This window comes from Rutidosis leptorrhynchoides, chromosome 3, assembly GCF_046630445.1.
Source record: "Rutidosis leptorrhynchoides isolate AG116_Rl617_1_P2 chromosome 3, CSIRO_AGI_Rlap_v1, whole genome shotgun sequence".
NCBI classification, from domain to species: Eukaryota; Viridiplantae; Streptophyta; class Magnoliopsida; order Asterales; family Asteraceae; genus Rutidosis; species Rutidosis leptorrhynchoides.
Genome location: NC_092335.1, coordinates 353,428,175 through 353,500,263, shown reverse-complemented (window position 1 = coordinate 353,500,263; position 72,089 = coordinate 353,428,175).

The following is a 72,089-nucleotide window of genomic DNA, read 5'->3' as shown; positions in this document are numbered from 1 at the left end:
ATTTAGTCCAAAACAAAAGCACCTGCAATAACTTTACAGAAACATGTGATAGATAGTTTTTAATTGAATAACTTGGTACATTCTCCCCACACTTGGCTTTTATTTATTTCCCCCTCTTTTCCATTTTAAATGAATTCAAGCATTTTAGGTTTTTTCTCAATTTATGTCCTTTCCGAGGTAACGATAATTTCAGTATTAACACCTAGTTTTTATCATTCATAAATATATATAAACATGATTTTGAATTCATTTAGCTGAAATTATTTCAAATTTTCGCAAAATTTGGCAAATAAACCAAGTGCAAAGTAATTATAAATCATGAGGGTGATTAGTGTAGAAAAGTAATTAAAAATACCCAGTTTGTAATTACAAAGCTCGTCGAATGATATATGGCGCGCTTCATCGTTCATTACTTTTGTTATTTTATCACTCATGTTTTTCTTAAAAAACGGTTGCTGTAAAGACCCGTCCTAATCCATAAGAACGAATACAATAACATATGATTACATCGCGAGGTATTTGACCTCTATATGATACATTTTACAAACATTGCATTCGTTTTAAAAGAAAAACTTTCATTTCATCGAAAGTTGACAGACATGCATACCATTTCATAATATATCCAACTATAATTGACTTAATAATAATCTTGATGAACTCAACGACTCGAATGCAACATCTTTTGAAATATGTCATGAATGACTCCAAGTAATATCTCTAAAATGAGCAAATGCACAGCGAAAGATTTCTTTCATACCTGAGAATAAACATGCTTTAAAGTGTCAACCAAAAGGTTGGTGAGTTCATTAGTTTATCATAAACGATCATTTTCATCATTTTAATAGACCACAAGATTTTCATTTCCATTTCTCATAAATATACGTCCCATGCATAGAGACAAAAAAATATCATTCATATGGATTGAACACCTGGTAACCGACATTAACAAGATGCATATAAGAATATCATTCATATGGATTGAACACCTGGCATAACGGACATGATAAAAACAACATCGAAGTACTAAAGCATCCGGTACTTTGAATGGGGTTCGTTAGCCCAATAGATATATCTTTAGGATTCACGTCAATTAGGCGTGCACTAATTCTCAAAATTAGTTATGTTCCCTAATTCTTAGGCTACCAAGCAAAAAGGGGCATATTTGGCTTCGATCATTCAACCATATAATGTAGTTTCGATTACTTGTGTCTATTTTGTAAAACATTTATAAAAATTGCGCATGTATTCTCAGCCCAAAAATATAATGGGTAAAAAGGCAAATGAAACTCACAATACTGTATTTTGTAGTAAAAATACATATGACGATATTGAACAATGCAGTGTTGGCCTCGGATTCACGAACCTATATCATTTTATATATATTAATACCTATACTTGTAATCGAATAAATATATATATTATTTTTAATTATATACTTATTAAATTATTTGTTATATAGATATAGATATGTTTAATTTATATATTTTATTTAACTAGTGTTTATCTTTCATTATAACATATTAATAATAATAATTTATATTAGGGTTTATATATATGATAAAATATATGTATATATTAATTGATATATTTTATATATAGTTTAGTTACTATCTTGTTAATATTAAAATTATAGTGATATGTGATATTAATACTCTTGTAAATGTATTTTGTATAAAAAATATCTATTTATAGTAATACTAATAATAATAACTATGAATATAACAATTTTACTACTAATGATAATAATGATAATAAGTTTAATTATAACTATACTAATAATCATATTATCAATAGTAATGATTTTATTACTAATACTTTTATTGATAATAACAATAATAATACTAATAATTTATAAGATGATACTAATAATAATATTTATGATGATAATTTGTAATATATTCATAATAATGGTAATAATAATAATGTTCATAATTATAACAATAATAATACATATGTTAATATTGGTAATAAAAATAACAATATTACTAAGTAATGATAATAATATTAGTAATAATAACAATTATAACAATAATCATTAATACTAGCAATAACCATGATAATCTTAATAATAATAATAATAATAATAATAATAATAATAATAATAATAATAATAATAATAATAATAATAATAATAATAATAATAATAATAATAATAATAATAATAATAATAAAATTAAAATTATTAGAAAGACTACCTTGATGTATAGGCCTTAAAAAAATAAACATCCTTGCCCGGTCTCGAACCCATGACCTCTCGTAAAATCGACTAAACCCCAAACCACCCATCTGTCACTTTATTTCTGATTATATCCCAAAACAGAATAATATAACCCGTATATAAAATTGTTTCTCCTTCTTCTACACCATTCAAACAACTCAGTGGATAATCGAGCTCGGATGTAACTAGTTTGGAAGTTTGAATTATTTTATAAACTTGATACATAAATAACCTATGATGATTGGTTGAATTAACAGAAGCAAAAAAAAAACGAATTAAAATAACATAATCAGACTCAAAAAAATAGATTGAGGAACTCAATCTTGATTTTTGGATTTAAGAACGTTTTAGGTAAAAATTTCTACATGAAAAAGATTGATAATCAAACCTAGAAACTTTTTGAATCCTTCATTGATCTAGAAACATCAAACAGAAACCGAATTGTAGGATGAACAAATTGTTTGACTTTTTTTTAAATTGGAACTTTGACTCGTAAATTACGACTCGATATGAGGAATTGACCTTTGAAATTTTGCAGATAGTTTTAATTGAAGTTTCCTAACAGAACTACATTTCTACATTTTACTAATTCGATCGAATTTGAAGCTTTTGAAAATAAAAATGAAACAGGGGTACCGGCATCAGACCTGTGTAATTTTTATTTATTTAAAAAAAAATACAAACAGAGGCTAATAATTGTGCAACAGATAATGGAAGTATTTATGTGATTTCGATAGTCATAATACTCAATTTAATTGGTGTTTTATAAATAAGCAGGATCGACAAAATCCTTTAATCAGTACTACAAAAATATAAAAAAATGAATAAAGCAATTTGTGAAAGGAATGGGTTCGTACAATTTGACATCGATATGTAACAAACTTGAGATCAAAAACAAAAATGGGTTATAGTAGATTGAGAAGTAAAGCTGATTCCCATTTCTATATATGATTTTTTTTTATATATTTAGTATTAATAAATAGATAATAATTAAAGGTATTTCGTATGCCCGAGAGACATATTAAATTAATGTGGCTAATATGTTTTGATCCAAGTCGGGTCATACCCAATAACAAGCTCACCGACACCTTAATCGTATTTGATTTTAGCGGTTGGATCGTTGATTAAATACGCGACACTTGAACTTTAAGAAAAATGGTTTCTTAAATAACACTTGATATGTATATATATATATATATATATATATATATATATATATATATATATATATATATAAATCATGGAATGATTTATATAATAAGGATTTAATTATTTATAGGTTAAATAATTAATTATGTTATGTTGCATTTTATAAAATTGGTTTTATAAAATAAAGTATACATAACATATGGTATGGAATTTTATTAGTTTTATAAATAATGTTAACATAATTTATAAAATGTAAGTTTATAAAATTTGTTTTATAAAATTTAATTTTACAAAACAAGTTTATAAAAGATGCAAGTTTATAAATAATGTCAAGTATTATTTTATAAAAGGAGGGAGTGGCCTTGGAATTGGATGAAGCATGCTAGAGATTTCATCTTGGTCAAAGAGAATTCCCATTCCATATACATGCAAGACTAGACTCATTGTAAAAAAAAGACACTTTCATTAAAAAAGATATCAAGTTAACTTGCAAAATTCTGCTGTTTTTTTGGCTTGATGGCCGTGACCTTCTAAGCCAAGAAGTGGGTTCATTTTCTTTTTTCAAGCTTATTCTCAAGTGTAAATTAAATCCTAACCAAAGTACAAGGTGTTGGTGCAAGGTTTGGGGTATTATCTCTTGAGGTTTCATTGTTTTGGAGCTCCACTCATCATCATCATCTTCATCACTCACTACCTAGCTTGGAGAAGGTATAAACTCCTTTCTCACTTGTAGTTTGTAAGTATGTTTCACAACTTGATCCTAATTGGGATTTAACTTTAAAAGGTTAAAGATTAACAAGTTCAATCGGTAATATTTTTATGCTTCCGCTTTAATTTGATTCATAAAATGTTTTATACATTATGGAACTTGTTAAATCCCAACAATGGTATCTAGAGCCGAAATTGTTGAAATATGCTTCGAGATGGTTATTAAACCCACTATAATTTTGCATTCTATGAACATGCATGAAGTAGAATGTAAAATTTTCGGTTTTGGGTGGTTTGTCATTTTGGCCAAAATCACTTGTGATTCTGCATTCTGTATTGTCAATCACTTGTGATTCTGTACTGCCAATCACTTGTGATTCTGTACTGCCAATCACTTGTGATTCTGTACTGCCAATCACTTGTGATTCTGTATTGCCTATCTCTTATGTAGTTAAAGTTCACAATCTAAGCCTTGACCTTGTGTTTGGTTGCATGCATGGTTGATTGATATTTATTCAATTGGTTTGTAATAATATTTATTCATTTGGCATGTAATAATTCATTTGGTTATGTAATTTATTTTATATTTGGTATGTAAAATAGATTAGGTTGTAATTTCATTTTTTAGACAAAATGTATTAGGATATATTTTGTAAAATGATGAAGAATGATGAAGACTTGAAGAACACATGAAGAAGCATTTGGATGCAAGGTTAAGTGGGAGATTTGAAATCTCCTACTTTATGTAATTACCCCTTACCCGGTGGCATTTTGTTTTCGGCTAAACAAAATGCTTACCAAAAGGTTTGATTGTGAACATGTTGTTTTGCATGCTTGGTTGTTTATTGTATGATTGTGGATTGTATGTATGCTACAAGTTAATCACACAAGTTAACAACAACTAAAATGACAATTTAATTGGTTAAATTCAAATGGCAAAAGACGTTAATAAATGGTTATTAAGAATTAGAAACGGATTGCACATATAAAATGGTTTATATCAAAGTAATAAAATTGGCATTGTTACATGACATGAAAATGGATTTTCATAAGAACCATACACTAAATGCATGTTGGTGTATGGCATAAAAGTTTTCTCAAACTAGAAATAATGAAAACTTAAAATCCCTTTAACACACTAGGTTAACAAGTTTAAACGCCATCCTATTGTATGACACTTAGAAGTATTAAGGAACTTATAATGGGATAAAGGTCACCTAACCGTTATGAGCAAACTAATATGAATAAGGTAAATTTCGCACACTTGTGGGATAAAGGTCACCTAACCACTTGTATGTTAAGTTTACATGTCTAAACAAGTAGGACGACTTGATTTTGGAAATCATGAACTTAGAGTCACCGAAGCATGATGAATAAATAGGCGCTGATGGGATAATATGTCATGCAAAAGGATTGCATGATCCCATAACTTAGAAGTTGCAAAAGGATTGCAATTGTCATTTAATGACTACCTAGCTAAATCAAATGACGGGATAAAGGTCACCTAACCGAAATTTGATTTACCGTTGGATTCTAAAATTTAATAAATATCAATTGGATTTAAAGGGTATTGATTGTTAAATTAAAATTGATACTTAAATAACTTTGTTAAATTTTGTAGATGGCCGCCAATAACAACAACATGCAAAATGCACCTATTAACTTGAACAACCTATCGTTAAGGTCTCTCCTCGAGAAAGACAAACTCAACCATACGAACTTTATGGATTGGTTCCGCAATCTTAGGATTGTCCTCAAACTTGAGGATAAGGCGTATGTGTTAGAAGACCCCATTCCTGATCAACCCGACGAGGATGATATGGAAGGCATGGCTTATTGGGATAAGTATTGCGCCGATTCGGTGCAAGTCGCTTGCCTAATGCTTGGGACTATGATACCCGAACTCCAAAAGGATTTCGAGCATCATACTGCATATGACATGATCACGCAATTGAAGGAGATGTTCCTTCAACAAGCACGTGTCGAGCGCTTTGAGACCGTTCGAGCGCTTCATGCATGTCGTATGGACGACTCCCAATCCGTTTCATCTTATGTCCTTAAGATGAAAAGCCTCATTGATCGCGCAAACCGTCTTAATCTCAACATATCTAATGAGCTAGCCACGGATCTTATCCTAAACTCCTTGTCAAAGAGGTTTAACCAATTTGTAATTAATTACAATATGAATGGGATGGATAAGACCATTGGCGAACTTCATGGCATGCTTAGGACGGCGGAAACTAGCATGGGTAAGAGGGCTTCACCCGTGCTAATGATCAATGATGGTGGGTCCAAAGGTAACAACACCTCTAAGCCAAAGGCGACTAAGAGGAAAGGACCCGCCCATCAAGGCAAGGGAAAAGGGAGGATGGTTACCCCAACCAAAAACAAGAACAAGAAGCAAAAGGTTGCCGGACAAGCAAACCCCAAGGAAGACCCGTGCTTCGGTTGCGGTGAAATGGGTCACTGGAAACGCAACTGCTCGGTCTACCTTAAGGAGTTGAAGGAAAAGAGGAATGCGGGGCAAACCTCAGGTAATATATATATGGTATATATAGAGCTTAGTATTACTTCTTCTATTACATGGGTATTAGACACTGGATGTGGAACTCACATTTGCAATTCTTTGCAGGGGTTCAAAAGAAGTAGCAAGCAAACGGGAACATCAAGTCTCTTTATGGGTAATGGAGCCAAAGTGCAAGTGCAGGCTCAAGGAGACTTTGTATTAAAGCTTCCAAGTGGTTTGGAACTTATTTTGAACAATGTTTTGTATGCACCGGATTTATGTCGAAACATTATTTCAGTTTCCCGTTTAAAACAATGTGGTTTTTATCTTAATTTTGTTAATGATGATATCCATGTTTATTTAGATAATGTATTCTATTTTAAGGCTTCGCCTTCAAATGGAATTTATGAATTGGTTCATGATGACACATCATCTAGTAGCTCAATATACCATACTAGCACCAAGAAACTCAAAAGGGATTTGAGTGATTCCTACTTATGGCATTGTCGCCTTGGTCACATAAACAAGAATCGAATGCATACACTTCAAAAGAATGGCCTTTTGAAATCAAATGAACTAGACTCGTTTGATGTATGTGAATCTTGTTTACAAGGCAAAATGACTAAAGCACCTTTCAAAGGGACCTACGAAAGGGCTAAGGACTTATTGGGATTAATACATTCGGATGTATGTGGACCCTTTAAGCCTATAACTAGGAATGGTGAAAGATACTTCGTTACTTTCATTGATGACTTCAGTCGTTTCGGATATGTCTACTTGTTAAGACATAAGGATGAAACTTTTGAAGCATTCAAAGAGTATCAAAACGAAGTACAAAATCAACTCAATAAGACAATCAAGGTACTTCGTACCGATAGAGGAGGTGAATACCTAAGCGATGCCTTCCAAGATCATCTTAGAAGTTGTGGAATTATCTCGCAACTTACTCCACTGGGACACCACAGCTTAATGGTGTGTCCGAAAGGAGGAACCGAACCCTAATGGATATGGTTCGATCTATGATGGCTAGAAGCTCGTTACCTCTATCATTTTGGGGTTATTGTCTATGCTCCGCGGCTTGTATTTTAAATATGGCCCCAACCAAGAAAGTGGAACGAACACCTCATGAGATGTGGTTTGGAAAACCTCCTTCTCTATCATACTTAAAGGTATGGAGATGTGAAGCTTACCCTAAGCGTTACGTCCCCAATAAGTTGAATGCGCGATCCACGAAGTGTATCTTCATAGGATATCCTAAGGATGATATGGGATACTATTTCTATGATCCAGCAAAATGTATTTGTTGCTCGGAAGGCTGAATTCCTTGAAACTAAGTTCCTAATGGAAGGTAATAGTGAAAGGAAGATAGATCTTGAGGAGGTTCAACATCAAGTAGATGATACACAATTGGTTGACACTAGCACTCAACATGAAAATGTTGAGAATGATCAAATGGATGATCAAAATACACAAGACGTTCGCAGATCTGGTAGGATTAGTAATCCTCCTAAGAGATATGGGTTTCTCATGGATGGTTGCTATGTGGTTGATTTGGATAAACCCACAAACTACCAAGATGCTTTGTCAAGGATTGATAAAGATAAATGGCAGGAAGCCATGAACGCTGAGATGCAATCCATGTATGACAACCAAGTTTGGGAGCTTGTTGTGCAACCTCCTGGCTCTAGGCTGGTTGATTGTAACTGGCTTTTCAAAATGAAAACCGACATACATGGAAACTTGGATACATATAAAGCTAGACTTGTAGCAAAAGGTTTCACTCAAACTCAAGGGGTTGACTATGATGAAACTTTTTCGCCTGTGGCAATGCTAAAGTCTATTAGGATATTACTTACCATTGCTGCTCATTATGATTATGAAATATGGCAAATGGATGTCAAGACTGCTTTCCTAAATGAATATCTTGTGGAAGATGTCTATATGGTTCAGCCTGAAGGTTTTGTTGATCCGAAATATCCTAAAAAGGTATGCAAGTTAAAGAAGTCAATCTACGGATTGAAGCAAGCATCTAGAATGTGGAATCATCGTTTTAATGAGGAAGCCGAGAAATTTGGCTTCATTAAAAATGGTGATGAAGCTTGTGTATATAAGAAAGCTAGTGGGAGCACTATCATGTTCCTTGTATTATATGTGGATGATATATTATTATTTGGAAATGATATTCCGGCAATGCAAGGAGTTAAAACTTGGCTAAGTAAATGCTTCTCCATTAAGGATCTTGGAGAAGCACAATACGTTTTGGGGATTGGGATCTACAGGAATAGATCCAAGAAACTGATAGGTTTGAATCAAAGTGCATACATTGAAAAGATCTTGAAAAGGTTCAAGATGGAGAACTCTAAGAAAGGTTTGGTACCTATTCAAAGAGGTACGCTCCTTAGTTCATCTCAGTGTCCCACCACAAAAGATGAACAAGAAAAAATGAAGAAAGTCCCATATGCGTCTGCTATTGGGTTAATCATGTATGCAATGATATGCACTAGACCGGATGTGTCATGCGCTCTTAGCCTGACAAGTAGATACCAGAATAACCCAGGAAACAGTTATTGGATTGCTGTTAAAAGTATATTAAAATACCTTAGGAGGACTAAGGATATGTTTCTAATATATGGGTCTGGTGAGGAGGAGCTTGCTGTAAAAGGTTACATAGACGCGAGCTTCCAAACTGATCGTGATGATTCTCGATCATAATCCGGTTATGTCTTCACATTAAATGGAGGTGCGGTCTCTTGGAAGAGTTCAAAATAGGATGTTGTTGCCTTATCCACTACAGAGTCGGAGTACATTGCCGCATCATTGGCAGCTCAGGAAGCTGCATGGATGAAGAAATTCATTGACGACTTAGGAGTAGTCCCTTCCATTCAGGACCCTCTTGAGATCTTTTGTGACAACGAGGGTGCGATTGCTCAAATCAAGGAACCTCGTGCTCACCAAAAGACCCGTCACATTGAGTGGAGATTCAACTACATAAGGGATGAAGTTGAAAAGGAAAATATATGTATTCGCAAAGTTCACACGGATCTTAATATAGCGGATCCTCTCACGGAGCTCTTACATGGATCTAAACATGCAGGACATGTTTGTGCATTAGGGCTTCAATATTCTAGTGATTGGCCATGATCTGTTTTTAAGTATTGTAACGGAACGAAATTGTTCAAACTCATTAATATAATTATGGTGTTAATTTATTTTGAGTTATGTTCCTATTTTGCATATTTTATCCATGAATAAGTAATTATTCTAAATTCCGTAGTCGATCACATTTGTGGGAGCAAATGTGAGGTTTAGACTATTAGGAACTCGGATTGGTATACATTCACGGGATGAATGTGGTGCAAGGTTGCAACCAAGGTTCATAGATATTTGTGGGATACAAATATTGGAAGACCCGCCCTCAAGACTTACTAAATGGAGCCTTTGTGGTTGATCACATGTAATCTTGAGTAAAGGTGAATATCATTGTATCCTCTAACCTGAGATACATATTGGGTTCGGATATTTACCAATTATTGTGCCTTGATTCTTTCCTTCGCTATTCTGAAACATGGTAGTTCACAAGGAAGAGCTCAGGCATAATGCAAGGTACATATTTAGGACGTATGTAGTCAAGATGGAATTTGTCCCTCTTATTCGTTGAGAGTCAGATGTCTAAGGCCTGATAAAGTTAAATCTAAAAGAGAGTGATCGCTCCGTGTCTCTTGGATTTAACATGACATCTAGGACGAAAGGATGTAATGAAAAGATTCACCTATTCATATTCGAGATGGGAACTCGAAAGGGATGATGTTATTGAATGGCAAAAGTCATAACATATTGGGGGTGATGGACGGTCGTTAGGTGGTATCCATCACTTGCATTAATTTCTTATGTTTCTCGTGCAAGTGGGAGATTGAAGGTATTTCGTATGCCCGAGAGACATATTAAATTAACGTGGCTAATATGTTTTGATCTAAGTCGGGTCATACCCAATAACAAGCTCACCGACACCTTAATCGTATTTGATTTTAGCGGTTGGATCGTTGATTAAATACGCGACACTTGAACTTTAAGAAAAATGGTTTCTTAAATAACACTTGATATGTATGTATATATATATATATATATAAATCATGGAATGATTTATATAATAAGGATTTAATTATTTATAGGTTAAATAATTAATTATGTTATGTTGCATTTTATAAAATTGGTTTTATAAAATAAAGTATACATAACATATGGTATGGAATTTTATTAGTTTTATAAATAATGTTAACATAATTTATAAAATGTAAGTTTATAAAATTTGTTTTATAAAATTTAATTTTACAAAACAAGTTTATAAGAGATGCAAGTTTATAAATAATGTCAAGTATTATTTTATAAAAGGAGGGAGTGGCCTTGTAATTGGATGAAGCATGCTAGAGATTCCATCGTGGTCAAAGAGAATTCCCATTCCATATACATGCAAGACTAGACTCTTTGTAAAAAAAAGACACTTGCATTAAAAAAGATATCAAGTTATCTTGCAAAATTCTGCTGTTTTTTTGGCTTGCTGGCCGTGACCTTCTAAGCCAAGAAGTGGGTTCATTTTCTTTTTGCAAGCTTATTCTCAAGTGTAAATTAAATCCTAACCAAAGTACAAGGTGTTGGTGCAAGGTTTGGGGTATTATCTCTTGAGATTTCATTGTTTTGGAGCTCCACTCATCATCATCATCTTCATCACTCACTACCTATCTTGGAGAAGGTATAAACTCCTTTCTCACTTGTAGTTTGTAAGTATGTTTCACAACTTGATCCTAATTGGGATTTAACTTTAAAAGGTTAAAGATTAACAAGTTCAATCGGTAATATTTTCATGCTTCCGCTTTAATTTGATTCATAAAATGTTTTATACATTATGGAACTTGTTAAATCCCAACAATAATAATAATAATGATAATGATAATAATAATAATAATAATAATAATAATAATAATAATAATAATAATAATAATAATAATAATAATAATAATAATAATAATAATAATAATAATAATAATAATAATAATAATAATAATAATAATAATAATAATAATAATGATAATGATAATTATTATTAACAGTGTTAATAATAATGATAATAATATTTATTAATAAAAATATTAAAAATAATATTATTAATTATTTTGATGATAATTTGTATTACTTTTACAATATTAATTATAATATTAATATTAATAATGATTTTGATGATAATGGAAATTGAAAAAATTACAATATTATTAATCTTAATAATAACTAAAATCATAATCTTACTACTAATTATAATAATAATGATATTAACAAATTACATAAACTATATACGATATTGATATTAATATTTAATATTAAAAGTATTAATGAGAGTAATAATACTAATAATATTAATATAACATTTATATTCTAACTTGTAATTACAGATAATTAATAAATGATAATAATAATCTTATTAGTTAAGATAATATTAATATTATTAATGATAATAATATAATAACTTATATTATATATATATATATATATATATATATATATATATATATATATATATATATATATATATATATATATATATATATATATATATATATATATTATATTTGAACTAATAATATTAATAATATCAATATTAATATCAATATTAATCAATAATAAAAGTAATGATAATATTATTAATATAACAATTATATTCAATCTTGCAATTAGTTTAATATATTACTATTTATTATTTATGTAATATTATATTATATGATGATATTCACCGAATAGTTAATACTTATATATTTATATATTTTTAATAGAAATCATAATAACATATATCGATTTATTAACAGTACTTAATTATTCTAATTGTTATTTTTCATTTATTTAAAGTATACTTTATCAAAATATTATATATTCTTATATTTATATTTATATAATATATACATATTTATTTGCAAATAATTGCTCGTGAATCATCAGAAGTAGTCAAAGGACAAATGCATTAATGTAAACTGTTCCAGAATTTTGAGACTCAGCTTTACAAACTTTGCTTATCATGTCGAATTCATATAAAGATTAAGTTGAAATTTGGTCAGAAATTTCCGGGTCGTCACAGTACCTACCCGTTAAAGAAATTTTGTCCCGAAATTTGAGTGTGGTCGTCATGGCTATCAATAAAAATGTTTTCATGACAAATATGAGTTGATAATTAGAGTTTTATCGTTATTGATTAATATAGATAAAACGATTCGAGTATGTGAAGCGTACGAGTGAAGTTGTCACAAAAGAGTGAAACGAATATTTGCATGTTCGTCTTAACCGGTGATGTAGTCACGGTTAATTTCCGGAATTTAGGGAATTTAAGAAAATCTTCGAAATTCGAAAGATTTGATTCTTCGGCGAATAAGGAAATTAAGATCTCTATAATTAAATACAGTGATCTGCCTCGATTACTCTGTCTGATATTCCCATTATAAATTAAACTCTTTCCGTTCTATTATTTTCACCATTCCTATACTTTCTTTCTTAGTTCATACATCCAAAAGATTGTGATAATGCTTAATCCCGTTCTAATCCTTGATATTTTTTCTAGTTATTATTTCTGTGATCCTTCTTTTTAATCTTCCACCAGAAAAATCTGTTTACTTCTACTATTACCTTGGGGTGATACTATTCTTAATTATACCGTGTCTTTATATTGCTATTCTTATTAATATCCACGATTTATAATTTCTGAGTTGTTGTTGGGTTTTATATCTTCCCTCATATTTCGATGTCTCTGCTTCTGCTCTTCTATAATCATTGATATCCACAGTTAATACTCTCTCCGATTTACTGTAATTTATACTCCTACTTTTATTTCAGATCTTCATCCTTTTGTTTTCTCTTCCAGACTTTAAATCAGCGAATAATGGTCCAGAATTCATAGGTATGGAGTTTCGAATAACCCTAATGTTCTAAGTAGAAAGGGACATAATAGCACGATCTTGATTGGTTAAATTGCCAGAAGTTACGGGAAAAGATAGAACTATCAAGAAATATGTTTTTGGTATGTTTATAAGTTAGATAGAATATAAGAGTCGTGTAACATGGCACATGATGACGTTATAGTCTGTGAATCATCATGTTTCATTAGAAACTCAGCATGACTTACTGTAATATAATCACGTTGATCAAGTGTCATTATATTATACTAACTCATGCATCAGTTCCCAACATTACTTCAACAACATTCATATTTTAAGCTCGAAAGTTTACAGAATATAGAAACTAACAGTTTCTATATGATGTAACACTGATAGCACGAAGAGATTAATGATTTCATATAAGAATAGTTATGAAAATATCTTCAGAAATATGGAGGATATTTATAATGAAAGATACAATGATATCTTGGAATTTCTAATATTGAAGGATGGTGAAGAAAATTTGTCCATAAGAGTTTGGAGTCAGAAGCAAGGTATTCGCTAAAGATTTCATCAGAAACAGAATTATCAGGATTCTTAATGTATAAGTTTAGTCCTTGTGATTTGTTTAGAGACTCCTTCATAGTTTGCTCAATCAGTTTTTCAGTTTTAACTTTTCTGAGCTTTGCCAACATACTATTCTTTATCATCAAACTTTCGATGATTAAGGTCATTTACGATTGTCTACGGTTTCTGCTGCTTCATTCAGCTTTTTCAACATTCAGAGTATTGATTTGTAGACTGAGTGCTTTTCAGAATTTCAGAATGAAAGATCATAATTCTAAGAGATAAATGTTATACATATAACTGTTGATATAGATATGCTGTGAGTTTTCAAAGTACTGATTGCTGATTCCTAGTAATTGGTATGGCAGTTATCGTTACAAGATGCGGATGAGTATATGATAGGGTTTCAATGAATAAATATAATGATTTATTAGAGAGATTTAAGCCAAGAAGCAACGAGGTTGCTGGTACGTCTGCTGGTAATATGGTGGAATATAAAAGGTTCCCTGGTAACAATAAAAGAGCACGCATATATATCAAGGTTATAATAAGGTTGTTTCGAACTAAAAGTCGAAGTTGACTTGCTGAAGCTGTGACAAAATTTGCTACTTTGAAAGGGATTACCAAGTTATTTTGGGTAATAATAACACTAAGGAATCAGCACGACTACGCGTTAAACGTTTACTCAGTTGCCGAGAGTTTCTCAGGTGCATAACTATATGCATAAATCTTTCCTTCTGTGGATGAAGTGCGGTTGATTCATCCTATCGATTGAGGTGTTTTCAAGAATCATGAAAGGTTTGAACGCAGATTGTAATCGTCAAGATACAAATGAGGTTTAAGATGAAATCAAGTGGCAAACTTGAAGAATTGTTTAGTTTCATATGTTATAAACAATATTTTAATTCATTTTAATTGTTCAATGTCGGCAGTCCATAGTTGATAGTCCACAATTAGCAGTTCAATAATTTAATATATAATATTCGAACTAATTAATATGTATCGTGACCCGCGTACATGTCTCAAACTCGATCATAACTCAAATTATATATATTATTATAGAATCAACCTCAACCTTGTATAGCGAACTCTAGCATTACAGCATATAGAGTGTCTATGGTGATTCCAAATAATATATATAGGTGCGTCGATATGATATGTCAAAACCTTGTATACATGTCCCGATATTTAAAGTTCGTAAAATAAATGCAGAAATTAAATGTCGATAAATAAAGTGCGTAATATAAATAACAGAAATTAAATGACAATAAATAAAATTGCGAGAATTAAAATTGCGATAAATAAAATGTAATACGGAATTAACAGTTAGCTAGGAATAGTTAGCTAGGAATAGTTAGCGTGAATTCTTAACAAAATTTCTCATAATTAATTTGTTTGTTTCTAACAAATTTTATTTTGTCCAATGTTTTCTTCATTATGCCACTTGTTGGATTCTGGTAAGTCAAAATCCAAATATGAAATTGAATGAAAATGATTATTTTTTGGTGAACGGATTCATATATCTGTGGATGTAAATAGAATAGTAAATGACTGTTGATTTAGATTTGAAAGAATGTACAGTGTACTTATTAATGTGAAATCTAAATATTTTTCGGGTATTACCTACCCGTTAAAATATTTTCACCATTAACAGTTTGTACAAAAGAATTTTTAATTACAATCTTTATGAAAACATATATACGTATATATTTTCTTCAGATGTAATCATGGATTTAATGAGTTAATATGATATTAAACTCATTTGGTTTACGTTTAGAACTATAGTACATAATCTCTAAAATATTAGAGGTTACAAAACCATCATGTCGAACGAAGATAAATGATGTAGAACGTCATGTAGAATGCTGATTATTCTCGAGGTACAGAATGAGATGTTGAGGCATGTGATGTTGAAACTTGGGTATGTTGGTGGTACTGTTGGTGCCGGTGATGTTGCTGAAGCTGGTAAATATTGCACCATATTCTCCAAAGCCACTACCCGAGCACGAAGCTCGTTGACTTCTTCTATTACACCGGGGTGATTGTCGATTCGGACGAGTGGATAAATATGATCTAGAATTTGGTGTAGTATATAATCGCGACGAGATACTCTGGAAATGAGAGAGAAAATGGTGTTTCAGACAGATTCTCCGGTAAGTGCTTCAGGTTCTTCGCCAAGAGGGCAATGTGGTGGATGAAAAGGATCACCCTCTTCTCGTTTCCATTGGTTAAGTCGACTACGAACTCATCAGATGAATTGGGGATGGCTGATTGGTTGATTCATTCTGGTGACGCTGCTTCCAGAGCTTAGGTGAACATCCATGTCGGAATAGCTATCGGAATCCGAGGGATTTGAACTAGTTGCGAGTTCCATCTCGTACGATAGAGTAAAGGATTTTTCGATATGAAATGATTTTTGAATATTGGATGATATTCTAACTACATAGAATATCTATATATATAGTACTAAAGATTTCGTAGACTACGGAGGAATTTACGGCATATGTCAGGCAAGTCTACAGTAACAGATGCGCTAAGATATGGATTTTGTCTATACACTATTCATGCAGTCGATGCGGTAAAATGTGTCTAGACTAAGAATGATAATCAGGTAATTTCCTAAGGATGATAAGCAGGTAATTTTCGACACGAAATGATAAGCAAAACTTTTGACATGCAGACACGGTCGAAGTCCAGACCCACTAATGCATCTAAATAACTATCAGTTAGACACACTAATGCAAGACCTGGTTCGCTAAGACCACCGCTCTGATACCACATGTAAAGACCCGTCCTAATCCATAAGAATGAATACAATAACATATGATTACATCGCGAGGTATTTTACCTCTATATGATACATTTTACAAACATTTCCTTCGTTTTAAAAGAAAAACTTCCATTTCATCAAAAGTTGACAGACATGCATACCATTTCATAATATATCCAACTATAATTGACTTAATAATAATCTTGATGAACTCAACGACTCGAATGCAACGTCTTTTGAAATATGTCATGAATGACTCCAAGTAATATCTCTAAAATGAGCAAATGCACAGCGGAAGATTTCTTTCAAACCTGAGAATAAACATGCTTTAAAGTGTCAACCAAAAGGTTGGTGAGTTCATTAGTTTATCATAAACGATCATTTTCATCATTTTAATAGACCACGAGATTTTCATTTCCATTTCTCATAAATATACATCCCATGCATAGAAACAAAAAAATATCATTCATATGGATTGAACAACTGGTAACCGACATTAACAAGATGCATATAAGAATACCCCCTATCATTCAGGGAAATCCTTCGGACATGATAAAAACAACATCGAAGTACTAAAGTGTGATGACCCGGGAATTTCTGACCAAATTTAAACTTAATCTTTGTATGATTAACATTTTCAACACGATAAACAAAGTCTGTAAAACTGAATCTCAAAATTTTGAACTATTTTCATATATTCAAATACCTTTCGGTTGTTCTCGACGATTCGCGAACAATTATATGTATATAGATAAATATATATATACTATAACTTGAAAACGTAACAATGTATTAATTTTTTTGATATCGTACATTAAACTTATTGGTTTAAATATTTATTTGAATATATATGATAAGTTGGAATATTAATTGTATGAATAACTTACGACGTATATTTAAAACGTGTTTATGAATGTTGAAAATATATATTAACTTGATCATAAAACGATTTGTTATTATATATATATATATATTAACAAATAGCGAGAAAATGATTTATAGAAGTAAATGACCAAAACACTCGAAAGTTTAAGATATACTTTGAATGATATAGTTTATTGATAATTTAAGACTATATTTTGACAAAAGTACGAGTCACAAAACGTAAATTGCGAGTTTTCTAAGAGTACGAAAAGGCGTTCGAGAAACCGGAACTGGGACATAAGTCGAGTGACAACGTACGAGTCATTGGAACGAAAATTACAAGTCAACTATGCACATGAATTTAATATAATATATAATTAATTATTTAAATTATATATATTATATATATTATATTTAATTATGTCGACAAACAAGAAAACAAAAAAATATGTGAGCTGGATCTGACGGCCATGCGATCGCATGAGAAATAGGCATAAAACCCATGCGATCGCATGAGCATCAGAATCAGGAATTATGCCTATAAATACCAGGTTTCTGCTCAAGTTGTTTTTACACCTATATTACTCCGTAAGTTATTTATTATTTATTATTTATTATTATTATTATTATTATTATTATTATTATTATTATTATTATTATTATTATTATTATTATTATTATTATTATTATTATTATTATTATTATTATTATTATTTTATTATTATTAGTAGTATTATTATTATTATTAATTATATCACTTAAAATACTACGACGAGGTCATGAGCGTGTCACTTTCAAAATGGGTTTTCAAGCGGGATAGAGCTAAGGAAACTATGGGTTATTACTAAGGAGGTTATGGGTATTGTTCGAGGGTATTGCTCGTGAGTCAAACTAGTGTTTATCATCTCCGTTGCGTCTACGTACTTTCCTACAATATTGAATCACAATATTGATACGTTGAGATCTACGGTTAATTTTGCATTCCGAGTTTCAGTCACTTTTTGGTGAATGACCTTATGTGCTGCTAAGGTGAGTTTCATTGCTCCCTTTTTAATTGCTTTTGCAATATATTTTTGGGCTGAGAATACATGCACTTTATTTTAAACGCAATGGACACAATACATACTTAATTCTACACTGAGTTTGAACCGAAAATCCCTTAGCTTTGGTAACTAGTAACTGCCAGTTATAAGAACTGGTGGTTGCGTAGTAGTATATGGATCCATAGGGCTTGATATCCCCGTCCGAGCTAGAGCGCTAGCCTTTTAACGGACGTATGCTATTTGAGAAGCGTACACGTTGGTTTGCGTGTATTATTAAGATGATTATACAAAGGGTATAAAATATATATACGTTAAGTTTAGTTACCAGGGTGCTCAATTTCGTAGAATATTTTGATACACGTTTCTGGATGAAACAACTGAAAACTTGTGATTCACTTTTATATACAGTTTATGCGAAACATTAAAACTATGAACTCACCAACCTTTGTGTTGACACTTGTTAGCATGTTTATTCTCAGGTTCCCTAGAAGTCTTCCGCTGTTTACTTATATGATAGACAAGCTATGTGCATGGAGTCTTACATGGTATATTTTTCAAGGAAACGTTGCATTCACAAAACCATCACCATGTACCTATTTTGACTGCATTGTCAACGAATGTATTATTGTAAACCATTATATACAGTGATTGTCTATATGTAGAAATCATCAGATGTCGAAAACCTTTGATTTAAATATTCATTTATGGTGTGCCTTTTTAAAAGAATGCAATGTTTACAAAACGTATCATATAGAGGTCAAATATCTCGCAATGAAATCAATGAATGACGTGTTCGTCCATATGGATTTGGATCAATCGTCACAGTTGGTATCAGAGCTTAAGGTCATAGGGAACCAGAATTTGCATTAGTGTGTTTAACTGGTAATTGTTAGGATGCATTAGTGAGTCTGGACTATGACCGTATCTATTTTTACCGAGTTTTGCTTATCAATTCTTGTCAAAAATTACATGCTTATTTAGACACGTTTTCCTGCATTTACTGCACAGATAGTGTATCGACAAAATTCATATCTTAGCGTATCTGTTACTGTAAACTTTACTTGACATCTTCTGAAAATTCCTCCGTGATTTATGAAATTTTGGTATTATACATATGTAAATTATGTATTGAAGAGTACCAATCTAAATTCTATAATCTATTTCATATCAAAAATCATCTCTCTAATTATACAAGATGTAACCGGAATGGATCAACCAATCAGTCATCATATATTGTGGATGAATTGGGGATGGGTTCGTAGCCTCCTCAATCATTGGAGACAAGAAGAAGGTGATCCCTTCCATCCACCACATTGCCCTCTTGGCGAAGAACCTGAAGCACTTACCGGCGAACCTGTTCGTAATACCATTTTCTCTCTCATTTCCAGAGTATCTAGTCATGATTATATACTATCTCACATTCTAAATCTTATTCGTTCACTCGTCCGAACCACCGATCATCCCGGTATAATAGAAGAAGTCAACGAGCTTCGTGCTCGGATAGTGGCTTTAGAGAATATGGTGCAAGGGTTACGAACACCAGCATCAGCACCGGCAGCATAACCGGTACTACCATCATCCACACCAACAGGATCATTACCACCACCAACAACCACATCCGCATCACACGCCTCAACATCACAATTTGTACCTCGGATATCAATATCATACGCACCATAGGTACCAAGAAGTACCAGCAACGACAAACGATGAAGTATGGATTCATAACCTCATCGAAGAAACATTCTACGGTGATTATGTAATTTCTAAAGTTTAGAGATTATCTATTCTAGCCTTAACCCTAAATCAGATAGAGTAGAAACCGTTATCCGAATGGTGTAAGATACAAGCTAGACTTGTTTTACCAACAGCATCAACAGTACCCTTAGCCTCACCAGCACAGTCAGTGTTGTCAACATCATCAGAATCAGCAGCACCTCTAACATCACAAGCTCCGTCAGTTCAAGAAAGCACCGTGGACATCATTACGAGTCAAGAACGAGTATATTGTATCAATGAGTTATGAAGTAAAAACTCAATTCATCTAAAGAATTTATATGTATATCTTATATATATAAATTTTAAAACCATCATGAATCTTTTCGTACTAAGCTATTACGTGTGAATTTTAAGGGGTAGATACTACTCGGTTAATTCATATTACTAATATGCTATGATGTACATCCTTCGTTAACAACTTAACCATCGTTAACTACAAATATCTGTTTCAACTCAATGAATTCCATTTCATAATGAACTTAGTGTATTAATCAATTACATGTTTGATTTTACACTTTTATCTTCGATGTACTCGAAACTTTCTAGAAAACATCATTTATATCTTATGAAGTTCATAAGAATTCCACGAGCATCAACATCCTTCACCGAGGAATAAGAATAAATAATGAAGTATTGATTTCATTAGTGAAATACTCCGCGAAGATTATGTAATCCTTAATGTTTTAGAGATTATTCATTCAATTCAAAAATTAAATGAGCTTAATATGATATTAACTCATCAAATCTGTATTACATCTGAAGAAAATATACATACATATATTTTCATAAAGACGGTAATAAAAAAATTCTTTTGTACAAAGTATTAATTGTGAAATCTTTCACGGGTAAGTAATACACGGGAAATATATAAGTTCACAATTAATATGTTATACTGTACATTCTTCAACTTTGATTCAAAAATTATTTACTATGCTCACAGCGATATATAATTGTTTCCATACAAATTCAATTACATATTCTGATTTTGAAAAATCAGAATCCAAGCCAAGATTTAATAGAAAACATCACTCTTAGATTCTTACATCTTTTAAATGCTATACTTTGACTTCAAAACTGTGTTAGAACATCACTTCTATTCATAAACCCGGAAAAAAAAAAGAAAAAAAAATTTGTATCGTTCAAAATTCTAGAACATCATATGTATCTTGACAATTACAATCTTCATGTAAACCCTTCAAACTTTTGAAAACACCTCGGATTGATAACCAACGATTCGGTTATGATAACTTTGAATGCTGATGAAGCAGCAAAAATTGTAAACGACCTTAACAGCCAAAAGTTTGATGATAAAGAATAGTGTGTTGGCAAAGCTCAGAAAAAGAGAAGGTTTGGAACTGGAAAACGGATTGAGGAAAGTATGAAGGAGGCTGTGGATAAATCACAAAGACTAAACCTACCTTCAAAGAATCCAAATTATTCAGTATCTGCTGAAGCCATTAACGAATACCTTACTTCCGAATCTAAACCCTTGCGGACTATATTCTTCATCATCCTCTGATATTAGCAATTCTAAGATATCATCGTATCTTTCATTATAAATATCCTTCATATTTCTGGAGATAATTCCATAATCATTCTCATCGGAAATCAATTTTCTCCTTGCGATATCTGTGTAACATCATAAAAGAAACTATTTTAGTTTCTAAATTCTGAAACCTTCGAGTTTAAACTATGAATATTTTTGAAGTGGTGTTGGGAACTGAAGCATGAGTTAGTATAATATAATGACACTTGATCAATGTGATTATATTACATTAAGTCATGCTGAGTTTCTAAATGGAACGTGATGATTCACATATCATAACGTCATCATGTGCTATGTCATACGACTCTTGTATTCTAGTTAATCTCTAAAATATCAAGAAAATATTTCTTGATGATTCTGTCTTTTCCAGGGTATTCTGGTAATTTAACAAATCAAGATCGTGCCATTACCATTTTCTTCTTAGAACATTAACAATGTTCATTCCGAAATTCATATCTACGAATTCTGGACCATTACAAGAAATGCTTAGTCACAAGAAGAAGAAACGAAGGGACAAAACTCCAAAATAGAAATGAGGGTATAAATCAGAGCAAATAAAAGAAAGTATTAACTGGGGATGACAATAATTATAGAGGACAGAAGCAGGAACTTTGAAATATAAGGGAGAATATAAAGCTCGATAATAACACATAAATTACAAATCGTGTATATCAATGTTTATCGCAACATAAAGACACGGGAGAATTAAAAGTACTATAACCCCAAGGGCAAAGTAGAAGTAAGCAGATTCCTCCGGTGGTAGATGAAAAAGAAGAATGACAGATATGAAAGTTAGGAGTATATCAAGAATCAGAACTGGATGAAGCATTTTTCACAATATTTTGAAAATAGAAAATGAGGAAGAAGATGTAAGAGTGATGAAAATAATGAAACGGAAGAGGTCAATTTATAGCAAAATATCAAACATAGCAATCGAGGCAAATCACGCATTTAATCAAAAGAAATCTTAATTTCCTTAAATTCTGAAGAATCAAATCTTATTTAGATTATGAAAGATTTTCTATTCCTTAAATTACGGAAATCAATCGTTAATACGTCAAGAGTTAAGACGAATCTCTATTCTCCATTTCACTCTTTTACGATAACTTCTCTCATACGCTTCGAATAATCGGATTGTTTTATCCATATTATTCAACGGTGATAAAACTCTATTTATCAACACATATACGGCATGTAAACATTTTTATTGTTAGTCATGATGACCTCACTCAAATTTCGGGACGAAATTTCTTTAACGGGTAGGTACTGTGATGACCCGGGAATTTCTGACCAAATTTAAACTTAATCTTTGTATGATTAAAATTTTTGACACGATAAACAAAGTCTGTAAAACTGAATCTCAAAATTTTTGAACTATTTTCATATATTCAAATACCTTTCGGTTGTTCTCGACGATTCGCGAACAATTATATGTATATATAAATATATATACTATAACTTGAAAACGTAACAATGTATTACTTTTTTTGATACCGTACATTAAACTTATTGGTTTAAATATTTATTTGAATATATATGATAAGTTGGAATATTAATTGTATGAATAACTTATGACGTATATTTAAAACGTGTTTATGAATGTTGAAAATATATATTAACTTGGTCATAAAACGATTTGTTATTATATATATATATATATTAACAAATAGCGAGAAAATGATTTATAGAAGTAAATGACCAAAACACTCGAAAGTTTAAGATACACTTTGAATGATATAGTTTATTGATAATTTAAGACTATATTTTGACAAAAGTACGAGTCACAAAATGTAAATTGCGAGTTTTCTAAGCGTACGAAAATGCGTTCGAAAAACCAGAACTGGGACATAAGTCGAGTGACAACGTACGAGTCATCGGAATGAAAATTACAAGTCAACTATGCACATGAATTTAATATAATATATAATTAATTATTTAAATTATATATATTATATATATTATATTTAATTATGTCGACAAACAAGAAAACAAAAAAATATGTGAGCTGGATCTGACAGCCATGCGATCGCATGAGAAATAGGCATAAAACCCATGCGATCGCATGAGCATCAGAATCGGGAATTATGCCTATAAATACCAGGTTTCTGCTCAAGTTGTTTTTACACCTATATTACTCCGTAAGTTATTTATTATTTATTATTATTATTATTATTATTATTATTATTATTATTATTATTATTATTAAGATTATTATTATTTATTTTATTATTATTAGTATTATTATTATTATTATTAATTATATCACTTAAAATACTACGACGAGGTCATGAGCGTGTCACTTTCAAAATGGGTTTTCAAGCGGGATAGAGCTAAGGAAACTATGAGTTATTACTAAGGAGGTTATGGGTATTGTTCGAGGGTATTGCTCGTGAGTCAAACTAGTGTTTATCATCTCCGTTGCGTCTACGTACTTTCCTACAATATTGAATCACAATATTGATATGTTGAGATCTACGGTTAATTTTGCATTCCGAGTTTCGATCACTTTTTGGTGAATGACCTTATGTGCTGCTAAGGTGAGTTTCATTGCTCCCTTTTTAATTGCTTTTGCAATATATTTTTGGGCTGAGAATACATGCACTTTATTTTAAACACAATGGACACAATACATACTTAATTCTACACTGAGTTTGAACCGAAAATCTCTTAGCTTTGGTAACTAGTAACTGCCAGTTATAAGAACTGGTGGGAGCGAGTAGTAGTATATGGATCCATAGGTCTTGATATCCCCGTCCGAGCTAGAGAGCTAGCCTTTTAACGGACGTATGCTATTTGAGAAGCGTACACGTTGGTTTGCGTGTATTATTAAGATGATTATACAAACGGTATAAAATATATATACGTTAAGTTTAGTTACCAGGGTGCTCAATTTCATAGAATATTTTGATAAACATTTCTGGATGAAACAACTGAAAACTTGTGATTCACTTTTATATACAGTTTATGCGAAACACTAAAACTATGAACTCACCAACCTTTGTGTTGACACTTGTTAGCATGTTTATTCTCAGGTTCCCTAGAGGTCTTCCGCTATTTGCTTATATGATAGACAAGCTATGTGCATGGAGTCTTACATGGTATATTTTTCAAGGAAACGTTGCATTCACAAAACCATCACCATGTACCTATTTTGACTGCATTGTCAACGGATGTATTATTGTAAACCATTATATACAGTGATTGTCTATATGTAGAAATCATCATATGTCGAAAACCTTTGATTTAAATATTCATTTATGGTGTGCCTTTTCAAAAGAATACAATGTTTACAAAACGTATCATATAGAGGTCAAATACCTCGCAATGAAGTCAATGAATGACGTGTTCGTCCATATGGATTTGGAGCGATCGTCACATAAAGCATCCGGTCCTTTGGATGGGGTTCGTTAGGCCCAATAGATCTATCTTTAGGATTCGCGTCAATTAGGCGTGCACTAATTCTCAAAATTAGTGATGTTCCCTAATTCTTAGGCTACCAAGCAAAAAGGGGCATATTCGGCTTCGATCATTCAACCATATAATGTAGTTTCGATTACTTGTGTCTATTTCGTAAAACATTTATAAAAATTGCGCATGTATTCTCAGCCCAAAAATATAAAGGGTAAAAAGGCAAATGAAACTCACAATACTGTATTTTGTAGTAAAAATATATATGACGACATTGAACAATGCAGTGTTGGCCTCGGATTCACGAACCTATATCATTTGTATATATATTAATACATATACTTGTAATCGAATAAATATATATATTATTTTTAATAATATACTTATTAAATTATTTGTTATATAAATATAGATATATTTAATTTATATATTTTATTTAACTAGTGTTTATCTTTCATTATAACATATTAATAATAATAATTTATATTAGGGTTTATATATATGATAAAATATATGTATATATTAATTGATATATTTTATATATAGTTTAGTTACTATCTTGTTAATATTAAAATTATAGTGATATGTGATATTAATACTCTTGTAATTGTATTTTGTATAAAAAATATCTATTTGTAGTAATACTAATAATAATAACTATGAATATAACAATTTTACTACTAATGATAATAATGATAATAAGTTTAATTATAACTATACTAATAATCATATTATCAATAGTAATGATTTTATTACTAATACTTTTGTTGATAATAACAATAATAATACTAATAATTTATAAGATGATACTAATAATAATATTTATGATGATAATTTGTAATATATTCATAATAATGGTAATAATAATAATGTTCATAATTATAACAATAATAATACATATGTTAATATTGGTAATAAAAATAACAATATTACTAAGTAATGATAATAATATTAGTAATAATAACAATTATAACAATAATCATTAATACTAGCAATAACCATGATAATAATAATAATAATAATAATAATAATAATAATAATAATAATAATAATAATAATAATAATAATAATAATAATAATAATAATAATAATAATAATAATAATGATAATAAAATTATTAGAAAGACTACCTTGATGTATAGGCCTTAAAAAAAATAAACATCCTTGCCCGATCTCGAACCCATGACCTCTAGTAAAATCGACTAAAATCCAAACCACCCATCTGTCACTATATTTCTGATTATATCCCTAAACATAATAATATAACCCGTATATAAAATTGTTTCTCCTTCTTCTACACCATTCAAACAACTCAGTGGATAATCGAGCTAGGATGTAACTAGTTTGGAAGTTTGAATTATTTTATAAACTTGATACATAAATAACCTGTGATGATTGGTTGAATTAACATAAGCAAAAAAAAAACAAATTAAAATAACATAATCAGACTCAAAAAAAATACATTGAGGAACTCAATCTTGATTTTTAGATTTAAGAACGTTTTAGGTAAAACTTTATACATGAAAAAGATTGATAATCATACCTAGAAACTTTTTGAATCCTTCATTGATCCAGAAACATCAAACAGAAACCGAATTGTAGGATGAACAAATTGTTTGACTTTTTTTTTTTGAATTGGAACTTTGACTCATAAATTACGACTCGATATAAGGAATTGACCTTTGAAATTTTGCAGATAGTTTTAATTGAAGTTTCCTAACAGAACTACATTTCTACATTTTACTAATTCAATCAAATTTGAAGCTTTTGAAAATAAAAATGAAGCAGGGGTACCGGCATCAGACCTGTGTAATTTTTATTTATTTTAAAAATAAAAAATACAGACATAGGCTAATAATTGTGCAACTGATAATGGAAGTATTTATGTGATTTCGATAGTCATAATGCTCAATTTAATTGGTGTTTTATAAATAAGCAGGATCGACAAAATCCTTTAATCAGTAATACAAAAATATAAAAAAATGAATAAAGCAATTTGTGAAAGGAATGGGTTCGTACAATTTGACATTGATATGTAACAAACTTGAGATCAAAAACAAAAATGGGTTACAGTAGATTGAGATGTAAAGCTGATTCCCATTTCTATATATGATTTTTTTATATATATTTAGTATTAATAAATAGATAATAATAATAATAATGAGAATGATAATAATAATAATAATAATAATAATAATAATAATAATAATAATAATAATAATGATAATGATAATTATTATTAACAGTGTTAATAATAATGATAATAATATTTATTAATAAAAATATTAAAAATAATATTATTAATTATTTTGATGATAATTTGTATTATTTTTACAATATTAATTATAATATTAATATTAATAATGATTTTGATGATAATGGAAATTGTAAAAATTACAATATTATTAATCTTAATAATAACTAAAATCATAATCTTACTACTAATTATAATAATAATGATATTAACAAATTACGTAAACGATATACGATATTGATATTAATATTTAATATTAATAGTATTAATGAGAGTAATAATAATAATAATATTAATATAACATTTATATTCTAACTTGTAATTACAGATAATTAATAAATGATAATAATAATCTTGTTAGTTAAGATAATATTAATATTATTAATGATAATAATATAATAACTTATACATATCAAATTTATATATATATATATATATATATATATATATATATATATATATATATATATATATATATATATATATATATATATATATATTTGAACTAATAATATTAATAATACAAATATTAATATCAATATTAATCAATAATAAAAGTAATGATAATAATATTAATATAACAATTATATTCAATCTTGCAATTAGTTTAATATATTACTATTTATTATTTATGTAATATTATATTATATGATGATATTCACAGAATAGTTAATACTTGTATATTTATATATTTTTAATAGAAATCATAATAACATATATCGATTTATTAACAGTACTTAATTATTCTAATTGTTATTTTTCATTTATTTAAAGTATACTTTATCAAAATATTATATATTCTTATATTATATTTATATAATATATAAATATTTATTTACAAATAATTGCTTGTGAATCGTCAGAAGTAGTCAAAGGACAAATGCATTAATGTAAACTGTTCCAGAATTATGAGACTCAGCTTTACAAACTTTGCTTATCATGTCGAATTCATATAAAGATTAAGTTGAAATTTGGTCGAAAATTTTTAGGTCGTCACAGTTGCTTTTCTGAACTATTTGCTAATTTTTTTGAAAATACGTCTTTGACCCTAATTCATCATGCATTTTTATTAACGAGTTATGCACTAACCCGAACCCCGAATTTAACGTTAAGTTGGGTTAGACTTCCCCACACTTAGCTGATGACATGTGAAGTCAGTAGAATAAGTTCCATGAATTAAAATAGTGAGCCAGTTATTTACATCTCGGGTGGTATATAATATATTAATGGGTTTAAAGTTTAGACTCACCCGATTGTCACTAATTAATTCTTTTTTAAGTGTAGCTTTTAGTAAATGGATATGTCTCTTTTCTGGTTCTTGGTCAAATGGATCGTTATACACCGACATACATATTTCTTTAGGGTGGACAATTCCTAACATTTCCTTCTGTTCATTCTCGGGATCAAAGTTATTACCTCTATTACCCAATTGGGTGAAATTCGAGGTGTCAATATCTATTACAGCTCGTAGTTCATCTTCGGTAGATGACTCTTCTATTGAGAATATTGGGTTGGAAGGTTGTGGAATGGTGAATTTCGGGATCGAAGCAAATTCTTCTTCTTTAACGGTCCTTATCGGTCCCACCATTTTGGTCTCGGGGGTAAAATTTTCAACGTTATCGTTTTTCCAAGAGTACCAATTTGTCACCCTTACTTCTTCTTCATCCATTGATGGATCGATGATTTCGTCGATAGAGGCTAATGTGTCGATATGTTGTGAAATTGATAAAACTGAATAAAAAGTATCATCGGGATAATTGGTGATTTCGGAGCTATCGAATTCATCAAAAATCGATGATATGAGATTTTCTTGCACAATACTCCTCAGATCAACGGGTGTGTAGTCTGATAGAGTTTCAGCTTGCCTATTTGCAAACTCTCTCATTTGTTCATTTTGAGCATCAAATTCTTCGAGTTTGATTTTCATATAATCTAATAAATTTTTAGACACATAATTTTTCTCGTCCTCTAGTTGTTGACTTTGGATATATTCTTGGGAATAATCCCAATTTGAATTGTATTCCTCATAATCATTCCATTCAGGTACCATGGGTGCATAATTTTCCATAGGAAAGTAATAATAACATTCCCATGTTGAGTGATAATCTCCACAGATTTCACAACCAGTTATTGTTTCGTAATTCGTGATCCAAGTTTGACCGAACGAATTGTCATCAACACCCGTTTGAGAGTATTGATTTAATTGATTTTGCATGTCAGAAAGAGTTTCCAAAATATTTTTAAGATTCTGCATAATACGCTTATTGCCAAATTTTAGCTACAATGTGGTGCATTTACTAATTATCCTATTAGTTATAAAACTAAAAATTATATAAGTTATCAAATTAATAGAATTTTCTGCTTTTGCCCACGTTTTGAACAGTCAATAGATGCAGCAGGTAGCCAAGATCCTTTAAATCGGAAAATCCACAACTCACCACTAACAAATCCAACTATTACTACGAACCAGAAAATTTTGGATGTCTATTGATTCAATCGCTTACAATAATTTTTCGTCGAAATTTAAAGAAGATAAAAAGTGTATGTCCTAAAAACTAGAGCGTCAAAATGAAAAAGAAAAAGCGCGTCGAAAAACAAAAGGTCGAAAAATAAGCATCGAAAGAAAAGCGTTGAAACTTAAAAGTCCAAAAATTAAATCTAAAAAGTTGCGCCTAGAGATATTAAAACTTAAATGCAATTCTATTCAGAAAATGACAATTACTTAAAAGGCACTAAAATCTATAACGGCGTCGCAAAATTCTAAAACGCGTAAATTCTAAATCTAAAGAAAAAGCACTTAAGGGATTTTACGGTAAAACTTAAAAAAAAACTAAACTTAACCTAAGGCGAAAAGAAACTAAAATTATAATTACGAACTAAACGATTAAAAATATAAAATTAATAAAAATATATATTAAAAATATGATAAAAAAATAAAGTTTTATATAAAAATATTATTTTTATATTATTATTTTATAAAAATATTAATCTATATATTTAATAATAATATTAAAACCTAATATTACTAATTATATATTAAAACTAAAATTAAAAACTAATTAATTAATTAAAACCCTAATGAAATAATAATAATAAATAAAAACCCTAACAGCGTAATTAATGAGGTCCGAGGTTTCTTGCTTGTCAGCCTAAGTCATGCGATCACATGGATATAAAGCAACCGGTTCATGCGGTCGCATGGGACTGGATTCCAGAAATGATTTTGGGCTTCGACAGTCTTCAGCCCAGATATTAATTTTTATAATTATTTGACTTTAATTTTATAAAATAACAGATAGATAATTTACAAAAAATAAAATAAACTTATATTTAACAGAAACTTAAAATAAAAACACTTTTTATAAAGAAAATCTTAAAAATATTTTTTTCCTCTTATATATATATATATATATATATATATATATATATATATATATATATATATATGTATATATATATATATGTATATATATATATATGTATATATATATATATATGTATATATATATATATATGTATATATATATATATGTATATATATATATATGTATATATATATATGTATATATATATATATATATATATATATATATATATATATATATATATATATATATATATATATATATATATATATTAACACCTACTACAAAAACAATATATTTTTACAAAATAAGAAATTATATATTTTTACAAAAATATAGTTTACATATATATAGCGTTTTTCACCGAGTCCCCGGCAGCGGCGCCAAAAAAACTTGATGTGTGCAGCGGTGTATACGAAATAATTATATTTTTATTACGAAATACTATTAAATACGATACAATTTTACACAAGTTTTATTTATTTATTTACAGATGGGATATACCTAAACCTTGCTACAACACTTATAGGCAGTGTACCTAATCGTAGAGTAGTATAGTTTTTAGTAAGTCCGGTTCGTTCCACAGGGAGACGGCTTATTTTACACTATATTTTGTATATAACTATATTTGTACAAAATATAAATATATATATTGCAATTATTATTATTATAAAAGGGGAGTTTTATCGTTTAATGACTGGTTTATCGATTTTAAGTCAAACGTAAATATAAATGACAATAATTAAAATAACAATATTTAAATGACGATAATTAAATGACAATAAATAAAATGTAATTAAAAGTACAAGGAAATATAAAAATAAAATAATTATGCTTATTTAAACTTCCGTAATCATGATGTTTGACGTTTTAATTTTAATTTATTACCCTGGATTAATTGTCCTTTGTCCTGGTTTATTTGAAACCTTTCTGGTTTTGCCCATAATAGTCTATCGGTCATAATTATAAAATGCTCGTCAAATTAACCTTATTCCCGAAGTCAAATATTCCAACTAATTAGGGATTCGAACTTTAACAAGGTTTTAATACTTTGTTAATAATTACACCAGGTTATCGACTGCGTGTAATTCAAGGTTTTAATACTTTGTTAACAATTACACCAATTACCCTTGTATGTATTCCACCCCTGTTTTAATGAGTCCATTGACTATTAATCCATCCCCGTGTACGGTCAAATGAACAATTATTAGTATTTATAAATATCCCGCTCACCGTACTCGATCGAGCGTATGTGGTTATATATAAATACATCAAATTATAAATCTCTATATTAAATTAACGAGATATCATTTAGTTAATATAAAGCCCATTCATAGCCCATAGTCCAATTTCTACAAGTGTCGGTCTTTTGTCCAAACCCCAATTATGGTCCAAAGTTCAATAACCCCATCTTAATAATTAGTCCAACATTACGATTACTTCGGCTCAAATAAGCATAATAATAACTTAAATACGAGACATTAATTTAAAAAGGATGAACATAGCTTACAGTGATTATTAATCGCGCAGTATTACACGGACAGAACTCCGACTTTAAAACCCGTAATTAACCGTTACATTAACTAAACTAATCTAATATAAAACTAAACTAATTTATATTATATATATATATATATATATATATATATATATATATATATATATATATATATATATATATATCAGAGAGAGAGATTGATATGGTGTACATAACTCGGCAGAAACTCGAGCTATTTAGAGAACTTTTGGAATCCTGAAGCCCACACGATCGCATGGGCTTTGTGTGTATAATTCATGCGATCGCATGGCCAGCTGTCTCAGCTGCCATGCCTTTGTTTTCTAGTTTGCCGACACTTTATTTAAATATATATAATATATATAATTTTATATAATTATATATATATATTATATTATATTCTTGTGCATAGTTGACTTGTAATTTTAGCCCCGTTGACTTGTACGTTTACGCCCGGTTTATGTCTCGGTTCTGGTTTCTCGAACGTCTTTTAGTATGCTTAGATATCTTGTACTTTGCGTTCCACGACTTGTACTCTTATCAATATTTAGATGTTAATCATCAATAAATGGAACCACTTGGATTGTATCTTGTACATTTGAGCTTTTTGGACGTTTGCGTCTTCAAATCTTCGTTTTCTTCTTTTGTCTTCGCACTTATTTATTTAAACGATTATTACATAAAAATAGAACAATAGTAACTAAAAGCTTTACATATTGGAAGGATATTGATACTAAATATATGTTCATTTAGAGCACTATCAAGTGTTTTCTGCTAAAGTAACGCGTAACGCCATTTGATTTTTGATTCGTTCTTCCTTGCGTGCTTTAGAGATTATTGCGTCTGGATCAGGTACGAATAACAATGGCCCTGGTCTAGATCGGGTTTGGGTCATACACTAGGTATGTGGCGACCTGACGAAATCGTCATTTGACGGCGCCGTCCATTTAGGTCCCGTTACGTGGTCATAAGTCTTTAAAACAACATTTGACCAAAATATGTCGCATTCATTTCAAATGTAAAGATGTTTCAAAGTTTATAAAGTAGTTTAATGATTAAATATGTTACAACATTTTAGAGTACAAATGAAACCTATGCGACACAATTTAAAGTAAAGTCAAAATATGCTCCATGTATGCATGTATACTCGACATCCAAGCAAGTATCAAAATAGAGTGCGGAAGCATGTATCACTTAACATTCAAGGACCTGAGAAAAACATAGAAAATTTGTCAACGAAAATTTTGGTGAAATCATAGGTTTAGTAAGTATATTGTATTGAACCACAAGATTTAGTATAAATTGATTATCCAAATCGTTTACATTCCAAAAGATGTTGTTTGTATCACAAGCATCCAATTATCAAGGCATAACTGAATGGTACCTGTGAATCATAGTGTTAGAACCTACACTATACCCGAAAATATATTTCATTCGCTAACGGTAGCGAACCGTCCGAATGAGGGTTTGTCAAACCCGTATCGCCACACAACATAAGTTCTCGCTTACACCCTTCAAGTGTAACTAATGATAATTGGACTTGAGGATTTTTTTTCTAACTCGCACGTAGAAAGTTTGTTTTCGTACTTGTGTTCACTTTGTAAAACGAAACGTTTATGTTTTCTCATCCCAAGTATAAGTATAAAAGAGTAAAAGTGGGACTATGATCTCACCTCGAGTGCTTGAGTATAAAGGTACTCACAAAGTAAACGTGCGCAAGGACGAATGCTAGTCTCGACCTAATCAAATAGGTTTTTATCAATATTGGTAAACACGGTCGGTCAAAGTTGTTCAATTAGTCCTATGGCTCGTTACGACTCGATTATATAGCATGTGAATCACGTTGTCAAGTTTCATGCAAGATTCAAGTACAAGAGAGAGGTTATAACGATTAAACAAAGTATTGGTTAAGTTTGAATAAAAGTCAACTTTGGTCAAGTCAAAGTCAACGAAAAAGTCAACACATTCAGGTCGGGTCTCGGACAATTTTTCTGAGTTATATAATCATATATGAGCATGTTAGAACAAGTTACATGTTAATCGGAGGTGCGTAGCACAGGTAGAATTAAACGTGAAAACGAGAAGTTGAACAGCCCTTTTTCCAGGCAAACGCCGTGCCGCGCCAAAGATGGGCCGCACCGCGGCAATACACGTGGGCTGATCCCTGGCTGTTTCAAGTGTTCAAGTCTCGAACTAAACTCCATTTTAACACAACTAATGAACCGTAAACACTTAAAATGCATGCCATACATCGTTGGAAAGGTATTTTAACGAGGAATATAACTAAACACATTTCATCAATCAAATTCATCATTTACAATAACCGAATTCTCGTCGAATGATCATTTAATGCTCATCATTTAATGTTTCAAGCTCATAAATGCAATTAATGATTCGAAAACTTAACACATGCATATAATACGCCGTTTCGTAGGTAATTATGCATACAATACTACTAAATACTTACAAACAACATTGGAAAGCATTTAATGCATTAAAATTCACATTTAAGGCTACCAAACCCTAAACAAAAATCATAAACTCATCAATCATGTTATTGGAGTCTTTCTAAGTCAACCTACATACCAAATTGAAGCTAGTGATGCTAGTAACACATTTAATATATGCGCTTTAACATCTAACAACATTTAATCAACCAAAAACCAAGATCAAACAAGTCATTTTTCAAGTTTAAGCTAGTTACACCAAAATGACAAGAACAAGCATATAAATCACATATTCATGTTGAACTTGAGCCATAGACACTAATTAACATACTTTTAATTTTAAAGATCAAGAAAAAGAAATCTAGTATTTTAGAAACGCTTACCCCAAGTTATGAAATTGGTACCAAATTAAAGCTCTTGACTAGTAGATCACAAATATATAATTTATTTTGAAGAACGCTTGCTAGATCGAATTTAGATGATGAATCTTTGTTTGAGAGTTTGAGAGCAAAAAAGTGGAAGTAGTAGAAGGTGGGAGGTGAATGGATGAGTGTAGGAGATGGTGGTTGACTAGTTGACCTAGTGATCAAGTTTGGCCATTTAGCATAAATAGTCCCTGAGTTTAAAAGCGGGTGCGTGAATTAACTAAACGAATTATTTTTAAAACGAATTTTAACGGGAGATGTTATAATTAAATAACGGACTTAAAATAAATAAACAGAAAGTAAACGGAAAAAGACGGGTTGTTACAAGGTATGCCTTTTTGTTTTTAATATTTTAAGCAGATAACTAAATTTCTAAGGTAATCTATGGTAATCTAAGGTAGTCTAACTAAGGTAGTCTAATCTAAGGTATCCTAGTTTAATCTAATTTAATCTAAGAGAATCTAACTATCCTAAGGTTGAATATGTTTTTGGTTCTTGCTATTGATTCCATGGTATTTCGATAACAGAGCTTCGCACAAAATATTCAACAAACCAAGTGGCCAAGCCGACTACAGAGAGGCAGGATCCTTTTGGTTCCAATATAATTGAAGACTGCTCAAAAATTCAACAACTAAGTCTGTGTATAATTGTCTTTCTTAGACACCACTAAATGTTTGTGAATGAGCTTGATAAAAAGCAGTATTGTCTGATACCAGTTCCCCGGCAGCGGCGCCAAAAACTAGGTTCCCTCTTGATATGGCCAAAACGGACAGTTTTATTTGTGCGGTGTCGTTAGATCGCAACACATCAGAATAAATCACCAAGAAGGAGGTACTTGTTTTAAATTTATATTTAGTGGGGCCTAAATCGTACTACTCCTTATTATGAGTAAGGGAAGTATGACCTAGGTTCGTATTTTTAAGATATCAGTAGAATCGAACCTATATTTAAAGCTGAAGATAGTTATAAAGGAGTAGTGGTTACCTAATTATGGGTTTTTCTAGTTTATAAGACAGAAAAAGTAAATGCAATAAAATTTGTAATTCAGATAAGGTTAAAATAAGTGCATACTATGATTTCATCAGTTGTTCTGCCGAGATTATGGAATGCTGGCTCATGAATAGGTAGGGACCTTGTATTCATTACACGGGTCCTAAACGCCCCTGTCGTAAGACATGTCACTGGGTAATGCGATATGCTTGAAGATTCTGAATAGATAGCAATGTCTTTTACCCCCGACGCCCGTGCAGTCTGACTACAGGCATACACGTTGACGGCTCATCCAATTGAGCGACTCGGTTGGGTGACGTATTAACATTCCAAAATGGTCTAAATTTTCTTAAGCATAATATAATTCAGGGTTTACCATATCTGAGAGACATGATGTGTTTCAATGCTTTCTTTAATGATTGGGTTTAAAATATAGTTAGGCTCTTTAAAAAGAGTTCAACCATAAAGAATACCACGGCTATGTCAAGTTGACTTCCATGAACACGTTCGGTTATCCTAACGGTCTAATCCTTTATGTGTTTAAACAAAAAGTTCCTTAATTAACTAAGAATCCCTCAAGCGGGGTGCAATGCTTGAGACCGCGTTATGGTGAAGTGTGCTAATCAGCACCGACCGGGTTCCATGGCCTTACATAGTAGAGGTACAGCTTACAATAATCGTTGTGCTTCAGCATGCACGTTCGAATTTTATATGCTTGGTGACTACACTAGCATGCTCTAGGACCGACAATGTACTAGGGGTCTAGTTAGATGTTTCACTACGAAAGAGTCCTCAGTCAGAATCCAAAGCTTGATAGACTTACTACAATCGGTGTGCCTCAGTCAATCTTACATTGTATCCAATAGACTTCTCTCACCAAGGGGTGACAGATATAGTGTACTCTGGATCGGGGTTCGCGACTTCCTAATAATAGAGCCAATAACTACGTTCTATTAGTTGGAAAAGCGATTGAGTTTAAATCATAATTGGAAAGCATCTCGACAACATACATAAACCATAACATTATTTCGGCATTATAACTGATTATATCATAGCATACACTAAAGATAACTACTCGCTAATCATGGCAACAACATCACAAAGCATAATGATAGAAGACATTATATAAAAATAAAGGATAGAAGTACCAGTAGATTAAACGAGTTCTGAATACAAAAGTGACAACTTCAAACTCCAGACCGCTCATAATACAATCTTCGACGTTCTTCTTCGGGTACTAGATTTCCCGCACATAGTCGAAGACCTTGAAAGTATGACTAATATTGTAAAAGAAAGTGAAAGAAGTGAATTGAAGTGTGTGTTGAAATGGATGACAAAGACCCTTTAAATAAGCTTGAAATTTTCCTGCAAGCCGTCTGGCAGGCCGTTTGACAAGCCGTCTGGCAGGCCTTTTGTAGGGGCCGTTTGCCAGGCTAGCCTGTTTGACGTGCTCGTTTAATCGGGGCTTATAGAAATCCGTTTGCCATACTGACAAGCCGTTTGGCAGGCCGTTTGGCTTGCTGATTCGCTGGATCGTAACTTGATTTCTTATCTTTCACCATTTTCGCACTAGAATCTTTGTTTTAGCTCCGATTCTCTTGATTCTTTTTGCACCATCTTCGTAATTACTTGATCTTAAATTTTAACCAACGAAGCGAGTATTTTGCCAATAAAGTTCAAAACTTTATTGTTTTTGGACCTTAATACCGGGGTGAAAACGTGACTTTTTAGCCGATATTAGTGGCAGTACCAGTCGAGGAGGTGAACACTTAGATGAATCCAATTATTAATTAATTCAAAGATGGCACGTTACCCATTGACAGCGTAGCATCCCGAAAGATTCGTATGAAAGCACCGATGTACGTCATACGTAATAATGTACTTTATAAAAAGTCCTTTTTGGGTCCGCTACTTCGTTGTGTTGGTCCGCAAGAAGCTGAAATCATAATAAGAGAAGTACATGAAGGAACATGCGGGATGCATTCAGGGTTTCGTACTGTTGTGAGAAAAATTATGCGTTTGGGTTATTACTGGCCATCCATGTACCGTGACACGAGTGACATCATTAAAAACTGTGTTTCTTGTCAACGCCATGCGCCGCAAATTCACGCGCCGTCTCATGAGTTGATTCCTATCTCATCAGCTTGGCCGTTTCACAAATGGGCGATTGATTAGGCTGGTCCGTTTCCAGATGGGCGTCACCTTGTTGTAGCGGTTGATTTCTTCACCAAATGGGTGGAAGCAAAGCCCTTAAAAAGCATTACTGGTAAACAGATTGTCAATTTTGTTTGGGAGGAAATAGTGTGTCGTTTCGATGTGCCACACGAAATCGTAAGTGATAACGGGAAACAGTTAACACATGACCCGTTTCGAGCTTGGTGTGATGGGCTAAATATCAAGCAACGCTTTAATTCTGTTGCTCACCCACAAGAAAACGGGCAAGTAGAAGTCACTAATAGGGACATTGTATCCGGTATCAGATCTCGATTGGATACGGACCGTAAAGGTTGGGTAGACGAGTTACCAATGGTTCTGTGGGCGTTCCGGACCACAACTAAGGGAAGCAATCGCGAGACACCTTTAAGTCTTGTTTATGGATCTAAAGCTATCATTCCAGCCGAGATACCATTTCCAACGCAATTCGTCACGAAATTTAATAAAGAAACCAATAAGATACATGTCACGACCCTACTTTTTCTGTTATCTTTTTCAGTTAATTATTTAACGGCCGTTAACTGTTAGTGAGCCACGTCATTTCTATGACCTATATTATTATTTTTGTAATAATGTATATATATTAATTATTATGTGTTATGTGAATATTTGTATTCATATTTTAATTTATACGTTTCTACGTCTCGCGGATTTCCATCCGGCGAATCTTTTTGGTTTTCAAACCAACGGTCGAGTTTTTGGGACATTTAAATCCTAAATATTTTAAATATGATATTTGAAGATCATATTATTATATAGTGTATTTATATTTATTTTTCGTCGCGCATTTGTTATCTTTCTGGATTTTTAATCGCGTAAGTGCGTTTTCGCGTTTCGGGATTCGTTTGGGCTTTCGGGCTACAAGGAATTATCAATTAACAAGTTTGGCCCACCATGGGGCCCACCCCATATCAAAATCGGCCGAAGCCAAGGGGGAGGGGGATACCCCTTTACACTTTGTTTCATTTTTTCATTTTTATCATTTCAAGCCTAATCCACCAAAACCTAAAATTAAATTTACTCTCCTCCCTTTTCTTCCTTGGGTGCCGTCGCCAACCATCACCTTCGTCATCATCATTTCACAAAATTTAAAGCTTGGATCAAGGATTGATTAGTATGAACGCGTTCCTCGTTCCGTTCTCTACGCGATAACATTAATCGTTTCTCGATTAGGGTATAAACCCTAACCCTAAAACTTTCAATTTTTCATTTATTTTCTGTATTTTGATGATTATTTAGTAGTATGATGTTTGTGGATTATTGTAATGGTGTTTGTATGCATAGATGTACTCAAAATCACATGTTTTCGGTTTGTAAAATTCTGGACAGCAGCTAATTCGTGTATTCTGAGTTTGTGACTGATATAAATGTTAAAATAAACTATTTAGATGAGTTCCTCTCATCAAGACATTAATTTTAGACTCCGGATTCATGTCGTTTCGATTCCCGGAGCCCTAGTTATGATCAAAGTACTATTTTGTTAAAATTGAAATGTGGATTGACATGAAACCAGGTTTGGTCCGACTTTGTGACCTTCCTTGAAGTCTTTAGGGTGTTTTAGTGTGTTAGGACTGATGGTGGGACGAACTTTCATGTTCGGGTCACCTAAATCCGAGCCACGGTTCACCCGGTATGACTAAAACACGGTTTTGAGTAAATTGAAGGTCCAAGTGGTGTCATGGCTGATTACCACGATTTGTGGACTATTCTTGGTGTGTTCTTGAGTGCACCATTGTGTTGGGTGGTTTGAATAGGCGGAGATGCATATAAGGCTCGCCAGAAATCGACACCCGGGGCTCAAGATACGACCCGATGAACTTTTGAATTAAAACTTATGATTAATTCTAAAACTTATGATAAAAATAATGAATTTCATTATTAATTAATTACTTATGATAAAAGAAGTAATTATTATTATTTAAGACTTATGATATAAATATTTATTATATCATTTAATTATTATTTATGATTTAATTAACATTTTAATTTAACTTACGATTAATAATACTTTTATTATTATTGGAAAATACTTATGATAAGTATTAAATTTATTTTATGAGAATATTATTATATGACTTATAATAAAGATTAAATAATTATTTAATTATTATAAGACTTAATTATTATTTAATTATGATTTAATTATTAAATACTTATGATTTAATAATTATAATTAGAAACTTATGATATGGTTAATAATTCATTATTAATTAATAATACTTATGATATGATTTAAAATTTATTATTAATTAATAATACTTATATCATGATTAATATTTAATTAATTAATTAAATACTTATGTTATATTAATTATATCACTTCAACTTATATTAACTTTAATAATTCATTTTGTTTAATTAACCTTATGTTATGACATAATTATACACTTTTAACTTTAATAAACGTTATAACTTATGTTATTATTATAATTTACACTTCTCAAAGTAATGTTGACTATGTTTGACCAAGGTTGACTTTTGAGTTGACTTTCGGTTGACTTTGACTTTCAGTTGACTTTTGTTGACTTTCTAAATAAGGAAACTTTCCTAACTTAAAAACTTTCCAAAAATAGAAACTTTCCAAAAATAGAAACTTTTCAAAAATAGAAACTTTCCAAAAATGGAAACCTGCTAAAAATAGAAACTTTCTATAAATAGAAAGTATGTGTCCGTACGCTGTTCCAGTCAAACCGATGCTCGCCAAGTATTGTTCTATGTCTACTTGCAACATGTACAATAGCTATCATACTAAGACTTGACCTAAGTTAGTTATTTATATCGACCTGCTTTATTTATAGGTCAGCGTTGTGATCATTCCTGATCACTTTACTCTATTTGCTGTTCGCTTGTTTGTGTGATTTCTTCAGTTGCTTTTAAGGTGAGTTATAGTCCTGTTTTTACATACTTTTCAAAGTATATTTTTGGGATGTGATTACATGCATTTTTATTTACGTTTAGACACAAGTAACAGTTAAATTTAATTATTCATTGTGAGTTGGACAAAAATATTCCCTAGTCTGGTAACTGTAATAATTGGTTTCTACCGGTGAACGCGAATCCTACGGATAGATCTATCGGGTTTGACAACCCCATTTCGAGCTAGTCGCGCTAGCAATTTATAATCGGAATGTTTAGTACTTCGTAATTTGTTGTAGATACACTGTCCAAGTGTATATTTTTATTGTGTTTGGCAAGGGTAAATAAAGGGTTAAGTGGTTACCAGGTGGCTCATTGATAATGGAATATTGTTTAATGTCTTCTAATATTTTTAAATCTTGTGGTCTAAAGTTTACTTATTTATTTAAACCTATAATTCACTCAACCTTTGTGTTGACAGTTTACTTGCATGTTTTCACAGGTACTTGATTTGTGTGATGCTTCCGCTGTGTTTAAAAGAGTCTGCATGCATTTGGGCAGATTTTATGAAACAATTTATGAAACTTAAGCTTGCATTCTATTTTTGGATAATTTAAACTTGTGGGTTTGTTGGCAAGGATTTGTGTCAACTTTTGGTTTATTACTATGGTTGGTTGTTTTGAAACTACATATTTTGGTTTGTTTCCTTTTTGGGAAACATTTGAAATAAAAGAATGCAACTTTGTTTATTTAATTCATTTAAGTCCGATCAAGCTGTGAGACTAACTTACGGATCCGTTAAGTGTTTTGACGGGGTCGTCACATGTGGTATCAGAGCGTTGGTTGTAGGGAACTAGGCGATCTTAATGTGGTCAACCCGTGGTTATTATGGTGCATTAGAGTCTAGTCTACAGCCCGACCTTTTTGCTATAGCATTATTATGCATTTCATTTCGTATAAGTTATATTATTAGCTTTCATATCTTTTTGGTATGTGGTTTGCGGTTTTTCTATTTGCAGATGTCGACTTCGAGCGATAACTCTGTTGCTGCTCCTGCTCCACCGTCTCCTGCTAGACGTCGTGCTAATCAACCAGAGATCGATGATCCTGTTCATTACTATTTTTCCACCATTACTCATATGAACCGGGCTTATAATGAGGTGACACGTATTAACGCCCTTAGTGATTGTTTGCGCACTTTGCCACATAATGAAGTTATGGACGAGATCCGTGCCGACATGGGTAACTTTATCACTTTCAAGCATAGGGTTGAGGATGCGAACTGTAAGCGTGATCGAGAAGTTAATGCTAAGTTCGAGGCTCTCGAGAGCACTGTTCCTGTGTTGAAGGAAGAGTTGGATGTTGTGAAAGGGAAGTTGTGTAAGTATGAGGATCCTGCTGTGACTCATGCTGGACCAGCTTATCACACCTGCTCTAAGCGAATGTGATGTGATTATTCATATTGATTATCTATTTCATCAGACTTAATGTCCTTTTTATACATACATTTTGGGTTATGTACGTCGTTTTACCGAGGATTTTATTAAGATTTTGTTATGGGTTATTTTTCATTATGTATGGATGGTTATTTTTATGACATCTATTATCATTATCATATTTTATTTCTGATGTTGTGGCTCTTGGCATGTTATATTATGCGTAATATATGTTCATGTATGTTAGGTGCTATGTATGTTGTATGATGTTATCATAAAATATGTATGCATGTGATGGTTATTTCTATAACAATCATAACTGTCATGTTATTACTCATAGTGTTTGTTAACTATTATTTATGATGGTTAATCTTTTCGTGTTTTGATCTATTCCTTTATGACACTAGTATTATTCTTGGTACTAACGGATGTGTTGTTCTATTTTGAAGATCATGCCTCCAAGAGAGTCCACTGAAGCGCGTATGCAACATCTGATCAATGAAGGAATTGCTGCTTCTATGACAGCAAATGCTAATGTTAACGCCAATGTGAACAACAACCAGGTGGGATGCTCCCACAAGACTTTTATGGCTAGTCGACCCCAAGAATTCAGTGGTACGGAAGGACCAATAGGGCTTACTCGTTGGTTCGAGAAGATCGAATCTATTTTCAGGGTCAGTCGAGTCCGTGAAGAGGACAAAGTTAGTTTCGCTAGTTGCACTCTCAAGGATAGTGCCTTGACATGGTGGAACAATCTGGTTAGTAGTTTGGGAAGCGATGTAGCTTATGGTTTGGCCTGGAATGATTTTAAGGAAAGATTGATCACCCGCTATAGACCTCGGGGTGAGCTTAAGAAGCTAGAGGTTGAGCTCAAGAATTTGAAAATGCATGGCACCGAGTTAGATGCCTATGAACGAAGGTTTTTCGAGTTAACTTTGCTGTGTCCTAGGGTTTATGCGGATGAGGACCGCAAAATTGAGGCTTACATTGATGGTTTGTCTGAGAAGATTGGACTCGGGGTTGAGTCTAGTGAACCCCAGACTATTGAGGCGGCTATGTCTATGGCCCACAAACTTAATGACAAGGTGTTGAGAAGAAGCAAGACTACAGTTGCTGAAACTAGTGAGGAGGTTGTCAAGAAGGCTTATAATGGGAAACGAAAGTGGGATAACAACCGCAATCAAAACCAAAATTAGCAGAAGAAACAGGATACCTCAGGTGCTAACAACAGAAATCAGCGTGTGTGTCCTTGTTGCTATAAAGCTCATGATGGTTACTGCACAGTTACTTGTAAGAGGTGCTCCAAGCAAGGGCACATTGCTAAAGATTGTACAGTGCTTTTGCCGGGTTCTGCTACTCCCGCGGCTGGTGGTAATAATAATAATGTTGGTAATAGAGGTGGTAACGGTAGTGGTAATGGGAAATTGAATAATGGAGGTAATCAAAGGGTTTGTTATGAGTGTGGGAAGCCGGGGCATTTCCGAGATGCTTGTCCCAACAAGAAGACTGCTGAAACTGCACGCGGCCGAGCGTTCAACATTAATGCTAAGGATGCGGAGGAAGATCCTAATCTTGTTACTGGTACGTTCTCAGTCAACGATTTATCAGTTTATGTACTATTTGATTCAGGGGCTGATTTAAGTTTCATGTCGAGTAAATTAAGTTCGAGAATCAAAACGCCGTTAACTCACTTAGACAATACTTATGTTGTTGAAGTAGCTAATGGTAAAGAACTTACTGCTAAGACGGTACATCGTAAATGTAACATTAATCTGGGTGGTAGGGATTTTGAGATAGACTTGATACCGATTGAACTTGGTAGTTTTGATAATGTTATTGGTATGGATTGGTTATCTGCGAACCGTGTTGAGATCGTGTGTTATGATAAGGCTATTCGTATTACTGATGTGATTGGAGAGCCACTGATGGTCTTTGGAGATAAGAAATGAACACAGTTAAATCTTATTAGCTGTATGAAAGTTCGTAAACATCTCTGCAAAGGCTGTCATGCTATTCTTGCTCATGTTGTTGATCCTAGTAAGGAAGTGAAGAACGTTGATGACGTTCACATTGTTAGGGATTTTCCCGAGGTGTTTCCCGATGACTTACCTGGCCTTCTGCCGCAACGCGCGGTAGAATTTCAAATAGATCTTGTTCTCGGCGCTGCTCCTGTAGCACGTGCTCCTTATCATCTTGCGCCTTCTGAACTTCAAGAATTGTCGAGTCAACTCCGTGAGTTGTTAGACAAAGGTTTTATTCATCCTAGTTCATCCCCTTGGGGAGCTCCCGTTCTGTTTGTTTAGAAGAAGGATGGTTCTTTTCGTTTATGCATTGATTATCGTGAACTGAATAAGCTCACTGTTAAAAATCGTTATCCTCTACCGAGAATTGATGATCTGTTCGATCAGCTTCAGGGTTCTTCTATTTATTCAAAAATTGATCTTCGTTCTGGCTATCATCAGTTGCGTGTTAAAGAATCTGATGTTTCAAAAACTGCTTTTCGCACCCGTTACGGTCACTTTGAATTTCTTGTTATGCCGTTCGGATTGACAAATGCACCTGCTGTGTTCATGGAACTCATGAACCGTGTGTGTAGACCCTATCTGGACAAGTTCGTTACTGTTTTCATCGACGACATCCTTATCTATTCTAAGAGTGATGAAGAGCATGAAGAACACTTGAGGTTAGTGCTTGATTTGTTAAAGAAAGAAGAGTTGTACGCTAAGTTCTCTAAGTGTGCTTTTTGGTTAAGAGAAGTTCAGTTCCTTGGTCATATTGTTAATAAACAGGGAATACAAGTTGATCCTGCTAAAATTGAGGCGATTGAAAAGTGGGAAACCCCGAAAACTCCTACTCAGATTCGTCAGTTCTTAGGGTTGGCAGGTTACTATCGAAGGTTCATTCAGGATTTCTCTCGTATTGCGAAACCTCTGACTGCTTTAACGCATAAGGGGAATAAGTATGAGTGGAAGGATGAACAAGAGAATGCTTTTCAGATTTTGAAGAAGAAGTTGACTACCGCTCCGATTTTGTCACTACCGGAGGGTAATGACGATTTTGTTGTTTATTGTGATGCATCGCGACAAGGCTATGGTTGCGTTTTGATGCAACGAAAGAAGGTTATTGCGTATGCGTCACGACAGTTGAAGATTCACGAACAGAACTATACAACTCATGATTTAGAGTTGGGGGCTGTTGTTTTTGCGCTTAAAATATGGAGACACTATCTTTATGGTGTTAAGAGTACTGTGTACACCGATAAGAGTCTTCAACATATCCTCGATCAGAAACAGTTGTACATGAGACAACGAAGATGGATTGAGACATTGAATGATTATAATTGTGACCTTTTGTATCACCCGGGTAAGGCCAATGTTGTGGCTGATGCATTGAGTCGTAAAGAAAGGACTAAACCTTGCAGGGTTAGGGCCTTGAATATGACAGTTAGATCAAACCTCGTTAGGCAGATTCTTGAGGCACAACAAGAAGCCTTAAAGGAGGAGAATTTCGTGAAGGAAAATGTAGAAAAGGTAGCTAAGAAGTTTGAAGTACGAGCTGATGGTACTAGGTATTTTGCGGGACGTCTTTGGGTTCCGAACTTTGGAGGTCTTCGACAACTTGTTTTGGATGAGGCTCATAAGTCTAGATACTCTACTCATCCTGGTTCAGGAAAGATGTATCAGGATCTTAAGGAGCTGTATTGGTGGCATAATTTGAAAGGTGATGTAGCTAAGTATGTGACTAAGTGTTTGACCTGTGCTAAGGTCAAAGCTGAACATCAAAAACCGTCTAGACTTTTGGTGCAACCAGAAATTCCCGAGTGGAAGTGGGAAGGTATCACTATGGATTTTATTACTAAGTTACCAAGAGTTTCGGGTGGCTATGATGAGATTTGGGTGATTGTAGATCGACTCACTAAGTCGGCTCACTTTTTGCCGATTAGGGAAATGGATTCGATGGAGAACCTCACCCGTTTGTATTTGAAAGAGATTGTTTCTAGGCATGGTGTCCCCGTGTCCATTATTTCCGACCGAGACAGTCGATTTGTGTCGAGGTTCTGGCAATCTTTACAGGAAGCCTTGGGGTACTAGGTTGGATATGAGCACCGCTTATCATCCTCAAACGGATGGTCAAAGTGAAAGGACCATTCAGACATTAGAAGATATGTTGCGAGCGTGCGTCATTGATTTTGGAAATGGGTGGGATAAATATTTGCCGCTAGCTGAGTTTTCTTATAACAACAGTTACTACGCAAGTATTAAAGCCGCACCGTTTGAAGCTTTGTACGGTAGGAAATGTAGGTCTCCTATTTGTTGGAATGAGGTTGGGGATGCTCAACTTATAGGTCCAGAGATTATTCACGAGACTACTGAGAAGATTGTACAAATTAAAGAAAGGTTGAGAACTGCTAGAAGTCGGCAAAAGAGTTATGCCGATAAGGGAAGGAAAGATGTTGAATTTCAAGTTGGTGATCGTGTTATGTTAAAGGTTTCGCCTTGGAAGGGCGTAATCCGTTTTGGTAAAAGGGGAAAGTTAAGTCCTCGTTTCGTGGGACCTTTTGAGATCATTGAAAGAGTTGGACCGGTGGCTTATCGTTTGAAATTGCCACAAGAACTCAGTGTTGTTCACGATGTTTTCCATATTTCGAATTTAAAGAAGTGCTTGGCTGAATTTGATCAGACTATTCCTTTGGAGGAACTTCAAGTTGATAAGCAATTGCATTTTATTGAGGAGCCTATTGAAATCATGGACCGAGAGTTTAAGACTCTTAAACAGAGCAGAATTCCTATTGTTCGGGTCAGATGGAACGCTAGACGCGGTCTCGAGTTCACTTGGGAGCGTGAAGACCAGATGAAGCAGAAATACCCGCATTTGTTCTCAGATGCCGAGTCAACCCCTGCGCCTGCTTAAATTTCAGGACGAAATTTCCGTAACGAGAAGGTACTGTCACGACCCTACTTTTTCCGTTATCTTTTTCAGTTAATTATTTAACGGCCGTTAACTGTTAGTGTGCCACGTCATTTCTATGACCTATATTATTATTTTTGTAATAAGGTATATATATTAATTATTATGTGTTATGTGAATATTTGTATTCATATTTTAATTTATACGTTTCTACGTCTCGCGGATTTCCATCCGGCGAATCTTTTTGGTTTTCAAACCAACGGTCGAGTTTTTGGGACATTTAAATCCTAAATATTTTAAATATGATATTTTAAGATCATATTATTATATAGTGTATTTATATTTATTTTTCGTCGCACGTTTGTTATCTTTCTGGATTTTTAATCGCGGAAGTGCATTTTCGTGTTTCGGGATTCGTTCGGGCTTTTGGGCTACAAGGAATTATCAATTAACAAGTTTGGCCCACAGCCAAAGCCAAGGGGGAGGGGGATACCCCTTTACACTTTGTTTCATTTTTTCATTTTTATCATTTCAAGCCTAATCCACCAAAACCTAAAATTAAATTTACTCTCCTCCCTTTTCTTCCTTGGGTGCCATCACTAACCATCACCTTCATCATCATCATTTCACAAAATTTAAAGCTTGGATCAAGGATTGATTAGTATAAACGCGTTCCTCGTTCTGTTCTCTACGCGATAACATTAATCGTTTCTCGATTAGGGTATAAACCCTAACCCTAGAACTTTCAATTTTTCATTTATTTTCTATATTTTGATGATTATTTAGTAGTATGATGTTTGTGGATTATTGTAATGGTGTTTGTATGCATAGATGTACTCAAAATCACATGTTTTCGGTTTGTAAAATTCTGGACAGCGGCTAATTCGTGTATTCTGAGTTTGTGACTGATATAAATGTTAAAATAAACTATTTATATGAGTTTGTCTCATCAAGACATTAATTTTAGACTCCGGATTCATGTCGTTTCGATTCCCGGAGCCCTAGTTATGATCAAATTACTATTTTGTTAAAATTGAAATGTGGATTGACATGAAACCAGGCTTGGTCCGACTTTGTGACCTTCCTTGGAGTCTTTAGGGTGTGTTAGTGTGTTAGGACTGATGGTGGGACGAACTGTCATGTTCGGGTCACCTAAATCCGAGCCACGGTTCACTCGGTATGACTAAAACACGGTTTTGAGTAAATTGAAGGTCCAAGTGGTGTCATGGCTGATTATCACGATTTGTGGACTGTTCTTGGTGTGTTCTTGAGTGAATCATTGTGTCGGGTGGTTTGAATAGGCGGAGATGCATATAAGGCTCGCCAGAAATCGACACCCGGGGCTCAAGATACGACCCGATGAACTTTTGAATTAAAACTTATGATTAATTCTAAAACTTATGATAAAAATAATGAATTTCATTATTAATTAATTACTTATGATAAAAGAAGTAATTATTATTATTTAAGACTTATGATATAAATATTTATTATATCATTTAATTATTATTTATGATTTAATTAACATTTTAATTTAACTTACGATTAATAATACTTTTATTATTATTGGAAAATACTTATGATAAGTATTAAATTTATTTATGAGAATATTATTATAAGACTTATAATAAAGATTAAATAATTATTTAATTATTATAAGACTTAATTATTATTTAATTACGATTTAATTATTAAATACTTATGATTTAATAATTATAATTAGAAACTTATGATATGGTTAATAATTCATTATTAATTAATAATACTTATGATATGATTTAAAATTTATTATTAATTAAGAATACTTATATCATGATTAATATTTAATTAATTAATTAAATACTTATGTTATATTAATTATATCACTTCAACTTATATTAACTTTAATAATTCATTTTGTTTAATTAACCTTATGTTATGACATAATTATACACTTTTAACTTTAATAAATGTTATAACTTATGTTATTATTATAATTTACACTTCTCAAAGTAATGTTGACTATGTTTGACCAAGGTTGACTTTTGAGTTGACTTTCGGTTGACTTTGACTTTCAGTTAACTTTTGTTGACTTTCTAAATAAGGAAACTTTCTTAACTTAAAAACTTTCCAAAAATAGAAACTTTCCAAAAATAGAAACTTTCCAAAAATAGAAACTTTCCAAAAATGGAAACCTGCTAAAAATAGAATCTTTCTATAAATAGAAAGTATGTGTCCGTACGCTGTTCCAGTCAAACCGATGCTTGCCGAGTATTGTTCTATGTCTACTTGCAACATGTACAATAGCTATCATACTAAGACTTGACCTAAGTTAGTTATTTATATCGACCTGCTTTATTTATAGGTCGGCTTTGTGATCATTCCTGATCACTTTACTCTATTTGCTGTTCGCTTGTTTGTGTGGTTTCTTCAGTTGCTTTTAAGGTGAGTTATAGTCCCGTTTTTACATACTTTTCAAGGTATATTTTTGGGATGTGATTACATGCATTTTTATTTACGTTTAGACACAAGTAACAGTTAAATTTAATTATTCATTGTGAGTTGGACAAAAATATTCCCTAGTCTGGTAACTGTAATCATTGGTTTCTACCGGTGAACGCGAATCCTACGGATAGATCTATCGGGTTTGACAACCCCATTTCGAGCTAGTCGCGCTAGCAATTTATAATCGGAATGTTTAGTACTTCGTAATTTGTTGTAGATACACTGTCCAAGTGTATATTTTTATTGTGTTTTGCAAGGGTAAATAAAGGGTTAAGTGGTTACCAGGTGGCTCATTGATAATGGAATAATGTTTAATGTTTTCTAACATTTTAAATCTTGTGGTCTAAAGTTTACTTATTTATTTAAACCTATAATTCACTCAACCTCTGTGTTGACAGTTTACTTGCATGTTTTCACAGGTACTTGAGTTGTATGATGCTTCCGCTGTGTTTAGAAGAGTCTGCATGCATTTGGGCATATTTTATGAAACAATTTATGAAACAATTTATGAAACTTAAGCTTGCATTCTATTTTTGGATAATTTAAACTTGTGGGTTTGTTGGCAAGGTTTTGTGTCAACTTTTGGTTTATTACTATGGTTGGTTGTTTTGAAACTACATATTTTGGTTTGTTTCCTTTTTGGGAAACATTTGAAATAAAAGAATGCAACTTTGTTTATTTAATTCATTTAAGTCCGATCAAGCTGTAGGATCAACTGACGGTTCCGTTAAGTGTTTTGACGGGGTCGTCACAATACACCTAAAGGAAAATCTGAATTTGTTGGAGGAACGCAGGTGCATAGTGTGACGACCAGGAAAATTTTGACTTATTTTAAACCAATTCTCTATATGATTTAATATTTTTGACTCGATAAGCAAAGTATGTTAGGTTGATTCTCAAAATTTTGAACTGTTTCATATATTCAATATACCCCTCGACCATTTTTGACGATTCACGAACAATTAATTACAAATAAATATGTGTATATATATATATATATATATATATATATACATATATACATATATACATATATATATACATATATACATATATATATACATATATACATATATATATACATATATATTTATATATATACATATATATTTATATATATACATATATATATATATATACATATATATATATATATATATATATATATATATATATATAATAACTTGAAATCATAAATATAAAATACTATTAAATATAATTAAATTGTTGTTATAATGAATTTATATATATATATATATATATATATATATATATATATATATATAATATAATTATTTAATGATTGTAATTCCCGTTTGACATCTCGATTGATAATAAACAAGTTTAAATTTGAACTTATGAGAAGCTAAAAATAAACGTTGGTCCATAATTAAGTTATATCAATTTTAAATTTGCTAAAAATATATTTAAATACCTTGAGTTAAGTTTTAATACTCCGTACATATTACATGGAACTAAAAACAAATAATAGATGAACCTTTTTGATCACGTTTCTCATAGTAAATGATTAGAATGAATAAATGAATTTAATTTAAAAATATGGGATTTTTCGAAATACTTTATATGCCACTGATTAACAACGGAGCACGATTTAACAGTCCGTGCTAAAACTGTTGGTAGAAACAACCAAATATATGGCTGCTATACTGTGCCTAATTGAAATATTGTTTTACTGTTTCCTTGGTTTTTTCTGACCACTATATTATTATATATATTATATCTACCACTCTTATTCTATATATATAATATACAGATACATATGAATATGAACGTAAACCATCACCTTGTCCTTCTTCTTCCCCTTCTTCCATCGTGAGTCACCACCAATCACCACCACCACATGTTACCTTCTCCATCCACCACCATGAACCGCCACTCCCACCATCGCACCACCATCACCAAAGAATCACCACCACCTATACCTCAACCACAACTCCAACACCATCTCCATCTCTCTCTCGCTCGTATCATCTCTCTCTACTATTCTTTCTGAAGGTCACACCCTACAACCACCGTGATCTACCACCACAACAAAACAAAACCACCATCACAGCCGTTGCACCCTTTTTTTGTTCTAGTTACAAAGCTGTAACTACAGCTACTTTTCTGTTTCTGTGAAGGCAGCAGCGATGGATGCCACTATTGCTGTTTCTTTTTCGTGAAACCGTCACCTCACACCACCCTCACCACTTAAAACCACCAGGAAAACCACCATCTCATTCTCTACATATATGTACATGCGTGCATACATCCACCACCACCACCATCGATAACCTGCAACCTGCTCGTTATTCTATTTTGTTTACGTTTTTGCTTGAGTCTGTAATCGCTGAAAATAAAGATGGACAATTACACTTTTTATGTAATTATCCATAATAATACTATTATTGCTACTACACAGCTCCTCTTTCTTTTTTTTTCTTTTTTTTTCGAAGCTGCTACAACTGCAGTACGTTATTATCTTTGTTCCTGTTATAACAGCGAAGATGATGATAGTATGGATCGATGATGAAGATGATGGCGAGTATGTGATTATGATAAAGGAGATGATGAATAGTAGATGTCGTGACGCTAAGTTAGTGACGGAATGATGATAAAACAAGGTGAACGATGATGATGAGATAATGGTTAATGATGATGTTACGATAAAAGATGATGATGATTATGATAATATACGATAATGATGATGCACGAGTTGATGAATGATGGAAGATTATGATCCGTGAAGTTGATGATGGTGATAGTCATAATAAGAAATGATGATTGATAATGATATTGATGATGACGAAATTAGGATCATGATGATGATGGTGATCCGTTAGGGTTGAAGTATGATGATGATTGGATAATGATGATATTATGATAATGATTGTAATAGTAGGATGATTATGATTATGTTTAACGATGATGAAGCTACAATGATGATGGTGTATGATGTAGATGAAGATCACAATGATGATGATGATCGTTGATACATGATACTAGCGAATGATGATGATGTATGGTATAAATTTTATTGTTATTATTATTATTATTATTATTATTATTATTATTATTATTATTATTATTATTATTATTATTATTATTATTATTATTATTATTATTATTATTATTATTATTATTATTATTATTATGATTTTTATCATTATTATTATAATTATAATTATAATTATTATCATTATTATTATTATCATATCATTATTATTATTAATATAATTATTATTATTATTATTATTATTATTATTATTATTATTATTATTATTATTATTATTATTATTATTATTATTATTATTATCATTATTATTATTATTATTATTATTATTATTATTATTATTATTATTATTATTATTATTATTATTATTATTATTATTATTATTATTATTAGGAATATAAGTATTATTATTATCAAGAATTATTAAAATTATCATTTTTATTAAAATTATCATTTTTATTATCATTAAAACTATCATTATTATTTTTAGGATTATCATTATTTTTATCATTATTATTACTATCATTATTATTATTATTTTTATCATTATTATTATTCTTATTATTATTATTATTATTATTATTATTATTATTACTATTATTATTATTATTATTATTATTATTATTATTATTATTATCATTATTATTATTATTATCATTATTATTATTATTATTATTATTATTATTATTATTATTATTATTATTATTATTATTATTATTATTATTATTATTATTATGGTATTATTATTACTACAAATAAAATGACTAGTATTATCATTATTAAATCAAATTATTAATATTATTATCATTACTTTAGTATATTTATAATTATTATTTTAAACAAAAGATATTTATATAAAAATATATTTATTACATATATCATGACTATATTAATATTACATACTATTTTCTTTAAAAATAAAATGTTATTATCTATAATTATATAACACTAATTAAGTTACATATAATATATAAATATATTTTTAGATATTATATAATCAAATATGTGAAAATTAATTTTAAATACATTATATAATACTTTTAAGCATTAATATATAACATTTATAATAAGTGACATATATATTCTAATTAAAATACTTTATAAGAATCTGATATATAAATATTAATTATTTATTTAAAATATATAACAAAGTTATAATTAATATATTTTTTAATATAACATATAAATTACTAAAATAACAAGTATATTAATAATATTAATATACAAACTTGTATAAATATTATTATATGTATTAATATATATAATTGAATAGGTTCGTGAATTCGAGGCCAACCCTGCTTTGTTCAGTACCGTCGTATGCATATTTTACTACAAATATCGTATCGTGACTTTCATTTGCTCCATTTTTAAATGCTTTTGCAATCTATATTTTTGGGCTGAGAATACATAAAATGCTTTTATAAATGTTGGACGAAATAGACATAAGTAAAACATTTCTCGAATGAATTGTTATACCGGATATCACCCCTTTGTAGCTTCGTAACTTAAGAATTAGTTGGATGATATAATTGCCTCTAATTGACGATATAATTGCTATACAGATGAGTGTTCCTGTATGATATTTTGTACACGAGGTTAGAGTACAGTTATTAAAAATCGCTAAGCAACCTATAGGGGAGAAAAGGGTACGTCCCTACCTCTGTTAAGCATTTATGAAAAATCATTTTTGTACACGAGATATGTGTACTGTATTTAAAATCGTGAGGCAACCTACGGGGGAGAATATGATACAGACCTATCTCTGCCAAGCAAATTAAAATCTTGTGGTCTATTAAAATTATTGAAATTATTGTTTATGATAAACCTATGAACTCACCAACCTTTTGGTTGACACTTTTAAGCATGTTTATTCTCAGGTATTAAATAAATCTTCCGCTTTGCATTTGCTCATTTTAAAGACATTACATGGAGTTGTTCATGGCATATTTCAAAAGACGTTGCATTCAAGTCGTTTGAGTTCAAAAACACTATTATTGAGTAATTGACAGATTAGTCATTTATACTATGGGAAACATATATCATTTGTATAGAAATGTTATATTTTGAAATGAGTTTGTCTTTTAAAAGAATACAATGTTTGTAAAACGTATCATATAGAGGACAGTACCTCGCAATGGGATCAGATGTTGATGTATTCGTCCATATGGATTTGGATGGGTTGTTTCACATAGCAGCCATAAATGAAGTGGCAAATAAACAAAAAATTGCCAAGTACTACAACCGGCGCGTACACGAATGCTCGTTCCATCCCGATTATTATGTTTGGCGCAATAACAATGCCAGCAGAGTTGAAGACCTTGGAAATTTGGGACCTAACTGGGAGGGTCCGTATGAAGTTGTAGACGCCATTGGTAACGAAGCATAGAACTTGAAAACGCCTGATGGCAAGTTTGTGCCACGCACATGGCACACAACCAATCTCAAGAAATTCTATGTTTAGAATGTTTATCATGTTGAAACTTGATGTTTTCATTTTCAATTTTACTTTAGTTATGTGACTGATCATCACAACTTTGTAAGTGCGATACGCCATGGATTGGTTTGATTTCATTTGAATTTAATGCATTTTCCAGTTTATTTAATGCGTTACATAACTGTTTATGGCAACACTTCGGTGTATTAATTGTAAGTCCATTCCCGAGTTACACATGCCTTGAACAAAGAATAATCTAGCTTTCGAACGGCATGAACGGCACTTCACGTTGAAACGTATGCTGAAGTGACACCGTCACGGGATGTCCTCGGGTTTCGTACCCGACGCGTCAATCCTGACAGGGTCTACATACATGCAAGTCATGACAAAATTATCTAGTGTAACTTTGATACGCCACGCTACCATGACGACGACATAGTGCTAAATGTGGGCAAATGATACATATTGCGAAAATAATTAATATGCATGGGATACGATTACACATTTCCATTTAAAATAAAATTGTTCGATTACATCCATCAACAATTCACAAACAAATTACAAATGCCCTAATCTATTTGGGAATCATCCCTTCAATCTTCTTCACGTCCAGCCCCGGCTGACTTCCCATGGCCTCAATGAAGGGAACCTTAACCTCCTTTACTTATGTGGCAGCCGCGTCGTACTTGTCGTACGCATCCAGATCCAAATGGTTTTGAATGACGTCGGGTAGAGGGTCTGAAAGTGTGTCATTTTCGTTCATCATGGTGAACGTTTCAAGGCGTCCCACGCTCTTGGCAGCATCAAGCAGCCTACCGAAAGAATCCATGATATGGGGCGACGTGATGGCTTTGTTAAAAATGAGGGGGATCATGGAAGTTAACTGCTGGAAGTCATCCGTTGCCTTCTTATGGGCAACGGTTAATTCCTGAACTTGCATGGCAAGAAGCTCCTCGCTCACCCTCTCCTCAGACAGCTCTTTTTGAGCTACAATCAAATCCGCGAGGGCCTGTTTTTCTTTATCAACAACGACTGCCAAATTCTTGGCAGCCCACTGTACCTCATTCAGCGCTAAGAGCTTCTCATGCTCTACCTCCACAACAGCCTTCCTATGACTCTCCATGTCCTCCCTCAGAGTTTTCACTTCAACATTTACCTCCAACACCAACGCCTCCGTCTTCCGACAATGCTGCTCTGCGTTATTAGAACGAACCGTCACAGGTCAACGGTAGACCTTGATGTATGTGTTGTACACGCGTACGATGCGTAGCATTGTCCAACATTTACTTTAACTCCTCCACCAGGGAAGGAGGGAAAATCCTTTGCAGATATTCAAATTGGGAGTACACGTCGCCATGAGACACGTCCCAGATGACGTCAAGATGAGAAAATGTTGGTTGTTTGCCAAATCCAAAAGAATGTGGAATCTCTCGTGAACTGCTATGATGACTGCTTTGATGCTGCTCAAAACCAGTACCAGAACTGGATAGCGTCACAGCTTTGTCTTAGACATGGGAGATGTCTTCGATGTTGATAATTGGAGGGTTAGTGCGCCCTGAAATAATTGTTTTTATTAGTTTCAGCCACTGTGATCTTGGTGACGTATTAGGATTATTATTAGGGTTAGTATAATACCCATCGTGGCTAGGCTCGTTCTGAAAGCTTGCTAAGTTGCTTTCAGCAATTTTCCTGGCGCTTTTAGGTCTTTTGTTACCGCCAGGAGTAACCAAAAACGTGGCGGGACTATAATGCTTCTGCCCAATAGAGTGCTCCGGAACGGCAATCGAGATCGGCTCCTAGTTGGTACCGGGCGTTGACATCTGTGTCTGTGACTGCGTTACGCCACCCGTTTCAGTAGTGACGTTGGTTAACGATTCAACAGCCGGTTCCCCTTCTTTACGAGGATCACCCTCCGACAACTTGGACTTGGCGACTTTCTTGAATTTAAGTCATTCGAGGTTGGGGCAGCGGATTGCTTGTCCAAAATCCATCTCTGCAAATACAGTTAATAAATATTAAAAAATTTAGACGGGGAGAAAACTTACAAAGGACGCTATGGCACGAAGAGCATACCCATTCCGTTATAGAGAATCATTGGCACTCTGTTTGCCCAACGCCAATAACACTGAACGTTACCGAGTTTAAGCATTACCTCGCCGTAAGGACGCATATCGAGCTCGGCATCCTTACAGAAGTTAACCTGATCACGCTCTGCCGGATTCAATTCCGGCGTCTTTGACAAAAATCAAAGGGACGACTGAAATGTCACGGAACTAAATGGGCATGCCCTTCGCCAAATGCGTCCTGGTGAACGTATATAAACATATCCCTCCAGTCATGGAGGGATGACGACTTCTTTGAAGTGAAGTTGTACTTCTTTTCAAAAGTGTACCAGCCCTTCCCCGATGCAGATAGCTTGAAAGTTGCTCGAAAAACGTTCAATAGGGTCGGACGGTTTTGCCCCCTAAAAACATCTCGAAAATAATCACGCTTTGCCACTGTGATGCACCGTACAAAACCACCGTGTACGAATCATCAACAACAGGATCATTACAAGGTCAAACACTATATGCATTTTCAAAACAAGTTTGCATTCATGATAAATGGTGACGTCATAACCAACGTCACAAGTTTTACAACCAAAAGTATGCTTCTATGAACGGAAGCAAGTAATAATAGTACGTGACCCTTTGGTCATTACAAATCATTATTTCAAAAGTAATAAATTTTATGAATGCAAGATAACGTTTCATGCGGTGACAACTCTATCAAAGGCAGCGGGTGGCTAATCAGCAAGACTAGTACAACAGTGGAAGCAAGCAACCTTAAGCACCTGAGAAAAACATGCTTAAAAACATCAACACAAAGGTTGGTGAGCTATAGTTTAAGTATAACAGTAATGTAAGGTAGGCCACGAGATTTCAGTGCTACAAATAGCGTATCAAAACCGTATGGAAAGTATATGTTTAACCGTGGGCACTTGGTAACTAACTTAACATTTATAACCCCCTGAAAGTACACTTGGAGAGTGTGTATGTTTACGAAGTATTAAACACCCGTTAAATGCTAGCACTACTAGCCCGAGTGGGGATGTCAAACCCTATGGATCTATATCTAAGATTCGCGTTCACCGGTTCAAAGACCAATGACTAAACGTTACCGAGCTAAGGGGAAAGTTTATGCCGTTGTATAACCCACATATATAATTAGTTGAAGTACTCATGCCTAGTATGTAAAACGTAAAATGCGCATGTATTCTCAGTTCCCAAAATAGTTAAATTAAAAAGGGATGCTATAACTCACAGTGGTAAAGTAGTAGTAAAGTTGACTCGGGAAAAGTAAGCAAGTATGTAGGTCCGGAAAGTCCTCAACCTAAGTCAAAAGTTACTAAGTCAGTACATCGTCCCAATAGGTTTAAAAGTATGTAAATTAGGTCTTAAGGGTCATCATCATTCATCATTAAACAAAAAGTATAAAGTAAGTTTCATCTTAGAAAAGAGTTTAAAACAAAGGCTGACTTCGATCAGTCACCACGGCCTCTATACCTACTGAAATAAGGTGAGACCAGTGGCCATGGCTCCGTATATAAGTCCTTTAGTTTATTTAAAAATTCCAGAAGAAAACTCGTCTTTGTTTGACCGTGGCAACGGTTTAAGTGCGAGTAGGTCAGAATTTTTCAGCACAACGTTAAAAGGACATAGTGACGTTCGGAGGGCCATAGATCCTAAACCGTAACTCGGATTAAGACGAGTCTTAAATGAAAAATTATATACTCGAACAGAGATAATTGAAAATCAACTTTACAGTAGCCCAGGTATTCTGATCAGACCCAAAAAATAGTAGGTTTAGTGTTCCAGTGGGTTCTTGGTGCTCGATGCTCATCACGGTTCTCATCCTTGATGCATATAGCTTCAAGTGTACAACTCGTTGATGTGTTTGCATCATATTTACCAAGTTTTAACCATCATAACACAAGTGTAAGTCTAAGATAAGTAGCACAACTCAATTAAGTGTTGCAAGTAGTTTGATGAACCAAAGTAACATCAAGATCTTAGATCCGACACATACATGAATTCTAAAAGTAGTATTAAGCTACAAACTTGAAAGTAAACTAACTAAACAAGATCTTAAGTTATAGAACATAGTTCTTAGTTAGATCTTGAAGATACAAGACCCAAAAGTCTAGATCTAAAGTTACTAAATTAAATCCTAAGTCATAACACTTGAATCTTTACTTTAATGAAACCAAAAATTATGAAACTTAGATTCTCATCTTGTAAAGTGTATGTAAGCTTATGAGCTCTTGATTATGAAAAAATAAGTAGACCATAAGCTATAGAAACTTAGATCTTTCATAAGTGTATGAAGTTATAACTAGAAAGTTATACTTCCATGTTCTTGAACTTATAAAGTTAACTTTAGTTCAAGAAAGTATGAGATCAAGATTAACTAGTAATACTTGACCATTAAGCATTAATCACGAATTTAAAGTACAAGAAAATGAAGAAATAAACTAAATAAACAAGTAACAAGTTCATGGCTGTTCATACTTTTAAAGATTCAAGCCAAGGCTTTGATCTTTAAGAAAGTAAACTTTAAGGTTACAACATGAACTTCAAGTATGATTTTACAACATGAACTTTCTTTCTTTAAAACCTTAAGTGTTGGACCATGAACTAGTAAGTTTAGGTTCTTGTATGTTCTTGTAAATACAAGATAATATGAAGAATTAAACTAGAAAGTTTGATTCTTGTACTAGTAAGTAAACAACTAACAAAGACAAGTAAGTAATCAACAACAAGAACAAGTAACAAACAAGTAAAAGATGATGATGAAGATGGTTTAGGATTCGGTTTTTACAATAGAAAAAGAAGGAGAAAAAGCTCAAGTTACTTACAATATTTGAGAGAGAATGAAAGAAAAAGAAGAAGTATGTTTGTGTGTGTTAAAAGTGAAAAGAGAACAAATGAAGAATACAAGTGATAAGTAATAAAAAAAATTTGAACACTCCATTTGCTATGTGGTGGCCGACGATTTCATCAAGAAAGGGGGAAGGGAAATGTCCACAAGTCTCTTGCATGTATTTGGCTCAAAGTAGTAATAAAGTGAGTTGTTATGGGAAAGTGTTGTAATGGAACAAGTAACTAGTCTTCACATGACACTAACTAACTAGTTAAGTCTTAATGGACTACTTACAACAAAAGGGCTCCTAAATTAATCCATTAAGATAAGTAGGGTGGGCTTCTAAGTCCATTAACATTAATAAAAGCCCAAGTTCAAGTAATTAACAAATTAATCCAACAAAGCCCAAGTAATTAACTAGTAACTTTAGTTAATTAAAAATGATTAATAAAAATTAATCATGAATGTAAATAATATTTGAAAATATTATTCGTGTAAGGTACGTGTGTCACAAAGATGATTCGGGCCATGCAAAGTCATGTACGGTAACAAGTAAATGCATAAAAATACATTCATTAACACGTAAGCATTAATAATATACATTATTAATTAAACATTGGAAAATCCAGGCTTGTTACATTATCCACCTGTTAAAGAAAATTTCGTCCGGAAATTTTAAGCTGAGGTAGATGGAGGAGTTGGGAAAAGGTGAGGATACTTCTGCATCAATTGATCCTCTCGTTCCCAAGTAAACTCAAGTCCTCGTTTGGCATTCCATCGTACTCGGACGATCGGAATCTTGTTGCGTTTCAAAGTTTTGACCTCACGGTCCATAATTTCAACAGGCTCTTCCACGAAGTGGAGTTTGTCGTCAATGGTAAGTTCTTCTAAAGGTATGACATGTTTCGATTCAGCAAGACACTTCTTCAAATTCGATACATGAAAAGTAGGATGAACTGAGCTCAATTGAGTTGGAAGATCCAACTAGTAAGCAACGGGTCCCACACACTCCAAGATTTCAAAAGGACCAATGTATCGTGGGTTTAACTTTCCACGTTTTCCAAAACGAATCACACCTTTCCAAGGTGCGACCTTCAACATTACACGGTCACCCACGTTGAATTCAAAGTCTTTACGTTTTAGGTCGGCATAACTCTTTTGGCGATCACGGGCCGTCTTGAGTCTCGCTTGAATCTGGACAATCTTTTCAGTTGTTTCATGGACTATCTCGGGTCCGGTGATTTTCGTTTCGCCTACATCGGCCCAACAAATAGGAGATCGGCACTTGCAGCTATACAACGCTTCAAAAGGTGCGGTATTAATACTCGAGTGATAACTGTTGTTGTAAGAAAATTCGGCAAGTGGCAAATGTCTTTCCCAGGCTTTTTCGAAATCAATAACACATGCACGCAACATGTCTTCCAAGATCTGAATCGTTCATTCAGTTTGCCCGTCGGTCTGTGGATGATAAGTAGTACTCATGTCGAGACGAGTTCCCATGGCTTCTTGCAAAGAATGCCAAAATCTAGAAGCAAAACGGGGATCGCGATCTGAGATGATCGATAAAGGTACATCATGACGAGATACAACCTCTTTGATGTATAGTTGAGTGAGTCTCTCCATCGTATCCGTTTCCTTTATCGCTAGAAAGTGTGCAGATTTGGTAAGATGGTCAACGATAACCTAGATGGTATCGTATCCGCCCACCGTCTTTGGTAGCTTGGTGATGAAATCCATTGTTATACTTTCCCACTTCCATTGTGGGATTTCCGGTTGTTGAAGTAACCCAGAAGGTCTCTGATGCTCGGCCTTAACTTTCGAGCAAGTTAAACACTTAGCAACATAGGTTGCAATGTCTTTCTTAAGGTTCGGCCACCAATACTGTTCTTTAAGGTCGTGGTGCATTTTGCCCGCTCCGGGATGAATCGAATATCTCAACTTGTGGGCTTCATCTAATATAAGGTTTCGTAGATCTCCATAACAAGGTACCTAAATTCTTCAGGCATAACATCGGAGTCCAGTATCCCTAACCTCGAATCGAGAAACAAGAATGTTCAAATGTTCATGAGATATATTCTCCTCCTTGAAAGCCTCATCTTGGGCTGCTTGGATCTGGCTGTTGAGGTTCGAATGGATGGTGATGTTCAAAGTTCGGACACGAAGAGGTGTCATCCTCTCCTTTCGGCTCAAAGCGTCAGCTACAACATTGGCCTTGCCATGATGATAACGAAGTTCACAATCATAGTCATTCAGTGTCTCGATCCATCGACGCTGTCTCATATTCAGTTGCTTCTAATCAAAGATGAGTTGAAGGCTTTTATGATCGTTGAAAATAGTGCTCTTAGTTCCATAAAGATAGTGTCTCCACAATTTTAATGCAAAGACAACAGCTCCAAGTTCAATATCGTGTGTTATGTAATTTCGTTCGTGAATCTTCAGTTGGCGAGAGGCGTAAGCGATAACCTTTGTGCGTTGCATCAGTACACAACCAAAACCACTCTTCGATGCATCGCAATAAACGATGAAATCATCACTGCCTTCAGGAAGTGATAAGATAGGTGCGGTGGTTAACTTCTTTTTCAAAGTTTGAAATGCAGATTCCTGTTCGGGTTCCCAAATGAACTTCTTCCCTTTGTGAGTCAACGCGGTCAAAGGACGCGCAAGCAGAGAGAAACCTTCAATAAATCTTCGATAGTAATCGGCAAGGCCTAAAAATTGGTGAATATACGTCGGAGTAGTGGGGGTTTCCCACTTGCTGATAGCTTTAATCTTGGCGGGATCAACTTTGATACCCTGGTCGCTCACAACATGACCCAGAAATTGGACTTCCTTCAACCAAAATTCACACTTGGAGAATTTGGCGTAAAGTTGCTCTTGTCTCAAGATTTCCAACACTAGACGAAGATGTTGTTCATGTTCTTCTTCGCTCTTGGAGTAGATGAGGATATCATCTATGAAGAAGATAACAAACTTATCCAAGTATGGCTTGCAGACACGGTTCATGAGGTGCATAAACTCGGTAGGTGCGTTGGTTAATCCGAATGGCATTATGAGAAACTCATAATGACCATAACGAGTTCTAAATGCAGTCTTCATCACATCGCTTTCTTTCACCCTCAACTGGTGATAACCAAATCGTAAATAAATCTTGGAATAAATGCTCGATCCTTGTAGTTGGTCAAAAAGATCGTCAATACGGGGAAGGGGATACCGATTCTTGATCGTCAATTTGTTGAGTTCACGGTAGTCGATACACATGCAGAAGGATCCATCCTTCTTCTTTACAAACAAAACAGGCGCGCCCCAAGGCAAGAAACTTGGTTGGATAAACCCTCGGTCTAGCAGTTCTTGTAATTGGCTCTGCAACTCTTGCATTTCGGAAGGTGCGATTTGATAAGGTGCGCGAGCTACAGGTGCAGCTCCTGGCACTAAATCAATCTGAGACTCTACTGCTCTCGGTGGCGGTAATCCAGGCAATTCCTCTGGGAAGACATCAAAAAATTCGTTCACAATTCGAACATCATCCACACTCTTCACCTCGGTTTCTAACGTCTTCACATGTGCTAGCACAGCAAGACGTCCTTTCTTCATGATCTTTTGCGCTTTCACGCAACTAATGAGGTTCAGCTTCGAGGTACATCTCTCTTCGTATATGATCAGTGGCTCGCCGTCTCCGTGCAGTATACGAAGAGCTTTATCTCTACAGATAATGTCGGCCCTTATCTTGGTCAACCAGTCCATACCGACAATAACATCAAAGCTTCCCAACTTAATGGGTATCAGGTCAATCTCAAAATCCACACGGGCTATGTTGATAATAGCTCCTCGACTAATTTGGTCAACTTTCTCAAGTTTTCCATTGGCTACCTCGACAAGCATACTCTCTTTTAAAGGAACTAGCGACCAGTTTATCTTAGAGCAAAAATTTCTACACACATAACTTCTATCGGCACCAGTATCAAATAGGACAGAAGCTAAAAGATTGTTGATAGTGAATATACCTGTCACTAAGTCAGGGTTCTCACGGGCGTCCCTTGCATTAACGTTGAAAGCTCTGCCATGCGGTAGTCCGCTGTCCTTTCACTTGTTGGGACACTCATTTCTGAAATGGCCCATTTGTCCGCATTCGTAGCACTTTCTTGGTCCATTGGGGTTCAGCTTCCCAGTCATGGTGGTGATCTTGCAGTCCCTGCCAATATGCCCGGTCTTTTTGCATTTTTCACAAACAACATTATAGTACCCGGTATGGTGGTTGTAGTACCTCTTGCACTGTGGTAGGGTAACTTTGTAGTTGGGGTTCGAGTTCGTGTTCGGATTGGGATTCCCACCGTTGTTTTTTCCTTTGAAACCCTCATGTCACTTCGCCGGGTTTTGATCATAGGCTCTACCCTTGTTGTTATCCCACTTATGCTTATCACTACTACCCGCTTCGGATTTTGCCTTTTCCGGTTCATCGATGATGATTTGGTTCATAAAGTTATGCGCCATGCGCATTGCTTCCGGGACATTGGGTGGCTTAGACGAGGTGACATTTCCCTTAATGGACTTAGGAAGTCCCCACAAATATCTTTCCATACGCTTGAACTCCGGGGTAACTATGGTAGGACACATCAGGGCTAGTTCTAAATACCTACAATTGTAACCATCGAGATCGTTTCCCACAACCTTCAACTGCATAAACTCAATCTCCATCTTCTGGATCTCGGTCCTAGGGCAATATTCCTTAATCAGGGCCCCTTTGAATTCCTCCCATGGGGTAGCAAACGCCTCATCAATACCCTTTGCTTGAGCCAACGTGTTCCACCATGTTAGTGCACCGTCAGACAGCGTACATGAAGCAAACTTGGTTTTGTTCGACTCCGAACAGTTGCTAACTCAAAACACAGATTCTAGTTTTTCAAACCACCTAGTGAGACCAACCAGCCCCTCCGTTCCACTAAAGTTGTGGGGTTTGCAGCTTTGAAACTCTTTGTATGTACACCCATTACGAATGGGCTGGATAACCGGTGGCGGTGGAGCTTGGAGGTTTCTTTCCGCTAAAGCTGCGGTGACTCGTTCATTGATCATCTCCTCGATTTGGGCTGTGGTAGGTGTTGATCGTCCGTTGGCCATGGTGTTCTAAACAAAATTTTTGACTCAAGTCAAAATCCAGTATTCAAATAGTAATAATACAGTATATGGTAACCAACATGGAATCAACACATCACATGTTTATTAAGTAATGTAACCAGGTACAAATACCACAGAATCATCATACAGTAACGTAAATAGAACACCGTGCAAGAATTAAATAACGCAAAGTTCCATTCATTAATAATAATAAGTTCCATACATCTACATAGGTTCGTACAATACATAAGTAAAACATAAAACTACAAATGAGGTTACATAATGAAATCTACTACAAAAGCCCTACGGTGATGGCGGGTGTAGGATATCCAATACGTGGGACATCTGGTCCTCGAGCTCAATTACCCGATAACGGAGGATCTCCACCTCCCTCATCAGTTCCTTGATGGAGGAAGATGGTGGGGCAGGCAGTGCAGTCGGTACGGGTGGAGCTGGTGGTGCAGATGGTCCGGCTCCAGAAGTAGAGGCTACGAAGCAGTAAGGCTTACGGATGAAGGGAACAGCAGGATACAGCACAAGCCGCTTACGTGCGGTAACCCTACGACGCCGACCATATGCGTCAGTGAATGCTCGACCTCCATTGATCCCTGGAATAACGGTGCCATCGAAACTGTACCGCTTCTTCAGTGGGGTGGAGGGTGGCTGTACAGGTGCATCATCAGGTTCCTCATCTGAATCATCTTCACTGGAGTCTTCTGAGGAGGTGTCGTCGGATAAAGAGTCAATGGAGGATGGGTCGTCCGAATCATCTGGAGGTGGCTGCACCGGTGGCTGTACTGGCTCTCCTCGGGCGGCCATCATCTGTCGGTATCTGGCGGGTGCGATCGACACGAGACGTCCATCAGGAGCACGTCGGCACCAATGGTTATGTTCATTATGGACTGGACCTTCCTCAAGATCTGCGGGAATCACAGCACCACCGGGATGGTGCTGTGGCTCCGAGGGTCCGGGGGCAAGTGTAGCTGGAATCTCCTGGAGGTCCTCGGCTCAGTCAGAGGTAACCACTGGGGCAGGTGCATGACTACTGGCACCAGAGGATGAAGCGCCAGGGTCACTGGTGGGTGTCAATGATGGCATCTGGGAATCGGCAACAATGGTCGGTGAGGTGGCTGATGAGTCTGTGTCGCTGTCCAAAATGATGACAGGTGGAATATCCGACATCTGAACAAGGAAAAATAACTTTTTCCACGTCAGTAAGTCATAAAGCAAGCACGTATTAGGCAAAGTAACTATGACAGTCTAGATCATGTGTAACAGTAAGTAGCATGGCAATAACGACAAGTAGCATGCAATCGAAAGCAGATAATAGCATGCAGTAGTGAAATCATGTAATAGCATACGGCATATAGTAGTAAAAGTAAACAGCAGCATGCAGCAAGTTCCGCAGAAACAAGTAAACTAGCAAATTATAGATTAGTCCTATTAGTGAATCCTACTCGGTCGGGTCTTGACTCACTAATGCAACCTAATTCCCTACAACCAATGCTCTGATACCAAATGTGATGCCCCGTAAAAAACCATCGTGTATGAATCATCAACAACAGGATCATTACAAGGTCAAACACTATATGCGTTTTCAAAACAAGTTTGCATTCATGATAAAAGGTGACGTCATAACCAACGTCAAAATTTTTACAACCAAAAGTATGCTTCTATGAACGGAAGCAAGTAATAATAGTACGTGACCCTTGGGTCGTTACAAATCATTGTTTCAAAAGTAATAAAGTTTATGAATGCAAGATAACGTTTCATGCGGTGACAACTCTATCAAAGGCAGCAGGTGGCTAATCAGCAAGACTAGTACAACAGCGGAAGCAAGCAACCTTAAGCACCTGAGAAAAACATGCTTAAAAACGCCAACACAAAGGTTGGTGAGCTATAGTTTAAGTATAACAGTAATGTAAGGTAGGCCATGAGATTTCAGTGCTACAAATAGCGTATCAAAACCGTATGAAAAGTATATGTTTAACAATGGGCACTTGGTAACTAACTTAACGTTTATAACCCCCTGAAAGTACACTTGGCGAGTGCGTATGTTTACGAAGTATTAAACACCCATTAAATGCTAGCGCTACTAGCCTGAGTGGGGATGTCAAACCCTATGGATCCATATCTAAGATTCGCGTTCACCGGTTCAAAGACCAATGACTAAACGTTACCGAGCTAAGGGGAAAGTTTATGCTGTTGTATAACCCACACATATAATAAGTTTAAGTACTCGTGCCTAGTATGTAAAACGTAAAATGCGCATGTATTCTCAGTTTCCAAAATAGTTAAAGTAAAAAGGATGCTATAACTCACAGTGGTAAAGTAGTAGTAAAGTTGACTCGGGAAAAGTAAGCAAGTATGTAGGTCCGAAAAGTCCTCAACCTAAGTCAAAAGTTACTAAGTTAGTAAATTATCCCAATAGGTTTAAAAGTATGTAAATTAGGTCTTAAGGGTCATCATCATTCATCATTAAACAAAAAGTATAAAGTAAGTTTCATCTTAGAAAAGAGTTTAAAACAAAGGCTGACTTCGATTAGTCACCACGGCCTCTATACCTACTGAAATAAGGTGAGACCAGTGGCCATGGCTCCGTATATAAGTCCTTTAGTTACTGTAAAAATTCCAGAAGCAAAATCGTCTTTGTTTGACCGTGGCGACGGTTTAAGTGCGAGTAGGTCAGAATTTTCAGCACAACGTTAAAAGGACATAGTGACGTTCGGAGGGCCATAGATCCTAAACCGTAATTCGGATTAAGACGAGTCTTAAATGAAAACTTATCTACTCAAACAAGATAACTGAAAATCAACTTACAGTAGCCCAGGTATTCTGATCAGACCCGAAAAATAGTAGGTTTAGTGTTCCGGTGGGTTCTTGGTGCTCGATGTTCATCATGGTTCTCATCCTTGATGCATATAGCTTCAAGTGTACAACTCGTTGATGTGTTTGCATCATCTTTACCAAGTTTTGACCATAATAACAGAAGTGTAAGTCTAAGATAAGTAGTACAACTCAATTAAGTGTTGCAAGTAGTTTGATGAACCAAAGTTACATCAAGATCTTAGATCCGACACATACATGAACTCTAAAAGTAATATTAAGCTACAAACTTGAAAGTAAACTAACTAAACAAGATCTTAAGTTGTAGAACATAGTTCTTAGTTAGATCTTGAAGATCCAAGACCCAAAAGTCTAGATCTAAAGTTACTAAGTTAAATCCTAAGTCATAACACTTGAATCTTTACTTTAATGAAACCATAAATTATGAAACTTAGATTCTCATCTTGTAAAGTGTATGTAAGCTTATGAGCTCTTGATTATGACAAAATAAGTAGACCATAAGCTATAGAAATTTAGATCTTTCATAAGTATATGAAGTTATAACTAGAAAGTTATACTTCCATGTTCTTGAACTTATAAAGTTAACTTTAGTTCAAGAAAGTATGAGATCAAGATTAACTAGTAATACTTGACCATTAAGAATTAATCACGAATTTAAAGTACAAGGAAATGAAGAAATAAACTAAATAAACAAGTAACAAGTTCATGGTTGTTCATACTTTTAAAGATTCAAGCCAAGGCTTTGATCTTTAAGAAAGTAAACTTTAAGTTTACAACATGAACTTCAAGTATGATTTTACAACATGAACTTTCTTTCTTTAAAACCTTAAGTGTTGGACCATGAACTAGTAAGTTTAGGTTCTTGTGTGTTCTTGTAAATACAAGATAATATGAAGAATTAAACTAGAAAGTTTGATTCTTGTACTAGTAAGTAAACAACTAACAAAGACAAGTAAGTAATCAACAACAAGAACAAGTAACAAACAAGTAAAAGATGATGATGATGATGATGGTTTAGGATTCGGTTTTTACAAGAGAAAAAGGAGGAGAAAAAGCTCAAGTTACTTACAATATTTGAGAGAGAATGAGAGAAAAAGAAGAAGTATGTTTGTGTGTGTGAAAAGTGAAATGAGAACAAATGAAGAATACAAGTGATAAGTAATAAAAAAAAAAATTTGAACACTCCCTTTGCTATGTGGTGGCTGACGGTTTCATCAAGAAAGGGGGGAAGGGAAATGTCCACAAGTCTCTTGCATGTATTTGGCTCAAAGTAGTAATAAAGTGAGTTGTTGTGGGAAAGTGTTGTAATGGAACAAGTAACTAGTCTTCACATGACACTAACTAACTAGTTAAGTCTTAATGGACTACTTACAACAAAAGGGCTCCTAAATTAATCCATTAAGATAAGTAGGGTGGGCTTCTAAGTCCATTAACATTAATAAAAGCCCAAGTTCAAGTAATTAACAAATTAATCTAACAAAGCCCAAATAATTAACTAGTAACTTTAGTTATTAAAATTGTTAAATAAAAATTAATCATGAATGTAAATAATATTTGATAATATTATTCGTGTAAGGTACGTGTGTCACAAAGACGATTCGGGCCATGCAAAGTCATGTACGGTAACAAGTAAATGCATAAAAATACATTCATTAACACGTAAGCATTAATAATATACATTATTAATTAAATGTTGGAAAATCCAGGGTCGTTACAGCCACGCGTGAGGATGGAGCTACGAGACGCTAATATGGTAGTACTCCAACACGGACGCAAAAAAGGCGTCAACGGAAAGCGTAAATTGCCAACTGATATTGCCTTCATATATAGCGTGAAGTGGTCAGTTGGAGGGATGTGTGCTCATTGGTCATCCGCCGCTACCATCGTATGCCACCCGGCAAGAGGTGGATAGTCACTGATAAAGTCCTCAAGTAAATCAGAACATCTGCTTTAGACATGACGACTAACCGTCGAAACAAATAAAACAACGGTACGCGATGAGAAAGTGAAAAGCACGTGCAGAAATTAGCAGCAATAGACTTGGAGGATTATTTGCAAATGCAAGGGGTGAGTAAAAATGAGAGGTTAAACCCTCTATTTATAGAAAATGTATTGGATGGGCCTCACCAGTGGGCTTTCATCCTGGACGTCCAAGTGTACTTTCACCATGGCTTCATGACCATTAGATTCGCACCGCTTTATTTCTTACAGTTGTAACAATGAGGACGTTTACATAGGGAATAACAAGTTTGGCAGCTGATGGGATGTTTTACTGTGTCAGAATCACTCCTGATGCTCTTTCTATATTATAAAATGCACCAACCTAACATCATTTTGATAAGATGCAAATACCATCATTTCGCGAGGCGTATTATGTAGTGACCAAAACTTTTCCATGTTTATATATATTAAATAAAATTGATATTTACAAGATTAAGTGTTTCCAATATGTTAAGCAATCAAATTTGTTAAGACTTGATTAATTGAAATAGGTTTCATATAGACAATTGACCACCCAAGTTGACCAGCGATTCACGAACGTTAAAACTTGTCAAAACTATATAATGACATATATATGAATATATATATATTATATATATATATATAGTTAACATGATATTATTATAAGTAAGTATCTCATTAGGTATTTTAACAATGAGTTATATACATAAAAATGAGATTATTGAATTAAGAAACTCGAAAACGATATATATAACGATTATCGTTATAACAACGTCTTATTGAATACATATGAATCATATTATGATATTGATACACTATATTTAAACATGATAAATGATAAGTAAACATATCATTAAGTGTATTAACAATGAACTACGTATGTAAAAAAAAAGACTACTAACTTAAGGATTTCGAAACGAGACATATATGAAACGATTATCGTTGTAACGACATTTAAATGTATATATATCATATTAAGATATATTAATACATCATAATATCATGATAATATAATAATTTAACATCTCATTAGATATAATAAACAATGGGTTAACAACATTTAACAAGATCGTTAACTTAAAGGTTTCAAAACAACACTTACATGTAACTACTAACGATGACTTAACGACTCAGTTAAAATATATATACATGTAGTGTTTTAATATGTATTCATACACTTTTTGAAAGACTTCAAGACACTTATTAAAGTACTTCTACTTAACAAAAATACTTACAATTACTTTCTCGTTCATTTTCATCAACAATTCTACTCGTATGCACCCGTATTCGTACTCGTACAATACCCAGCTTCTAAATGTATGTACTATTGGTATCTACATCCAATGATCAGCTCTTAGCAACCCATGTAAGTCACCTAACCACGTGGGAACCATCATTTGGCAACTATCATGAATGATTACACAATATTACAAACTAATGTGACCTTATATGGAGTACCTA